Raw genomic sequence first — 67,529 nt, 5'->3', positions numbered from 1 at the left:
TCAAATTCAGGACTTGTAAAGACATCAAGTTAGCCTGGTTAGGTGATCATTTATAAGTCACAAACAAATCATCAGCAAGAGACAATCACGTCTTTAATCATTTTCTCAAAAGCAATTTGGTGAAGGACATGTGACATTACCTGAAATTATAACAGACAAAAGCCCAAAGCATTCTTTTCTCAAAGTGTGAAATAGAAACACTTGAGACACAGCAGATCAACAGCCTTTCGTTACAAATGAAATTATGTTTCTGAATGGTGCACCCAGGTGAAGAGATAAACCTGCTAAAACTGACTAAAAAAAGCAATATGTGTCTTTCATTGTATTTTGTGTACATGTTCCCACAGATTTCATTCAGAAGCCATGGCCTGGGTAATGGGTACCAGTATAAGATCTAATCTCCACTCATATCTGGTCCCTTCAACATATTTTGGAAAATATAATCAGAGGGTAACTTGTTACCTATTCCAGAGAAATTAAATAATATTGATGTGCTGATGTCATAAATGGCCTCAAAACCTGACAATAATTACTGGGGATAAAGTGACGTGAATATAACTACTAACCTGAAGGGTCAGCCATCATCGACTCAATGTCTTTCCCTGCGTGGAGAGACAACTTTCCGGTGTTTAAAGCATGGAGCACTTTTGTGACTTTAGCAAGCTCCAGTGTAGTCTTGTGAAGCTGGTAAATGTTACGATGTACACTTATGTCGTGCCCCATAAACTTAACTAGGAGATCTTGGTTGCTGGGGGTGAGGCCAAGTACTTGTGACAGAGTCGCAAGCTGCATGCGCAGTTTGGTGGATGTGATTCTGGAGGGCTGTTTGGCGCCACTCTTTTTGGCCATTTCCCTCAGTGCATCACACCCTCTGATTGGGAAGCTGCTCCTGGGTTAAGCAAAGAGGTGGTCATTTTCGACATGTATTTGTCTGCACATGTCAACCAGCAACTGTAAGAAACAAAATCATGTTCTGTAATGCCATAAACACACTAAAAGATGCATATATTGAACTCCGTGCTTTAAATTCATTTCTCATATCAATACTTTGTTTTCTGCAAAACCTTTTCTGATTTATATCTGTCCATATGCATGTACATAACCTTCATCATACTTGTGCTTGTGGCCATATTGAGTGTGGTAACAGAAATTACAAACAATACATGTTCAGGTCTTTTTTGGGAAAAAATAACATCATTGCTATACATTTGATACAAGTGTTCATACACAAAGGATATATGTCAACAAATACTGTGCTTATTCTTGATTCTGAACCATTTTCATTGTGTGAGATCCCAAACTTAAGAGCAATACACTTGTAATGAAAATTTCATAATGAAATAATGAAAGAAATCATAGCTCTCCTCCCAACCGGCATCAGCACTGTATAAGCGAAGTAATCACTAAATTATGCAACAATGTTTCACAACTTCAAAGAATAGTTTCACATTTGAGACACTTGGCAGGCATTTCATGATTAAGATTTTGTAAAGATTTTATACTGTTGAGAAAATGATGCCTCAAAAGCTGATGCCTGCTATAACTATGTTTAAAAATGTCTAGAATGCTGACCTTGACCTTTCTCTCTGTTGACATTGTCTTTCACCTTTTAGTTACTACCAAAATGGTTCCCTTGATCATTTTGAAAGAATAATCTCTGGGCAGTGTGTTTTCACAGGACTGAAAAATCTTACATTTCCAAATGGTTCATATCTACCTTCAGATTCTTTTCCATTTTATCAGTTAAAATCAAGGAAACTTTTCTGCCTTTTTCCCCTCTTGTCTCAATGCGCTTGTGAGTTTCACAAAGTTTCAGCTCAGAGCTGTTGAGGCCTTTTTTTATTTCTGTTTCGATCATGGTATTTCCATCTTTTAAACCGTTGTTGAAATCTGATATTTTCAGCCGTTGCGCTTCACCACTTCGTTTCCTGTTACAGAGTATTATCTGGCACAGACAGATCTTGCCAAACTCCAAGTATCTGGATTCATCATCCCAGTCCTTGCAAAGTTCAGAGGCCTTCTCTAAATATTTGTGCAAGAGAACAACATCTTCCATATTTCCAGGCTAAATCTAAAGATTTTCATATTGGAAGCCCCCCAGACCCCCACCATCAAAGGGGGCCTAAACTCTCTCGGCTTAAAACCCAACTCACACACCTTCAGGGCTTAGAAATTTGTTTTTAGCAAGGCTTCACTCCACTTTCAATTGATTCAGGGTTGGCATCTCTCGTGCATGCATTAGGGAATGTCACATACCCATCCTTATTGGGTAGGCCCACATACTGGATGCATCATCATACTGCAATGCCACCCCAGATTCATTCAGCATCAATACCCTTATCATCCTGCATGCATCAGCCATGAGAGATACCCATACGGATTTGGCAAGTGCCGCACTGGATGCATCCTCATACTGCAATGCCACCCCAGATTCATTCAGCATCAATACCCCCTTATCATCCTGCATGCATCCGCTGTGAGAGATACCCATCCGGTTTTGCAATTCCCATACTGGATGCATCCTCATTATACAATGTCAACCCAGGTTCATCCGGAATCAATCCTATTCATACTGGATGCATCCTAATCAGGCCATTGCTAGCATGATTGGTCCCCATACTACATGCATTAGGGAATGTCACATACCCATCCCCTATGGGCAGGCCACGTACTGGATGCATCCTAATAATGCAATGCCAACCCAGATTCACATCCGGTAGCAATCCCCTTATCATCTTGCATGCAACCGCCATGACACATACCCATTCGGATATGCAAGCATCAAGCGTTAAGCCCTTGTAAGGCGAATGGCTGCAAATGGCTTGCAAGCGATTGCTTGTTTGTAACGCACCAAAAAACCGTGTATGCTGGATACTTCGCAGGTAGCCGGAAATGCAGTACAGTACAGTACAGTACTTTGGGTGCAACATGATTTTAGGCTTGGTAACAGGTAACAGGTAACAGCCTTATTAGTGAATTGCACACCTGCACCTGTGATTCATTGTGTTGAAACACAAATAAATAACGACAGTATTAAAAACGTTACTTTTATTTCGTACAAAGTTACAGATAAGGACAAGCATCCTGCTGCTTACCCAGCAATACACTCAAGGCCAAAATAAAGTGGCCCATTTTATGTTCCATGTGTGAAATTGTGAGTGGGAAACAATACCACAACAGATGTATTTAACCACTCTTACTTACCTCAGAGCAGCGCGAAATAGAGATAGGAATGATAAACTTACTAAACCTTTGTTTCATATATATGTATATATGCTTCAATATTACTTCGGGCCACTTTATTTTGGCCTTGAGTACTAAATTTCTATAATTTCAGATTGATATAGCATAATGTGAACGCATCCATGTAAACCAAACCCCTAAACCTGTAGGGCAAAATGGCAAGAACGCTTAGAACCCTTCATGAACCACAACAAGTACACATTAGATGTTCCTTCATATGCAAAATACATTTAACCTTGATAACAAACAAGAAAAAATTGTGTCCAGGGACACGGATGCCCCCGCCTTATATAAGACATATAAAGATCAATAATTGGAACCATTAAACACTGGATTGAATGAAATTAATATATTAATATACATGAGGGAATAGAAGGCTGGGTGAAGCTACTGTGAAAGTGACACCAACTTTGGAAAATGACCTTCACCCTAGGTTGTTGGTGTCCAAAACAAACAATTTTTGTTGAAATATTCACACGTTTTCTTTGAATGCTGCCCATCTCTTATAACTTCTTATTTCAATGTGTGAATGTGTAGGAAACCTTCCATTGAGGTAACAACTGAGGGTACAGGGTATGAAATGTGAAAATGTACTCCTGGCAAACTTCTAGCCAATATAGCCAACAGTAACCAAACCGCAAAAAAATCACTGAAGCAGTCCATTCTCCAATATGTCAGCTAATACATAGATAATTTTAGTCAAATGTTTACTTTTGGAAGAGCACAACCATAATATCTCCCTGCATCATATCTTGCGATAAAGACGTACAAAACCAGACACTAAAAAATGGGTGAAGCAGAATGTATTTCAGTTCTGACACAAGCTTTGGTGAAATGTATTACATTTCAAACTAGAATGCAGTGAGTACATAAGCGAGTTTGGTTTTAGCAATATTCCAGCAATAACACGGCTGGGAACACCAGATACGGGCTTCACTCATTGTACCCATGTGGGAAATTGAACCCGAGTCTTCGGTGTCACAAGCAAACGCTTTAACCACTGGGTTAGCCAACTGCCCCAGAAATGAATGTAACGTGTTCTGGCTATTGGTACCCTACTCTACCACATACTAAAATTTGAAAACTCAAGTACACAGAAAATAGGGTGGAAACATTGTATACTTTTTGTGACTCTTTATGTATACATCATATAAAAGAAGGCAAACAATTGACATGAGAACATATCAATAAGGAAACTTAACTGCTTATTCTGGTGAGGAGATAGTCATTAATATGTAAACACTGACTACAGGTACAAAGCATTATTTTCTTCACACATCAATGCATCTGAAGATAATCACTACTTGTTGATGTGTTAGCAGACCCAGCAACTGGAGTTGGATGAGGGCTAACAGAACAGTTGGTGAAGGAACTGTACTATCGGGCAGTGGTGCATGAGGCACCTCACCTTGCCTGCCTTGCCTTGCCTTGCCTTGCCTTGCCTTGCCTTGCCTTGCCTTGCCTTCAATTCCTTGCCTTTGGAGGCAGTGGAGGTGCCTTGCCTTGCCTTGCCTTCTGCTTGATCATGTTTACCATCCTTTCTACTTCCTTCAGTCGTGCATCATATATGCAATGTCTGGGACACTCAATGTTTGCATAAATTCTGTCAATATCACGTGAATGGATACACATTCTTTGCTCCATCCTTTCAATCCTGTCTGCAAGACTTGTCAACTCCTGTCTTTCCTTATTTGCACTACAACACTGACCCATACTGAACATGTGCTCCACAAATCCACCATTTATATTACCCATAATTCCTTACCCACTGTGTCTGTGACGTAACACACTGACATCTAAGGTTTGATGTAAGCTTCACTAGAGTTGCTTCCCTTAGTTTGAGGTTGATTACCTCCCTTTGTATTTTATGCATTTAGAAGAAACATGCTTTCCGTAATTTGTGAGGCTCTATATAAGTAGGGTAATGCTACGCAGTAAAAACGTACATCTCTGTACTTTCGTGAGGCTCTATACAAGTGGGCTTGACATTCGTATTATATGTTTTATGGAATTTATCATTGTTTATGAAACAACTTAGAACTGTCATCGCATTTTTATATCGCAAAAATGTTTTAATTGAACCAGTAAATTAGCTCAGTGTCTGGTATTGTCGTTGTTTACACAATTAAGTATAATTTAGCTAAAGGTGTGATTACACTCATCTAATTTACAGGAATATCACACTTATAGTTCCTTTGTTATTTTACAGCTTTTACCACATCACACGTGATTGACCTCATCATGCATAGTCTTCATGATCGACTTTTGGTACAAATAAAGGCAGTCAAGGTTAAACTAGCTGTTGAAGACTCTTCTTTATAGTTGGAGAACAGTATAGTGTCCAAGACATTGTGCACATTTATGTTTGACCTATATGAATGATATGGGCCAATTTCAAAATTGGTAGTATTTTCTGTCCATTCCAAATTAAAAAAAATATTCAAAATTAAAAGCATTTGTTTTGTTCTAGAAAACATTCAGATGTTTACTAGTCACTAAATGTGGTATATCATTAGTCTTGTCATTTTGAAATTTATACTTCCCTATTTTAGGGGCAAAATTGGCAAATTTGCTCTGAAATATTGTAGGGATCATTCATTTTTTATTTTACATTTACTTACAAATTGTTCACTGTTACTGTCCAAACGGTTACCATTCTGCAAAGTAACGTTTTGGACAGTGCTTGTAATGGTGAGGACAAAATGATTTGTATTTCAAAAAGTTATTAATTAATATCTGAAATTTATAATTGCTTTAATAGTTAAGATAGCTTAGGCATGGAATTTTACTGTTCAAAGGAGTTTGGATGTAGTAGGAAAAAAACCCACAGTCTCTGTTAACAGTTTGGACAAATAATAGTAACGGTCTGGACATATCTTTAATAAATTTCAATGCTGAAGAATATGTTCTATGGTGTGATAATAAATTTCTATTTATTTATGTGTTAAATAATAAAAACCAAAACGAATATATCACATTAAGTTTCTACCTTCTATAAGATTATAGTTTTTATGAATTAAAGGTAACGGTTAGGAAATGTATGGCAACAGTTAGTACAAAATGTAGTAACGGTAATCAACTTAATTGTATTCCAACCTTTACAGATTTTTTGGTGTAGTCTGTTTTGACTTTATGTAAGACTACCATTTACTTAGAATATTGCTAGTGCCTAATATGTTGGCCAAACCTTGGTATTTGATAAATATGTTACCATTTCACTATTAACAAAAACTAAAGGTATCCAAGAGAATGAAAGAAGTATATTTTATGCAGACTAATATTGCACCACAAGCATAGTCGCCTTTTATGGCAAGCACATGGGTTGCTGAAGACCTATTCTATCCCGGATCTTCACGGGTCAATTTCTCATGTATAAATTTAAAGGTCAATTAGTACATTTGAGCCTGCATGTTTGTACTTTTGAACAATGACGAGTTTGAGATTTTATTTTGATAAAATTAAATCAATTTTGAGGACGTGAGAGTACAATATTGTTACCCACTGCAAGTGCAATCGAATGAATTGCTGTACATGGAGGGCTTGTACAAAGTCATACATTACAAGTGAAAACTGTCCTACCACCGAATCTTCTAGAAAATCAAAATGTCTGTCAAAACAGTGATTGCGAGTGATCTCATACTCATCGACTCTGTGAAATAGGAAGATGGCAACTGGTTCATCCATGGTTCTTTCAAATGTAACTTACGAACTGACAGTGATGCTGCAAAACGTGGATCTGCAAGGAAGAAGACAATGATTTACCATGAAGGACCCGATAGTATGTGAACACCTTCCTCTGCAAACAAGGAATGTGGTCGTCCAGTGTGGTACAAATCGTTTAAAAGGATGAACAGCAGCCTTCGGCCTTCCAACCACAGTTTGGCAGCCATGGAGGTAGTCGAAAACCAAATAACTGCTGTATGGCTCTCTGATAAATGAACTAATGGGTCCAGATTGCAAGAGGTGGGGTGCGATTCTTCATGTTCGCCGGTTGTACAATGATCGAGGGAAAGAAATCCCAACTGGTCAGTTTTACACCTGCTAGGGAATGCCACCCCAGGCCCTAAATTGATGGACCACACGTGGCTTCTCCAGCACAATGGACGACCCCATAACATCTTTTCCAAAGCAAGTTCACACTGAAACGCTTTCCAAAATGTGGAACTGTTGCACGTGAATGCATGGCCAAGATAGATGTGTTTCAGCTCTGTCACTAAAGCTAAGCCGATGTGTTTAAGATAAGGTACAGAGGCGCCCCTGTCAACATACACGGTACAAGAAGTGCATTTTGTGATAAAAGTTGCTTCACACCATACACATTCAAATAATCGGTAGCAATGACTTCCACAGGGGGAGTGTCTATGGCAACTACAACTTCAAGCCTACACATGCAGTTTCTTAAGAGTTCAAAGTTATTTTCCATTTCAGAAATATAGGTTTCAGCATTTTTTTTCATGGAAGCTAATGCATTACCATGGAAAACAGAACTGCCAAAGATCAGATCCTGAAACGGGATGGAATGTTGTCTTCGATACCTGTGAGGAGTGTCAACGTACATCTGAATAAAGCGTAAATGACCAGATGCTTTCAAGACAGTGTATAGGTCGGGCTTCACGTCCACTGGACATGCATCAAGATTACTCTGAAAATTGGCACATTCGGTAAAGGACATGACACTTGTTAGTGTGCCCCTTTCACCAACCAACTGCTGTAACCCACATCGGGACCACATGAGTGCAATACCGAAATTTGCCTGGATATTGACTGCAGCATGTATACTTAGACACCTCACTGCCGAAACGTCACAAGGTGGAACTTTGATGGGAAGTGCACTTTTCTCACCAAATCGAAAAGAAAAACATATTGTCTTAAGAGAATGGTGAATTTCAACATTGTCAATAGCTGTCTGAAGCAGTTGTAAAATAGGATGACAATCATCAGGCAGTATGGAAAGTAGCGTGTGTTTTTATGGTTATTTTTTCTTAGAGTGTTAGACGCAATACCTAATGTAGATGCCTTCTGAAGCTGCCTCTCAAATTGCCGACGCAGGCTAAACAGACACCGAGATGACTTTTGTCGCACATCCGTAGCACTCATTGGGGAGTTGCTTCCATTTTGTATTATGCCCAGCCAATATTCCCATCCGTATTCATAAAACAGTCGAATTCCTACTGAATGCTTGAAATTTTGAAGGTCATGAGCACGATAATGAGTAAGAGGTACTTGCTTCTTCAGCATGGATGCAATAGGCCTGATGCTTGCTTCGTCACGAGGCAAAAGATTTAGATAACGCATGGGATGATTTAATGCTGCAACTGTTTTCCATTCTATGACAATGCCATCAATATCCGATTTAAAGTTAAGGTACACATCAGACTCCATTTCAGATACTTTAACACTTCTGGCAGGAATGTAACCGTCATCACTACTGGCAAGAAAGGAGCCAACACTGTCATGTTCTTGATACTTATTTAACAAGAGTCATCAGAAGATGACATATCCCCCCGGCCCCCACATCTTTGAAAGAACAAATCATCTGACAGTTACTTAAAGTCCAGCTTGATTTTAGACTAAGTGCAAATCGTTTTCCATGGAAATCATGAAAAAAATAAATGACAAAAATCTGCAAATAGCAAAAGGCACCACTTTGGGATCTGCCTCACATATCTGCCAAGTTTTGCTGAAAGATATTAAGAAGTTTTCCAGTTGTGCTCCGGAAACGAAACCCATCCTTCCTTTTTGAGACTAAGTCCGAATCATTTCCATGGAAACCGAGGAAAATAATAAATCACAAATATCTGCAAATAGCAAAAGGCACCACTTTGGCATCTGCCTCACATATCTGCCAAGTTTTGCTGAAAGATATAGAGAAGTTCTTGAGTTATGCTCCGGAAACGAAGCCCACCCCTCACTTCTGGGACTCAGTCCAAAACGTTTCCATGGAAACCGAGAAAAATATAAATGCCAAAAATCTGTAAATAGCAAAAGGCACCACCTTAGGTTATGTTTGACATATCTACCAATTTTCGTTATAAAAATATTGAACGGTCTTTGAGTTATGCTCTGGAAACAAAATGACAGACGAGGCGACGACTATATCCCAGCACATTACATGACGATGGGATAAAAAGCCCCGTGACTGGACCCCGCCAGGAGGAGGTGATCTCCCGAAGGAGAGGAGGAAAACGGGATAATGGATTCCCTTAAGACTTTGACTTGTGCCTAACCCTGTAACACAGAAGACCTTGTTTGCCCACATGGGTACATTGTGTGAAGCCCGGAGAAAATTAAGATTTTCTTACTTCGAGAGTAGATTTGAGTTTTGAGCAACATGAACAAGAGTAATGACACTGTTAGTTACAACATTACAAACCGTGTGCGAAACAGTGACTGGCCTGCTAGGCCGTGGCTAGTAAAAGTGAAATTAACATTTCACAATGTACAAATACCTTCTACATAGGATTGGTAATATGAAGGATGGTATAGGTTAGGGTTAGTTTAGGTTAGGGTTAGGGTTACGCTAGGTACAAACTGCTTGAATCAGGTACACGGCATACCTGAGGTTTGATCTTGTGCTTCTGTGCAGGTGGGGACTTGCCTGGAATAGATAATGGTGATTAGAAACGCTGATAACTCTATTTCCATTAGCACACATAGGTATCTAATACATTACAGAGAATTACTATTCACAGCTAAGTTTGTGTGGCACAGATTCAATTAAGTATGTAATTGAGTGGGGTGAATTATTAACTTAACATGGGGTGGGGTGGAATGCTGTGCTACCTTTACGACCAGTTTTCGAAAAGAAACCAGTACCAAGTCCTTGGGTTCATGTTTACCTTTCCCGCGCTTCATCTGATGAGTGTACTAAAAAAAGTGGCATGGATATTGAATGCATAAATATTAAACTGTGCAGAACAATGAGAGACATTGCACACACAAAAGGGGGGTTACTATCAGGTACCAATGCAGTCCCACATGCATGCACCATGAATGGTCCCCATCCTACTGCGCATCCAGAATGTAACATACCCATACGGATTTGTAGGCCCCATCCTGGATGCATGCTAGCCGAAACCAATGCCACTCCAGATGCATGCCCTCATTAATGCCTCTAGCTCCTAGCCATACTGCGGCAATCCGACACGTGGCATACCCATCCGGATTTGCAGGGTGCATACTGGATGAATGCTGTGAAAGTCAGTGCCACCCAGATGCATCCATGATGAATGATGCCCCATTCTGGATGCATACGGAATGTCAGATTCCCATCCGGATTTGTAGACCCCAGGATAACATGGACGAGGGCAAGCCACATACTGGATACATGTTGTTACACAGGGTTTGGGAAAGGCAGGGGCCATGGGCCAATTTTGCACATTAGAATAAAACATGGGCCATTACAATTTGGAAGTTTACTACTGATACAAGGACAGTGGTACATTAGAAATTGAGAAAATGGCTTAAAAGATTGAAAATGGCCCATTGTTAAATCTATGTATGTTGTAACAGGAAGATGCTGTTTCCGGTCCTCAGGTCCGAAGGATTCAAGGGTTTAAAGTCATAATAATTACCAAACACAAGATTTTTTAAATCAAATAAATTTATTTTATACTTAACTAATATATCATAAAATCAACAATAAAATAAGTTAATCAAACAACAAAGATAATAAAGCCTACAAGGATCCTGTAAAAAAAATGAAAACCCTATAAAATATACCTAAACTATTGCCCCTTATCCCAACTTAATTCCCCTAAATATTGTTCCCTATAAAATACAACAAAATTAACTACCTAACATTATCACAACCAAAACTTAAGAAACTTAAAACTCTGTTTGCCCAGTCTACAGAAACAACAGTGAATTCCTCACCTTTCTTGTTCTCTGTAAGACCCCAGAGTCAGAGAGAAAAAATAATCTGCTCTCTTATACCCCCTAACCTTTAAATCTTACCCAATCAAAACCATGCTCTTAAAATTACCCAATAGAATGCCTACAAAGAAAGTTCAGTGGACTGATCCCTCTGCTCATGAGATGCACATGCACTGGCACATCCCATTGCATAATGGGAAGATGCATACTAGGCACTTGCCTGATGGTCCTCACCCCTCAAGAGCTAAATGGACCAGCCCACTGAGAGGCTAAGCCTAGTGTTATTTTTATCCCACCTTATGTTTAACCTGTCCCCTCCTAAAACAATCCTGCTTTACTAAAAAAATAACCCTACCATTACATTCCCCTTCTTAAGATCTTTGGAAAAAATCACCAAAATAAATACAAAAAAAATACACAACAACCAACAGAACAAAACAAAAGCAACGGAATTGGATAATTGGTTTTGCTTTCTTCTTTTTTTTTTTTTTTCAAAGTCTCTTTTTTTTATTCACCACATCCACTCCTCATATTCAGGATTGAAGTAGTCCTGAGAATATGGATTAACCAGTGGAGGGAGGCTGCATTCTTCTCACAATACTGATACATTTATCAGTCCCATCAAATAGAGGTCTGATCTCTGTGTCCCTGGGTGTCCCAGGCCCAGACATGTGGGAATCAAAGGCTGATCCCTTGCCTTCTCGAAGCTATGTCCTCCCTTGACAATCGAAGCTACCTCTTTTTGATGTGAGGTGACGGTTTACTTCTTCCTCTGCCGCTTTTTCATTTGAGTGGATGTGGTGTTTGAGCTTTAGGTGCCGATGGAGGTCTGTTCTGGCTCGAAATTTCCTACCACACTCCAGACATGAAATAGATGGACAAATGTTGAGTGATATTTTTCACATACGCCTCCAGCCCTTGCTGAAGAAAAGCGGTCCAGCTTGGCACTTATCACATGGTCGAGTCACAGTCCTTCAAGCTCATCAAGCTCTGCTCTATACACTTAAAGATCTAAGATGTCGCTCATCTGTAAGGAAGAGATGGACTTAACACAAGAAATCATGTCACGGGCATTTCTTATTCTGAACACAAAGTTCTATAACGCTATACCCCTTATGAAACCTTTTCAGTTTCTCTACATGATTGTTTATGTTGAGTCACCCTCTGAGGAACCATGGCCATGGTTACTCTCAGTGAACTCATTACGTGCAACCCTTCCTCCTCATGAAGATATAGGTCTATCCAGATTCAAGCATTTCCCAAAATTAGCTTGCTGACAAACTTTAAGGAGAATATCTTTTAGGCTCGACAGCACGTATCCCACATCGTTCGCTTTGACTTCCTCAACATCCATACCCGATATCCTCAAGACCAGCTTCCAAATCAAACATAATGTTCATGTTGAGAGTTAGCACACTACTGGATTCATCAGCTGAGCTATCACCTGCCGGTTCATCACGCCAAGCATCAGGAGTTGTCCTCCCTTCATATGCCTTCAAATGATCTACATGAACAACTATTGGCCTTGCAATAGGACTTCTCTGTATCTGATATGTTACATCAGTCACCTTCCTAATAATCTTATATGGTCCTATCCATCCCAATGATAAAGAGGCGATTGGCAGTTGGTAAGTGCAATCTCCAAACAAAGTCGCCAGTAAGAAAACTACGAGGTTTTAAACCTCGATCATAGTGTCCCTAATATGCTTTGTCTGGAGGACAGCGACTCCCAAATGCTGCTAGCAAGAAAAACAGTGGTTCATGCTTATGCTGTAGCCATTGAACATAAGCAGCGGGACAGCAGTCCAGGTTGCAACAGCGTGGCGTTTTCCCACCATAATGTCAGAGGGGCAAGATATTTCCGTCAAATAAAAGGAGGTGTGGAGAACATCCAGTACTTTCGTGGAACTGAAGATCTATACGCCATTAGAACTTGAGGTAGGATGATCATCCCAGTTATTTAGGTGATTGGTTATTAGCAAAGCAGACTTAACATTTGCTTCAGGGTTCTGTTAAACCGTTCAACCAATCCATCTGATTGCGTTGCGATATGGAGTTATGCGAGTTTTATCTATGCCCAGTTTGGAACACATTTCGAAAACAGCAGTGATTCAAATTCTCTCCCTTGATCTGTGTGTATTTGCATGGGGCATCAAATGTTCGACAAACAATCTCAGTGACCACTTTATCTGCAGCGGTTAATGCTGTGTGATTTTGAATAGCAAATGCTTCTTTCCATTTTGTATAATAATCTCCAACTACCAGAATATATTCGGTTTCCCATTCTCAGTTGTAGGCAGCGGTCCAACCACATCAAAGTGCAATCCTATCAAAGGTGCCCCAATGTTTGATTGTTTCAACTCAGATCTTGCTTTTCCTGGACCTGGTTTCCTTTGGGCACAAACAATACATTGTCTGCACCACAAAGTTATTTCTGCTGTATCATTCCTGGCCAAAGAATCTTCTTTTAACAGCTTTCAAAGTTTTTTCCCTGCCTAAATGCCCTGATGTTATGTTGTCATGAAGCATATTGCATGATCTCCTTCCTCATCAGCGCCTGGAGCAACCAGCAAGTATCTTACATCACCCATAATGCCATTAATAGACTTGAAATACAAGACTCTGTCAATTATCTCAAAAGATTCCCGCAATCCCCACATGGTCCGGACCTGATGAGAACAGTTTACCACTAGCACTTTAGATGGTTTTTCCTGAAATCTTTGTTTTAGTGCTTTCATAAAACCTTCAAAATCTCATCGTCGTTCTGCCACTGTTCTATGGAAATTTTGTCCCAAGCCTCCATCCAGTTACTGACAATGTTTTCATTAACTGTACCTGTACAATCATCATCACTATCATCACTGTCAGAGGAATGAATTGTAACTTGAGCAACAGGGTGTTTACAGTCTTTTTTACTTGTTACATGACATTCTGAGCAATCAATGTTTTACACTTTCTGTGAGGGTTTCCTTGACATTGCATCAGCATTTTGATGTTGAGAACCTCTCCTGTGTTTCAATTCATAGTCATAGATGTCACAAAACAGAAATCCAACGAGCAACCATTCCCTCAGGATTTTTAAAGTTCTTAAGCCATGTAAGAGAGGCATGATCGAGATCTGATGGTAAACTTCTTCCCTATCAAATAATGCCTGAAATGCTTCACAAAAGTAATAACAGCCAATAACTCTTTGTAGGTGGTACAATATCTTTCCTAGACCTATTGAGGGTTTTGCTTGCATATGCAACAACCTTTTCTTCACCATCCTGCATTTTGTGATAGAACAGCCCCAATCCCTCTTTGACTAGCATCAGTATCTAAGATAAACTGTCCCTCTCGAGATGGAAATGCTAGAATAGGTGCTGTTATTAGCATACTCTTCAGTTCCTCAAAGGCCTTATTGCACTTTTCAACCCACACAAACTTTTGATTCTTTCTGGTGAGAGCATGTAATGGTGCAGCTATGTGGGAGAGAAGTTCTTGAATAAATCGTCTGTAATAGCTAGCAAGACCTAAGAAACTCCTAACTTCATGAACACTGGTAGGAGTTGGCCAGTTCTTTACACTCTCAATTTTTGTTTGGATCGCAGCCAACACCTTTCGGTGAAACTACATGTCCCAGGAAGCGACTTCCCTTTTGAACAGAGAACTGCCGCTTCTTTGGTTTAAGTTTAAGGTTGGCCTGCTTTAGCCTATCCATAACTAGCTGAAGATTATCTAAAGTATCTTCAAAGATTTTTCCAAATACAATGATGTCATCTATGTAACATAGAGGCCTTTTCCCACAATAATCCTGAAGAACCAACTCCATCAGGCGTTCAAATGTTGCCGAGCATTACAAAGTCAAGGGAAGAACTTTAAACTGATAAAGCCCTTTGTGGGTAGCAAATGCAGTTTGATCTTATCAGCCTTTTTCATTTCACACTGCCAATAGCCAGAAGTAAGAGTCCAGAGTACAGAACCATTGTGAACCAGCTAATGCATCTATGGATTCATGAATCAGCGGTAGAGGGTATGCATCTTTAATGGTAACAGCGTTTACTTTCGTGATAATCAACACAAAAATCTTATGGAACCATCTTTTTGGTCACCAATAAAATTGGAGAGGCCCAAGGACTGTTGCTTTCGGTTCTATGATGTCTTCTGCCAACATGTCGAGAAAATTTCTTTCTCTGCAATATCCCTCTGATGTAAAGGTAACCTCACGAGGTGGTAATTTGATAGGCCTGGCACTCCCAGTATCTATTTCATGTTTGACTACCTTTGTTCTACCAGCTGACCATCAGGACCCATAAAGACAGACTGATTTTTTAAACAAAATGTTCTCCAGTTCCTGCCTCTGATCAAGCGGTAAATCTAGGTTATCTACCAAAGTTCCAAAATGAGAAGGTAACTCACTAGCCTGCATAATTAGACTTAGATTCTGTAAAATTTAGCTCCTCAATTTGCCTCGGCTAGCTATGGCAGTGTTTTTTTGCAATCTTTATAGGTCTATCTGTAATGTTTACCACAGACACTACTGTTTTACCCTCTGATGCATCAATCATGGATCTGGCAATTAGTAATCCTTTTCTAGCAAGCGATTTGTAAGGTTCTGCAATCATATCTCCATGTGGTTTCTTTCCGACACAAAGCCATTAATATAAATTTCAGATCTTGGGGTTTAACAGTGATTTTTTCAGTCACTTTGACCCTTGCAAACTGTCCTTGGTTGTTCTATAGAATAAATTACATCTTGTCCCATATATACAACTCCATGAGCAGCTTGAGCATAAACATCATACTCATTCTGAAAATCCATACCAAAATTCCTGTGAAATCACCAATGTCTACCACAAATATTCTCTGTTGAAACTCATGTTCCCAATCCGAAATCAACAACAAAGATCCAATAATAGGTAAGTCATGACCAGTCAACACGGAGCAATCTATATCAGTGTTCTCCAACAATGACTGACTAAAACCAACTGTCTGAAAACTCTTTTAGGCAACAAACAAACAGGTGAACCAGAATCTATCAACATGTTTACCTCATTTCCCTCTACATTGATTGGTACACAAAACATTTGGTTTTTTTAGTTTACAACTACTAACTTTTGGCCTGTCCCTTTCCCTATGTTGGACCTCGAACTTTTTGGCCTCAAAGCAGCCCTATCTAGTTTTCCTTCTCCACTTCTTCAGGATTTGAGCTAATCTTTCTTTGTGGGCATTTGGCACAAAGATGATCTCTGAATCGCAAATATAACACCTAGGGCTTTGATTTCCTGTCTTCCTAGTCCTTTGAGGAAGGTTTGATGGCTGGGCTGTCAGCTTTTCAAGACAAGCTTTCACAGCACTGGTCAGCTCAGAGATCTCATTCTTTTCATTAGTGACAGGTGTAGTTACTGCTCGAACAGTGGGTTTCTCCCACTTTGGTTTATTTTCTAAGACTGGTGTACTTTCAAATGCCTCAAATTCCTCAGCAAAAGATATAGCATTCTCCAAACAATTGGGGTGATGAAACTGCACATGCCTACTCATGTCTCTATTGGCTAACCCTTGAATAAACTGATCAATTGTATACAGTTCCCTGGCAGAGTGAGGAATAACAGGAAAAGCCTTACAAGCTAATCGTCTCAAACCATAACCAAAATCAGTTACACTTTAAGCCTTTCCTCCGTGTCCTGTTTGAAACTCACATCTGTAAACTGACTCTCGCCTCTACTGGGCTAAACCTCTGAGATAGAACATTCTTGAGAGCTTCATAATTTCTCAACTGAAACATGGTCAGGTCTCCTAACATTTTCCTAGCATCCCCTCAAACTCATTGCCAGCTGCTGTGCTTTCTCAGTCAAACTCCAGCCATTCCAACTTGCTACTTGTTCAAACTGAACAATATAATCTTGCCAGTCAACGCCTTCCCTCAAACTTGTCTGGCTCAAAATTCTCTATGAGAAAGCGGGTTTTCGTGACCTGGCATCTCTAGTACAATCAGAACCCTCTGATAAACCAGGTAAGTGGTGTTCACCCACTTTGGGAGGTTGTAAGGGGATTATTTGCATATCTCAAATGATGACCAGAAACCTGCCCTGCCTCCCGATCAGTCAAAGAGAAGTCAGTCCAAACTAGGTATAAGTAAATCAACCCCTGATGACACATTCCTATCATTATGAACTACTTCAGATTTAAAAGTCTATCAAATCCTCAATTTCTGCAAAATTTGTGGCCATTATGACTTCAAACTGACTCGAATCCTGGCACTTCGCCAAAAATCTGTAACAGGAGGATGCTGTTTCCCGGTCCTCAGGTCCTTAGGATTCAAGGGTTTAAAGTCATAATAATTACCAAACACAAGATTTTTTTTTAAATCAAATAAATTTATTTTATACTTAACTAATATATCATAAAATCAACAATAAAATAAGTTAATCAAACAACAAAGATAATAAAGCCTACAAGGATCCTGTAAAAAAAATGAAAACCCTATAAAATATACCTAAACTATTGCCCCTTATCCCAACTTAATTCCCCTAAATATTGTTCCCTACAAAATACAACAAAAATTAACTACCTAACATTATCTAACCAAAACTTAAGAAACTTAAAACTCTGTTTGCCCAGTCTACAGAAACAACAGTGAATTCCTCACCTTTCTTGTCTCTGTAAGACCCCAGAGTCCAGAGAAAAAAATAATCTGCTCTCTTATACCCCTAACCTTTAAATCTTACCCAATCAAAACCATGCTCTTAAAATTACCCAATAAATGCCTACAAAAGAAAAGTTCAGTGGACTGATCCCTCTGCTCATGAGATGCACATGCACTGGCACATCCCATTGCATAATGGGGAAGATGCATACTAGGCACTTGCCTAGCGGGTCCTCACCCCTCAAGAGCTAAATGGACCAGCCCACTGAAGGCTAAGCCTAGTGTTATTTTTAGCCCACCTTATGTTTAACCTGTCCCCTCCCTAAACAATCCTGCTTTCTACTAAAAAAATAACCCTACCATTACAATATAATACCTATTTAAATGTTAGTAAATAGATATACGTTTATTATATACATACTGCAAGGATTAAATGCAATATTACTTTAATTAAATGAATACTAACCTTAATGTCACTCTGTGTCTGTCCAAGCTGTCTTTACATGGCAAAGAGTCAGTGCAGAATGGTAACCTCCCATTACCCCTACATGCCACTACCCCTACAGCTTATAACAACATAGTTTATGGTCTGTTGCATAACTAATCTCCTGCCTGTTACCTATTCCATACAGTGGACTGGTCCACTTAAGATGCACAACATGACACAAGACAGATTTTAAAAGTGACTTTAATACATGTGTTATCACAAAGTACCACATCATTGAGATCAATTGTCAAGTTTTTCAGTCTATTTACATTCAGTGTTTTAATCATCTCATCTCATATCACATCAGGATAAGAGAAAAACCAAATTATTACATTATCAAAAGTGTGACCTTAATACATCACACATTGAGATCAATAATTGTCAAAGTTTTCAGTCTATTTACATTCAGTGTTTTCATATCATCATATAAGGATGAACAAAGATCACATTATCACAAGTGTTTCATATCAACATATCAGGATGAGAGAAAGACCACATTATTACATTATCACAAGTGTTCAAGTGTCAGTGTTACAGCTCTATCCAAGCTTGAGCAGGTAGCCGACCGGCCAAGAAACTGAAGAGGGATTTCTGTCCACGCTGAAGCTGTTCCTGAGTCTGCACAGGCGGTTGTCGATCTCTCTGTACACTCGTTTTCTGTTTGTTGGCGCAGCACCAAAGTCAATCTGAGCAATCCTCACTCTCTCGTGTTCGACTCTCCTGATGACTTCTACAAATCTGTAGATGTTGGGTGCCTGTGTGGAATTTCTCGATTCAGACGGTTGTGGAATCCTTCCAGGTTGTTGTTTGTCCTCGGCCCAGCTGTCAAGTTGTGGTTCCACAGGTGAAGAAAAATCTGGCAGTGTCGTCGACCCATGTTGTCATCGATGTAGTCGTTGAAGTCGCCAGCTCTTGGGACGCCAGGAGTGTCATCCATGGCTTCAATCCAAGTGTCTTGGACCGCTGCTTGAGGAAGTAGAGGTAGTCCAGCTGCTCTCCTGATCCACTTGGTGACTTGGGGTTTTCCTTGTAGGCAACAGCTAGTCCAAGATCCTGAACCTTCCTCCAGATGGCTTGACAGAAATGGAAGAAACAGCCCTTCACGTCAGCAGTGGGAAATTCTGTTTCTATGGCGTAGATTGCTGCTAGCTCAAAATCGGTCTGGATGCAGGCAGGATCAAGCGGTCTGTTGAGTCTCTGCTGAACTTCATCCTTGAGCAATCGGAAGAGTCTGGAGTAGGTTGTTGTCTGGCGGTCCGGAAGAAGGGCGAAGATGAGGGGATATGTTGAGCTGCCACGTCTTGCATGGATGATGTATACTTGATTCCACAGTGCAGGACAGGCTGTGAAAGTTCCATCCATGTAGAGGTTGTCAGCTGACTGCAAGGCTTCAAGACTCTCTTGTGTTCCGAAGGCCAAGATCTTGTCGTCATGGCCGTCCACGCAAACAGGAGGAATGGTCTACCATCTGCTGTCTGCGTCCAGGGATCTTGGAGGTCGACTTCTGATCTCGTCTGTGGTAAGACAGGAATCGCCTTCTGGCGGTGGCGGTACAGGGCACTGCTAACAGATGGAAAGGAGGGCATGGTATGCGTGTCGTCATCAGTCAGGTTGGTAAGCTTCGTTGTTGTAGATGGTGCGCGACGGTATTGACTCCTCCTGGCTCTCTTCCTCAGGTTGCTGACAAACCGACCTTCTGGCTATCCTCTGGTGGGTGATTGTGTTCAGTCAGATTTCTTACCACATCGCCAACAGTTGTGACTCTTCCTTTGCATGTTGACTGCACACACTTCCAGTGTACACAGGTCTGTCGCTCAACATTCTTAGTGTGAAGATATCCATCCAACAGAACTTGACGGCTACCTCTCCGTGACATAACAAACTCAACATTGCGAAGACCAGCCATGTTGATGCCATGTTTGTTTCATGTCAGCACTTATATACTGTATGGAACAATCTCAATTTCCTGTATCATCTCCACGTTTTATTTCTCTCAACTTCTCAACATTGTAATATATGTAACATTAAAGTGCACTATAACAACTTTTCTTAACAACATTTAGCAATCACAACACTTTTCCAATTGTATGTTTCTTCTACTCATTGTGCATGGAGTTAATGAGACCAATCAGCCGAGAAGCGTCATGGCTTGGGCAATTAGTGAGACAGGCCAAGCTCGAAAGGTTAAACCTTAAACTGCCTAGAAATAACATAGCTAAAAGGAGAGAATAATAATATGATTAAAATACGATATTTACACTAAAATACACCTGCCACACAAGGGCAGTAATACATTATAAATTGAGAAAATGGCTTAAAAGATTGAACATGGCCCATTGTTAAATCTATGTATGTAAATACCTGAATTTACATGTTGTAGTGCGTAGTGCCTGACTATGTATGGTAAATTGTGAGGAAACAAACCTACCTTTAGGATCAGTTATGGTAGCAGCCGAGGGCTTCGGGCCATCTTATCTTGCGCCATCTTATGAGTGTAGAAAAAAGGGTGACATTGAGATTGAATGCATAAATATTAAAATGTGCAGAACAATAAGAGAAATTGGACACAAAAAGGGGCGTTACTATCAAATGCCAATCTGCAGGAAAGACTGAACAGAAACTTGCTGGTGTATGCGAAAGCATGTAAATACATGAACATGCAATAAGAGCATACGTGATACATGTACATGGTAAATTGTGATGAAACAAACCTACCTTTATGACCAGTTTTCGGGAAAACCAGTACCAAGTCCTTGGGTTCATGTTTCCCTTTCCCTGCGCCATCTGATGAGTGTACTAAAAAAAAAGTGGCATGGATATTGAATGCATAAATATTAAGCTGTGCAGAACAATGAGAGACATTGCACACAAAAAGGGTGGGTTACTATCAAGTGCCAATGCAGTCCCACATGCATGCACCATGAATGGTCCCCATACTACACGCATCCAGAATGTAACATACCCATACGGATTTGTAGGCCCCATCCTGGATGCATGCTGATGAAACCAATGCCACTCCAGATGCATGCCCCTCATTAATGCCCTAGCCATACTGCGGCAATCCGACACGTGGCATACCCATCCGGATTTGCAGGGTGCATACTGGATGAATGCTGTGAAAGCCAGTGCCACCCAGATGCATCCATGATGAATGATGCCCCATTCTGGATGCATACGGAATGTCAGATTCCCATCCGGATTTGTAGACCCCAGGATAACATGGACGAGGGCAAGCCACATACTGGATACATGTTGTTTCACAGGGTTTGGGAAAGGCAGGGGCCATGGGCCAATTTTGCACATTAGAATAAAACATGGGCCATTACAATTTGGAAGTTTACTACTGATACAAGGACAGTGGTACATTAGAAATTGAGAAAATGGCTTAAAAGATTGAAAATGGCCCATTGTTAAAGCTATGTATGTAAATACCTGAATTTACATGTTGTAGTGCATAGTGCCTGACTATGGATGGTAAATTGTGATGGAACAAACCTACCTTTAGGATCAGTTTTCGTAGCAGCCGCTACCGACGGCTTGTCGACCTCTTCCGATGAGTCTATAAAAAAGAGTGACATTGAGATTGAATGCATAAATATTACACTGTGCAGAACAGTGAGAGACATTGCACACAAAAAGGGGGATTACTATCAGGTGCCAATGCCATCCCACATGCATGCAGCATGAATGGTCCCCATACTACACGCATATATTGAACAGTTCTTGAGTTATGCTCCGGAAACGAAGCCCACCCCTCACTTCTGGGACTCAGTCCAAAACGTTTCCATGGAAACCGAAAAATAAAATGACAATAATCTGTAAATAGCAAAAGGCACCACCTTAGGTTATGTTTGACATATCTACCAATTTTCGTTAAAAAAATATTGAACGGTCTTTGAGTTATGCTCCGGAAACATAATGATTACAGGACGGACGGACGGACAGACGGACGAGGCGACGACTATATCCCAGCACGTTACATGACGGTGGGATAAAAAGCCCCGTGGCTGGACCCCGCCAGGAGGAGGTGATCTCCCGAAGGAGAGGAGGAAAACGTGATAATGGATTCCCTTAAGACTTTGACTTGTGCCTAACCCTGTAACACAGAAGACCTTGTTTGCCCACATGGGTACATTGTGTGAAGCCCGGAGAAAATTAAGATTTTCTTACTTCGAGAGTAGATTTGAGTTTTGAGCAACATGAACAAGAGTAATGACACTGTTAGTTACAACATTACAAACCGTGTGCGAAACAGTGACTGGCCCGCTAGGCCGTGGCTAGTAAAAGTGAAATTAACATTTCACAATGTACAAATACCTTCTACATAGGATTGGTAATATGAAGGATGGTATAGGTTAGTGTTAGTTTAGGTTAGGGTTAGGGTTACGCTAGGTACAAACTGCTTCGGAGTCAGGTACGGCATACGTGATGTTTGATCTTGTGCTTCTGTGCAGGTGGGGACTTGCCTGGAATAGATATGGTGATTAGAAACGCTGATAACTCTATTTCCATTAGCACACATAGGTATCTAATACATTACAGAGAATTACTATTCACAGCCAAGTTTGTGTGGCACAGATTCAATTAAGTATGTAATTAGTGGGGGTGAATTATTAACTTAACATGGGGGTGGGGTGGGGTGGGGTGGTGGAATGCTGTGCTACCTTTACGACCAGTTTTTGGGAAAACCAGTACCAAGTCCTTGGGTCCATGTTTCCCTTTCCCTGCGCCATCTGATGAGTGTACTAAAAAAAAAGTGGCATGGATATTGAATGCATAAATATTAAACTGTGCAGAACAATGAGAGACATTGCACACAAAAAGGGGGGTTACTATCAGGTACCAATGCAGTCCCACATGCATGCACCATGAATGGTCCCCATACTACACGCATCCAGAATGTAACATACCCATACGGATTTGTAGGCCCCATCCTGGATGCATGCTGACGAAACCAATGCCACTCCAGATGCATGCCCCTCATTAATGCCCTAGCCCTAGCCATACTGCGGCAATCCGACACGTGGCATACCCATCCGGTTGCAGGGTGCATACTGGATGAATGCTGTGAAAGCCAGTGCCACCCAGATGCATCCATGATGAATGATGCCCCATTCTGGATGCATCACGGAATGTCAGACTCCCATCCGTTTTGTAGACCCCAGGATAACATGGACGAGGGCAAGCCACATACTGGATACATGTTGTTACACAGGGTTTGGGAAAGGCAGGGGCCATGGGCCAATTCTGCACATTAGAATAAAACATGGGCCATTACAATTTGGAAGTTTACTACTGATACAAGGACAGTGGTACATTAGAAATTGAGAAAATGGCTTAAAAGATTGAAAATGGCCCATTGTTAAAGCTATGTATGTAAATACCTGAATTTACATGTTGTAGTGTGTAGTGCCTGACTATGGATGGTAAATTGTGATGGAACAAACCTACCTTTAGGATCAGTTTTCGTAGCAGCCGCTACCGACGGCTTGTCGACCTCTTCCGATGAGTCTATAAAAAAGAGAGACATTGAGATTGAATGCATAAATATTACACTGTGCAGAACAGTGAGAGACATTGCACACAAAAAGGGGGATTACTATCAGGTGCCAATGCCATCCCACATGCATGCAGCATGAATGGTCCCCATACTACACGCATATATTGAACGGTTCTTGAGTTATGCTCCGGAAACGAAGCCCACCCCTCACTTCTGGGACTCAGTCCAAAACGTTTCCATGGAAACCGAGAAAAATAAAAATGACAATAATCTGTAAATAGCAAAAGGCACCACCTTAGGTTATGTTTGACATATCTACAAATTTTCGTTAAAAAAATATTGAACGGTCTTTGAATTATGCTCTGGAAACAAAATGATTACGGACGGACGGACAGACGGACGAGGCGACGCCTTTATCCCAGCACATTACATGACGATGGGATAAAAAGCCCCGTGACTGGACCCCGCCAGGAGGAGGTGATCTCCCGAAGGAGAGGAGGAAAACGTGATAATGGATTCCCTTAAGACTTTGACTTGTGCCTAACCCTGTAACACAGAAGACCTTGTTTGCCCACATGGGTACATTGTGTGAAGCCCGGAGAAAATTAAGATTTTCTTACTTCGAGAGTAGATTTGAGTTTTGAGCAACATGAACAAGAGTAATGACACTGTTAGTTACAACATTACAAACCGTGTGCGAAACAGTGACTGGCCCGCTAGGCCGTGGCTAGTAAAAGTGAAATTAACATTTCACAATGTACAAATACCTTCTACATAGGATTGGTAATATGAAGGATGGTATAGGTTAGGGTTAGTTTAGGTTAGGGTTAGGGTTACGCTAGGTACAAACTGCTTCGAATCAGGTAACGGCATACATGTGATGTTTGATCTTGTGCTTCTGTGCAGGTGGGGACTTGCCTGGAATAGATATGGTGATTAGAAACGCTGATAACTCTATTTCCATTAGCACACATAGGTATCTAATACATTACAGAGAATTACTATTCACAGCTAAGTTTGTGTGGCACAGATTCAATTAAGTATGTAATTAGTGGGGGTGAATTATTAACTTAACATGGGGGTGGGGGTGGTGGAATGCTGTGCCTCACGAGAATCTGCAATGAACATAAATTAACTTAAAACTAATGGTTGCATGAGAAAACTGGTTTATACCCTATGAGCAACAACGTAAAAGAACATACCACTATTGCTTTCTGTTTTGGTTACTTCATTTCATAGGATAGTAAATATGTGATTTCATAGGTTTGACGTAATAATGTGCTTGTAAGATTCATACAAATCAGGTGAGGATTGCTTCTGGATGAATGTGGGTTAGCATTTGAGTATGAGGATGCATCCAGGATGGGGCCTACAAATCCGGATGGGTATACTACATGGCGGATGCATCCAGGATGGGGGCCTACAAATCCGGATGGCTATCCTTTTAGTATGAGGATGCATCCAGGATGGGGCCTACAAATCCGGATGGGTATACTACATGGCGGATGCATCCGGGATGGGGCTTACAAATACGGATGGCTATCCTACGTGACGGATGCATCCAGGATGATGAGGATTGTTTCTGGATGAATGTGGGTTTGCATTTAAGTATGCGGATGCATCCAGGATGGGGCCTATTCAAGCTACAATTTTATACAGTACTTTGATTCAGGAAACAATTCAATGCGTGAATAACGTACACCATAGATGTTGATACATGCTCATACACGAATAACATACTAGATACAAGTGATATAAGGATATAAAATTGTATACATGGGCACAGCCTACTACTGGACACATAGGGATACACGGATAACATACATTATACATTCAGCTCGAATAACGCCATACTGAACGCATAAGCATGCACGAACATTATACTGCATACGTAGGAAGAGACGAGACGGATAACATTGCGTATGCATTGAGCAACACGATCGGCATCCTGGAAACACAGATAATGAGAGAGGAAACTGTATCCATCTAGACACAGAGGGAATAACGTGACACACTGCAATATATAGCCGCACCCCTTACCGGTAATAGACCCGTGAAGATCCGGGGTAGAATAGGTCTTCAGCAACCCATGTGCTTGCCATAACAAGGCGACTATCTTGTCGTAAGAGGCGACTAACGGGATCGGGTGGTCAGTTTCACTGACTTGATTGACAAATGTCATCGGTTCCCAATTGCGCAGATCGATGCTCATGCTGTTGATCACTGGATTGTCTGGTCCAGACTCGATTATTTACAGACCGCCGCCATATAGCTGGAATATTGCTGAGTGCGGCATAAAACTAAACTCACTCACACTCACCTTACCGGTAATATGCATGCAAAAAGTGTCAGGGCTTGCAAATTTTTACAGTTTCTTGGATGCCATTGTATGTTACTTGTGTGAATAATACTATAGCATAAAGAACATGTTCCGGTACTTGATTAGGGTTTAACAGAAAACATACATTTCGATAAAGTATTACAGCCAATTTTACAATGAGCGAAGCCACCCATACGTATCCATCATGAATATTCACAATCCTGCATGCATCCGGAATGAAACATACCCATACGGATTTGTAGGTCTCATCCTGGATGCATGCTGACAAAGCCAATGCCACTCCATATGCATGCCCTCATGAATACCCGCGCCATTCTGCATGCATGCGAAATATCGCATACCCATACGGATTTGCGGTGCCCATACTGGATGAATACTCAGAAAACCAGTGCCACCCACATACATCCATCATTAATCCCTCACCATCCTGCATGCATACGGAATGTCAAATAGCCATCCGGATTTGCAGACCCCAGGATAACATGTACGAGTGCAAGCAACATACAGGATACATGTGGTTACACAGGGTTTGGGAAAGGCAGGGGCCATGGGCCAATTTTGCACATTAGAATAAAACATGGGCCATTAAAATTTTCAAGTTTACTACTGATACAAGTATAGCAGGGTCAACGTGGCCATAGACTAACCAACACTCTGCTGGGGTGTGAGGTTGTTTATTTCGTAGGATGAAATATTGCTGAATGTTAAACGACACCCTGTAACAATAAATATAATAATATTATATACATCTCACACAATTCATACAAGATACATACACTTCCATACATGGGTTAATACATATGGACAATTATCAAGAATACTCAAAGCATGAATACCATTATTTACAACACGTATGGAATATGGGCATTATGAAATTACAGCATTACGAATAACGTAATGATAATACATGCATACAATGTAATACACAGAAGATAGATAATAATACACCATTACACATTAGTCGTAATGATAAAGTACACATGATTCGTCACCACGCATTACGTGATGGTACTATATACAAATACATGGATGTAATATGGTTGCAAGCAACGATGAGGGCTCCTCTGTCGTAATACAATCTAGCCATTTGTATCTGTCACGTACTTGTTAAAATATTAATGGCTACAGTTGGTATGGATCGTGTCACTGTGAGTAATGATAAATACTTTAGCCATTAGCTGTAAATTCTTATGGTCGAGGGTTAGATACAAAGCATTGTGTGGTATGGTTTGGATAATGATACTTGTGGCTTCGGAAACAGATGCTGACTTAATATAACTTCAACGGAATTAGCATACTGGTTTCAGGTTGCAAATTATTTATTTGTTTTAACTGAATAAATGACATCACCGACAATTATGACAATGTTTTGCTTCTATTTGAAAGTTTTTGAAGTGAGAGTACTTAGAGTCCTGTAAGTTTAGATTAGTTTATAGAAATCTTCCATACTTGAATCTGAAGTTGAGAATATCATTTGGTGTCTAGGGGTAAAAAAGAAATGTCAAGACAGAACAACCTGTTCAAACCGTCAAAATAACACACCCAAAAACCCGACAATTTGGTAAGCTTAGCGAACAAAGGTGCAAGATTCACACTGTGATTCACATAACATTAATCAAAACAAATCTGTTTCTATAAAAAACCCAGAACAAACGTTTCCAGTGATCTAACTTCAAGAACATGTAGGAAAATACCCTGGAATTTGCAGGAATTTAACAACATTTTGCAATTTTATCAGCAAAAATATACGTCAGGTACTAGAAATATTAAATCTGGTGAGACATTTTGGTTCAAAGTATCCGTCCACAAAGTATTTTATATGCCTAATATACGCCGAATAAAATGTCAGGACTATTTACTGTTTCTACGGTTACAGGTCAGCAAAACAAGACTGAGTGCGGGTGCCAAACTTAAAGTCTGTAATACGATGGAAACAGTATATGAACACAATGCATAGTCAACAAGGCTTGCGCCGATTTCCTTAAAAAACATGTAAATGCCTCTTGTTCGTCACCTGTGAATCGTCCATTAACTATATACTGCAAATGTACAACACAAAGAAATAATGAGATGTAGATGTTATGAACATGTGACGCAATACCTACATATTAGTTTTCAAGTGCTGCCCGTGCTGTCACTGTGAATAAACGTGTACAGCTTACCTGCGCCTGTGGGGAGTCGATAAGAAACAGCGAAGTTAGTGGTTTGAAGGAGCGGCTATAATTGTCCCCGCTTTTCTTCAGACTGTCGCGATGCTTTGCGGGTAATCTGCTGTATAGTAAATGTGGGAAAAACTTATGACACATTGGTAATATATCCCTGGGCCGTCGGTGATGTAAAGTACTGCCATATAGCTTGAATATTGCTGACTGCGTCGTAAAACTAAACTCACTCACTCTCACGCTGACGCAAGTGAACTTGTGATTTCACAGCAATTAAGGTACTTCAGTAGTTTGTATTAGTATCCATTACACTGTTACACTCGGGCTGTTGCAAATGAATAGTGAATCGTGAGCAGGTATATATACTGGACATACACCTAACAGCTCGATAAATGTAACATATGAAGTTGTAAAATCCATAAAAACTGCACAAGACCGAATAGTTAGCAAAAGCGCATTACTCTTCAGGCATTGCAAAGCCGGGGAGTGAGGGGTGTTGAAATATTATACTAGCGTTTCCTTCATCTAGACCAGAGTTACCCCCCTTAGACCACAGCTACAACTTTTACCATGACTTCTACCTCTACTGTACTGTATTTTAATTTTTGTGTAATTTTCCAATAAATACCAAAGATAGTGCTTAGACAAATTATTTCTTATTATCGTTCCAGCTTGTGTTTTATCTCCAACTAAGATTTGACCAAATTACATCTGATTGAAATTCACATCGGCACGTAGACCAACACATGACTTCTAGACTGTAAATTTTATTTTTGTGTAGCTTCCACTCCAATCAGATATGCTTAGACAAATTATTTCTTAGCTTGTGTTTTAACCTCGCTGACGTTCCAACTAAGATTTGACACCTGTTTGTCATTGTCAATTACATCTGTCATTGAAATTCACATCGTCTCCCACATCTGCATCGTAGACCACGCTTTGCAGTGATAGTGCGTGTCAGTATCCATTACACTGTATCTCTGATGCTGCCGCAACTTAACTTGTGAATCTAGAGCATGCAAATATACTGGGAATACACATAACACGTGGAAACAAGTCACTTGATTTTCAGGGCTGCCTCTAACCACGAAACAGTGATACTTTTAACATGTACCTTAGAATAAAAAATGATCAGCAAACCATATACATATACACTGACAATTTTCATAGCCCACAGTAGAGAACCAATCAAGATTAGCAACTGTGGTGAGGAAAATAGAATATTATTTGTCCCTCCGTTGTCTTTGAAGCTATGTTGCTGCAACTGGTACAAACAACTTGCACTAGCGGCATAAATGCATATCCAAATTGTGGTCGAAATCGGATGGTTGGTTTCAGAGTTACGGGTGTTTAAAGCTGGAAAACATGAGCTCTGAGGACAGGAAAACTTGACCCCTGGTCGCCGAGGGTCATGTACCTTTTAAGAAATTCTGGAGAAGAAATAGTTCCCTCTTTGACAGGCTGTAGCTCCGTTGTCCTTGGGTCTACAGTCAAAACAATTAGTGTTCTGGAATCGTCAGGACCTCAGCTATCAGACGCAGCTTTTCAATTGACATAGGACCAAGAACAGAAATTGTTCAGCAACCAAAGGCCACTTCAGAACAAGCGTTTAAAGTGTTGTATGTGCTAAGTTTGGTTTGCCACAAAATGGCAAAGAAGCCCGTGGTAGTTTTTGAAGACAAGTTTTTCCCAGAAGTAGCATCCAATATGGCGGCCATCATATCCACATAGCCACATTTGACGATGCCGCTGTGTAGGGAGTTGCATAGACACAAAGTATGCAAAGTTTGAAAGCCGTAGCCCTTGTAGTTTCAATGCAGCAGATTTTGGGAGAAAAGCAGTCATGATTTTGCTGTAAAAGCGACCAAAAACTTCAATCCAAAATAGCGGCCAAACGGTGCATTTTAGCGACTCGAATCTGGCCCAGGCTTGAAATTGTAGACATTTTGATTGCACATCTGCTCAAGAAATTTGGTAGTCATTGGATCTAGTTTTGCAGATATTTGCTGCTGAAATTGAATTTTTGTAATTAACTTTGAATTATCTGCCCTTTGCTATTGGGCCTAGAACCTTGAGATTTTTGCAGAAACAACTTCAGCACTGTGGGCACCATGGTGATTTTTTTCAAGCGATTCTGTCCACTGGTGCTCTTTGTAGGAGTGGAACAAAATCCGGCGGAATAATAAATAATAATAATAATTAAAAAATCAGTAATTACAATAGGTCTCCTGCTTTGCAGCGAGGAGCCCTAATAAATTATGCATATACACATACCCTGTGGGTGGTACAAGGGTGTACACCAATCGGGCACAGCACCAGACTTATGGACGGGGACTTATCTGCTGCAAATAATATTAGATGATAAATAATATACACTTATAGTTAAAACATAGCAACTTATATTAAAACACATTCTCTCATCTCACACATTCAGTGAAAGGGATAGTAAAGATAAGAATATATTAGTGATACTTATTTATGTTTATACCTTAGGCTTGAAAAGCTAGCATAAATACATTTAGCACACTTACATGCTATACAATATAATACCTATTTAAATGTTAGTAAATAGATATACGTTTATTATATACATACTGCAAGGATTAAATGCAATAATACTTTAATTAAATGAATACTAACCTTAATGTCACTCTATGTCTGTCCAAGCTGTCTTTACATGGCAAAGAGTCAGTGCAGAATGCGTGAAATTGTGCATGGAGTAAATGAGACCAATCAGCCGAGAAGCGTCATGGCTTGGGCAATTAGTGAGACAGGCCAAGCTCTAAAGCTTAAACCTTAAACTGCCTAGAAATAACATAGCTAAAAGGAGAGAATAATAATATGATTAAAATACGATATTTACACTAAAATACACCTGCCACACAAGGGCAGTAATACATTATAAATTGAGAAAATGGCTTAAAAGATTGAAAATGGCCCATTGTTAAAGCTATGTATGTAAATACCTGAATTTACATGTTGTAGTGCGTAGTGCCTGACTATGGATGGTAAATTGTGATGGAACAAACCTACCTTTAGGATCAGTTATGGTAGCAGCCGAGGGCTTCGGGCCATCTTTTCTTGCGCCATCTTATGAGTGTAGAAAAAAGGGTGACATTGAGATTGAATGCATAAATATTACACTGTGCAGAACAATAAGAGAAATTGGACACAAAAAGGGGCGTTACTATCAAATGCCAATCTGCAGGAAAGACTGAACAGAAACTTGCTGGTGTATGCGAAAGCATGTAAATACATGAACATGCAATAAGAGCATACGTGATACATGTACATGGTAAATTGTGATGAAACAAACCTACCTTTATGACCAGTTTTCGGGAAAACCAGTACCAAGTCCTTGGGTTCATGTTTCCCTCCCCTGCGCCATCTGATGAGTGTACTAAAAAAAAGTGGCATGGATATTGAATGCATAAATATTAAACTGTGCAGAACAATGAGAGACATTGCACACAAAAAGGGGGGGTTACTATCAAGTGCCAATGCAGTCCCACATGCATGCACCATGAATGGTCCCCATACTACACGCATCCAGAATGTAACATACCCATACGGATTTGTAGGCCCCATCCTGGATGCATCCTGACAAAGCCAATGCCTCTCCAGATGCATGCCCCTCATTAATACCCTAGCCCTAGCCATACTGCGGCAATCCGACACGTGGCATACCCATCCGGATTTGCAGGGTGCATACTGGATGAATGCTGTGAAAGCCAGTGCCACCCAGATGCATCCATGATGAATGATGCCCCATTCTGGATGCATACGGAATGTCAGATTCCCATCCGATTTGTAGACCCCAGGATAACATGGACGAGGGCAAGCCACATACTGGATACATGTTGTTTCACAGGGTTTGGGAAAGGCAGGGCCATGGGCCAATTTTGCACATTAGAATAAAACATGGGCCATTACAATTTGAAAGTTTACTACTGATACAAGGGCTTTGGTACATTAAAGATTGAGAAAATGGCTTAAAAGATTGAAAATGGCCCATTGTTAAATCTATGTATGTAAATACCTGAATTTACATGTTGTAGTGCGTAGTGCCTGACTATGGATGGTAAATTGTGATGGAACAAACCTACCTTTAGGATCAGTTTTTCGTAGCAGCCGCTACCGACGGCTTGTCGACCTCTTCCGATGAGTCTATAAAAAGAGTGACATTGAGATTGAATGCATAATTATTACACTGTGCAGAACAGTGAGAGACATTGCACACAAAAGGGGAGTTACTATCAGGTGCCAATGCAGTCCCACATGCATGCACCATGAATGGTCCCCATACTACACGCGAAGCAGAATGTAAACATACCCATTCGATTTTGTAGGCCCCATTCTGGATGCCTGCTGACAAAGCCAATGCCACTCCATATGCATCCCCTCATGAATACCCTCGCCATTCTCCATGCATGCAAAATATCGCATACCCATACGGATTTGCAGTGCCATACTGGATGAATACTCAGAAAACCAGTGCCACCCACATACATCCATCATTAATCCCTCACCGTCCTGCATGCATCCGAATGTCCTATCAGGATTTGTAGACCCCAGGATAACATGGACGAGGGCAAGCCACATACTGGATACATGTTGTTTCACAGGGATTGGGAAAGGCAGGGGCCATGGGCCAATTTTGCACATTAGAATACAACATGGGCCATTACAATTTGGAAGTTTACTACTGATACAAGGACAGTGGTACATTAGAAATTGAGAAAATGGCTTAAAAGATTGAAAATGGCCCATTGTTAAATCTATGTATGTAAATACCTGAATTTACATGTTGTAGTGCGTAGTGCCTGACTATGGATGGTAAATTGTGACTGAACAAACCTACCTTCAGAACCAGTTTGTACACATTTAATGGGTTGGGTTAGGGTTAGGGTAACTGCGACCTTTACAGTGCAATGATTGTATACAAAAGTTGTAGAAAAGAGGGTACAACTGTAAATGCTTACCAGAGAGTGGATCGTATGTCATGTCACCGGGTGGGCTGGGAGGCGGTTGGCTCCACCAATCGGGGCTCCAGGTACATTGCTCTGTCCTACAAACGATTAAACATGACGAAAATTTGAAACACACCATATTTGTATGAAACACAAATATTGCAATTTTTTCCAATATATTAAATACGCACTCTGGTATACATCATATTATTATGTGTTATTTATGCCAGTGTAGCTTGAACACTCACATTGCAGGTTCCAACGTAATCGCTTAACACGGAAACTGAAAAGAAAAAGAAAAACTGTAGTGTAATAATATACCATAAAGTTCATATTGGTACTGGGATGCTTGGTTACATTCTTTAAGCATAATATATTACTCATGAATTTAGTGCAATACAACAGATAGAGACTGAGTACACCTTTTATAATACCATATATGTATATATTTATGGGTGATGTATACCTGCCGTACATTATGGAAAACTGTACAGATGAACAAGATAAAATTGTGATTGAAACAGCAAGACTCCAGATAATTTTTCAGCAGTGCGTACTGCTTATTTGTTCAATACAGGAGTACTGGAGTGTATACAAATGTGTACTGAATGTGAGTTACGATATGGATGTATACAGGATATGGCTTAGTCAGAGGTATGTATACAGGATATGGCTTTAGACATACGGATGTATACTGGATATGTGTTAGACATGCGGATGTATACTGGATATGTGTTAGACATGCGGATGTGTACCGGATATGTGTTAGACATATGGATGTATACAGGATATGTGTTAGACATAATGGATGTGTACCGGATATGTGTTAGACATATGGATGTATACTGGATATGTGTTAGACATGGGATGTATACTGGATATGTGTTAGACATGCGGATGTGTACCGATATGTGTTAGACATGGGATGTATACTGGATATGTGTTAGACATGCGGATGTATACTGGATATGTGTTAGACATGCGGATGTGTACCGGATATGTGTTAGACATATGGATGTATACAGGATATGTGTTAGACATACCGGATGTGTACTGAATGTGAGTTACGATACGGATGTATACTGGATATGTGTTAGACATGCGGATGTATACTGGATATGTGTTAGACATGCGATGTGTACCGATATGGCTTAGACATAATGGATGTGTACTGGATATGTGTTAGACATGCGGATGTGTACCGATATGGCTTAGACATACACGGAAGTATACTGGATATGGCTTAGACATAATGGATGTATACTGGATATGCCTTAGACATAATGGATGTATACTGGATATGGCTTAGACATACCGGATGTATACTGGATATGCCTTAGACATACGGATGTCTACTGGATATGTGTTAGACATGCGATGTGTACCGGATATGGCTTAGACATAATGGATGTATACTGGATATGGCTTAGACATACGGAAGTCTACTGGATATGCCTTAGACATAATGGATGTCTACTGGATATGTGTTAGACATGGATGTGTACCGGATATGGCTTAGACATAACGGATGTGTACTGGATATGTGTTAGACATACGGATGTCTACTGGATATGGCTTACACATACAGATGTCTACTGGATATGGCTTAAACATACGGATGTATACTGGATATGGCTTACACATACTGCATGTGGCTTGGACAGATGGTCTGTACACAATAAGTAGAATTACAAATGTACTTGTGCTGTGCTTTGTTGTAGGCTACAGTTGAAACTGTTTTGGAGCAAATTAGAATGGAAATTGTTTAGTTGATAGCACAGGCCTATCCTAGTATTACAACTTAGCTTAACTCATACAGCCAACGAAAGCATGGAAAAAAAGAGACGTTATGTGCAGTAATACTATGGTATTGCTTCCACTGCAAATACAGGTTTCTAGGTAGAAAACGCATGACATGCATGGGAATGTAACTGTTTTTTATGAAATAAATTAATTCTGTCTGAAGGTAAGCTGAACGATATGAACAGATTGTACTTATGTCCTTCCCCTTCAATCCTCAATTTCAAGTCCAATAAAAATCAAAATATCCCACGCACATAAATCCACTTCACATTTTCAATTCTTAAGAAATTTCCTGTTTCTTGATACCATCCACTATTTCGAATTTTAGACAAAGCTCAAATGCTGAAAATGACTTTTCAAAATGGGTTTCATCGAAAATGTTGCCACTTTGGACACAGCACTAAATCGCGATTCAAAGCGTTATTTGCTGTATGTTTTTAAATGTGAAAATCGGATAATTACTGGGAGTATTGAATTTCAAAAATAACATATTCATGATCACTGATATCAGTTTTACATGAAATCGCTAATGATAACTCTGAAACGTTGCCGATGAATCTAGAATCGGTTGGGATGTTTACTGAAAATGCACTTACACGAATGCCGTGGGCTTTCCGCCATATTGGATTGTGTTTACAAAATCACGTTTAGCGAAGGCCGGCATTGAGACGCTTCTATTACATCAATGTGTATATTTCATATTCAGCTTCAAAAATGAATAAATGAATTCCCCATACATTTTAGAATCAAACTGCAACTGGTCTTTGTCACCAATGCCAACTGTCTAGATAAAATAAGATCTAAACATATTGGGTGTGAAAAGAACGCTGTGCTCGAAAAGACTGCACTGCTTCAAAATGTAAACAAAGACAAAAACCTGTTTTACACTGTGTAGCATTTTCTGAAATTTTCCAACATTCATCCGTCTATTCATTGCTTGCAATGGCTCAATACCTTTGGAATATGCATGGAAAGAGTATCGTGGTAGCAAGAAATAGGAAATTATAAATAGATACAATGCAATGATTTGATAATTCATAAGAAATTGTCAAAGTTTCCGTTAGCGTGACGCCATGACTGATGCAAAATCACGCATGAACGATTAAACTGTAAGCATCAGCATTTTTGGCTTCTTCTCTTACTTACATTAAAATGATAAAAACATATAACAATACACAGATAGTCAGAATCGTTCTGATTACCCACATCTCATATTTATGTACAAACGATCCCTGAATCAATGGAAGGGTCCTCGAAAAATCCTGTGTATCCTTGTCAGCAAAGCCGCCATTTTGTAAGAAATAGGTCATCGGTAGTGATGTCATACGTCAACATTGTTGTACATATTAGGCAATTTCTTTAAGGTGAAGGTCGGTTGAACAAGAGTAAACACAATCGCCCAATCCTTCCAATTACACTGTCAGTATTATGGTGTATATTTTATGGATAGTTCAGACACTTTTCATGAAACTGACTTCAGTATCTACATTTAGCCTTGTTCAATATCATATCATACATGCATATAGGGTTTTACGGTGTTTTATTCTTTGAAAGTTTTGATTGTTTGAATAATATTTACTAGGGCTGTAAATCGAATACACTCTGTGGCGAATCACGATGCATTATCCATCACTTAATATTGGGTAACGAATACGAATAATTATTCACGAATACACTAATGTTGTGAAGTGAAAAGCAATAATTTTAGTTTCAAGCACAGTCATTTTTTCCTTTGCAGTTGGATGCAAATATCAGATATAGCTGAGACATCATCAGCTACATATTATTATTCAGATGATACTGTAGTACCTTGCCCACATTACATGAAAACATACTAGAATAAAGTGACATGTTCTTTAATCCATAAAATGTTTGACCCACTGCTCATTAGAAATTAAAAGTGAAATAGCATTAAACCTTTACACTTTTCTAAGACATTTCCAAAAGAGTTTTGAATCCTTGCTGCACAAGTGTTACATTAAAAGCACATTAAATGGTAACATTTCTTTTCAGGAAGATTAATTTGTCTACTTGGTCTGGAGCCAGTGTAGCTCTCTGAACTGTTACAATATCCCCAGCAGTACTGAAAACCCTTTCACTGGGAACTGATGTAGCTGGAATACATAATAAGTACTTTGCTACTTTGCTCAAGAATGGATATTTAAGGTCATGCACATGCCACCACTTGAGTGGATTGGTGTTCACATCTGCACATTCTTCTCCAGTGTAATCTTTGAGTTCATTATGTATCATCTCCTTCTTGGTCAGTGTGGCAGGTACATGAGAAACAACAAAGACATCACCAAATAATGAAGACAATGCCGTCTTCTTAGGTGGGTTGACTACTTCCTCCTTCACAGCTGTGGGCACCTGTACTGGTACATCTGGTAGTGGTGGATCACTCCGAGCATCTGGACCAGGGTCCCCTTCCTCAAAGCGATCGTAGCGCTACGACAGTCGTAAGTCTATGTTAAAGTATGGGAGTTACGATCATCTTAGCGCTACAATCACTTTGTGGAACAGGGCCCTGAACATGGTTCAGATTTAACGATACAATACTGAAACAGGAAACAGGTCATATACAGTACACATCTAATCAGCAACCCACTGGTTTGTTTTGGTAACTGTAACAGGAGACACAAAAGCAATATATTATTTTCGTTTTAAATGGACCAATGTTATGTTTTTTCTATTATTTAAGATTTCAGGTGTTACCTCAAGGGAGCTGTCATTCATTGCTTCAGCCAAGTCACAAAGAGATTCTTGGACCTCCAGCTTCTCTTGTTGGCTGAGGAAGGGCAGAGCTTTGAACCTGGGATCAACAAACGATGCTTGTAGCAGTACTCTTTTTATCTCCACATCTGTGTACCTTTTTGCAAGCCTGTTCAGAATAGCAGCTTTCATCTGAGAGACAGGTTTAACATCCTCAACATTTGGGGCCATAGCTTGTGATAGGTTCTGAAGAAGTGGCCTCACCATTGATAGAGTTGGCATGCTTGATTCACAGGGAATGGTAGTGATTGTTTTCAGCGGGCCCAGGACTTTGATGAAATGTTCAGCAAGAGTGATGTCATCTGAGCTCAGTGTGTCCAGGTCCTTTTCCCTTTTAATATTTGGTGACATAAGCGCTGCCATCACAGCAGGCTGCTGCTCCAAGTATCGTTCAATCATGTCATAGGCGCTGTTCAATCTTTTTTTCACTTCGTTGATGAGATGATGGTTAGGAAGTTGGAGTAGCTTTTGTTTGAGCTCCAACTGGTAATTTGCTGTGCTGCTCTTATGAAAGAAAGTAACAATTCTCCTGACTCTTCCAAGAAGACGTTGAACTTCATTTATATGAAGAGCTTGTTGGGCTGCAAGATTGATGACATGTGCAAAGCATCGGATATGGGGGTCATCACTGCAATGTCGACTGCAAGGCATACATTTGCTGCGCTGTCTGATGTAATAGGCTGCTGTCCATGTGGACGTTTCAACTCCCAGTCATCTATGGCTTGTTTGAAGACATCAGCAATGTTAACACCTGTGTGTGAGTCAAAAATTGGTCGTGTTTGAAGAACTTTGTTTTTAAGCTCCCTCTCGTCATCTATAAAATGAGCTGTGATGGTAATGTAGCTCTGGGTTGCCCTTGACGTCCAGCCATTAGTGGTCAGTGCGACTGAGTGAGATGCCTTGAGACCTGCCTTCACTTCTTCTTTTACTTTCTCATAGAGATCAGGAATAACTTTTCTGCTTAGTGTGGTTCGTGATGGCAAGGTGTATTTGGGTTCAAGACAGTTCATCAGTTTCTTGAATCCTTGACTTTCAACAATGGAATAAGGCCTCAAGTCTGTTGCTATATACAATGCAAGATTGCGGGTGATGAGTTGGGCCCTTGAACTGCCAGGTGCTAGTTTTGTTTGAAAGGCGCTTTGTATGCTAAGCTGGCCCATGGAACTTTTATTTACAGATCCATTTACATGTACCAAATTCATGGTGCTTGACAAAGACGTTTTGTCTCCCTGGTTACTAGTTTCTATGGCATGTTTCCTTCTAAGATGTATTGCCATATTGGATGTATTCTTGCAGGTATAGCTGAAAAAAACATACTGAATTGAATTAAACATATTCCCTACAAGCAGTTGTTGAATTGCTGAAGAATGTGTCATATTTTGCTCGGAGAAACAATTTAAATATATATTGAATATATTTATAACACAATTATGCATTCAAGTATACAGCTTTCTACTAATGAAAAATACATAAAATTAATATTCGATACCTCCACATCTAGTTACTGCAAGTATGTATTTTTCACATAATATTCTACAGTCATTCGCCAAGTTAGATCAGTATCATCTTAGTTACGTGTCAAAATTATAAATTCTCATTATATAGCAGTTTACAAACTTTATACATACTTGATTGTGTGTTCACAAATGCGGCAAATAGTCTCATTTTCCAAGGTCCGTCCTTCAATTTTCCAAAATCCAAAGTATTTCCAAACTGCGCCCTTGAATTTGGCAGGTGGATAAACAATTACTGTTTGATGGTTATCCTCCATCAGTGCTGTAATAAAATAACTTTTAAAACTGCTGTTCCATCTGTGATGTAACAAGATTTTGTGTATGAATTATTTTAACTAACTCTAACATGTCAATTAGAATCTATTATGACCAGAGTATATTATTTTTATTAATCTATTATTTCCACTAATATATATATACATATTTCTATATAGTTATTTGGGCAAAGACAGCAACCGCGGGAAAAATTGCCGCCGAACGATTGGCTGAGGCATCACGGGAAAATTCCTAATATGGCAGTGATTTAGCATATACATATTCAGAGCCCGATAAATTTAGTATCAGGGAAACCAGGAAGTATCCAGATGCTTTACGTTTGTTCAGATTTCATAACATATTTATTTCTATTTTATGTGTATTGCTATTGCACTTCATGTTTAACTGAAGCAAACACACAGTGCACTACTGCAGAAACATCCCCGTGGTATTTATTGTAAATGCAACTCGATCGTCGTGGCAGTGCCGCTTATAGCCTTATTTTTGGTTGACAGTGCCGTAAGAGACCTTGGCAAAGTGACATAACTTTGCGCTACTTAAAGGCTTGTACATGTCCAACTCTTCCATATCTCACGGTGAAATGGAACATAAAGGTTCAAGCAAAACACGCCCCCTTTAAAAATCGTGAATATTCATAAGTATTCGATTCTGGTGACAGCGAATAACGAATTGTATTCGTGAACGGCTACGGTTTGATTCACCGAATATGCGAGTGAATCGTAACAGCCCTAATATTTACATAAGAAATTGACACATTTAGTGCAGTACACCATATTCTAAACCTTTACACAAGTGTTAGAAGATCAAACGTAGCCATAACTGCAACGGTCGACGGTCGACGGGGTGGCTGGAGAGGTATTTACTACGACAATGTGGGTATGTGGATCACTCTCTTCCAGCCACGGCAACACAACAGTTTTAACTAGTAAATGATTTCACAAGTCATAAAAGTTACCAACAGCAAAATTTATTATAAACAATAGCAAACTTCTAACAGTAAAGACAATATGCAATCACGCCGCCCAAAGCGTTACTCTACAAGTTATAAGGTACAGTACAATAAATATAGTTACAACAGTAGAAAGATTTTACATGCGCTTCTTCGAGTATAGTGCCTCCGGCAAGCCGGGTGTAAACATACATGTTATTCATGGTTTTCTTCCCTACGATGGAGATGCAACCATCCAACTCTCAGTGATTCTTCTGTCTGTCTCAACCGTTAATCGAAGAAATCTCTCATCTCCGTTATTTCTATTGTGACGTAAAATCCTAGATACGAAACCTTCTAAAACACCTCGCTATGACGTCACAACATGGCGGCGCCCATGCCGAGACGTAGCTTACCTGAGGCAGCACAAGTCAACACCAAAGTCGCTACATACATTACGCCACATCAGGTAGACTGATGGAACGAGGTGAAGAGATGGCTTGGATCTGTTTTACATACTAATTCCAACGGTATGAGCTCTCGTAATCTAAAGATCACGGTAAACTATATGTTGCAGTGCACTGGCGCGGAACAACACTACATGGACAGTGTAACTGATACCGCGGGAATTAATATACCCAAAATACGTCATAAGTAGTAAAGATATCTATATAGGGTAATTATTATCGATTACCCTGTACATTACACTATGATGAACAATATTCAATGCATTTGAACTAATATTGCAGTTTCACATGAACAGGTTAATGAACGGCGATTTAATTCAACCTTATAAGTAAAACTGATAATATTTAATGAACATGATTTATATATGTTATGAAATGTATATGCACCCATATTTAAAAGAATTATCTTGTTCTTTTGCACATTTTTGTGTCGCTTTATAGAAAAACAATGGTGTAAATTGATTGGCCAGGTCTTGCTGTTTGTCGGAAACGCTTTTATGATCCACTATCATTGTTTTCGATAATATAATCAATTCATATTCGATTTAAAAATATTGTGATGACAAACTCTAACTATATTTATACGGAAAAAAAATAAAAATATATAAACCATGTCATGTCTTAATTTGGACAAATCTTACATCCATATTCTAACATATAGTACGTACTAGTTCCATATATAAAGCTATCTGTTTGCATCTTCCATTGCATACTTATGAAGAGAAATAGCAACATAATCATAAGCAAAGAAAATATAGCGTCCGTATCCACAACAAATACTCTCCATGTGATCTGAGTTACATTGACCAAGTTTTAAGAATAACGGAGTTATGCCCCCTTATCATTATACTTGTATGACCTCTCTGTCGTTTGACGTCGTGGAAGAAAATCCATTTTTGACATTTATTGCGAGTCATTTTTAATGTTGAGTGCATAATGTTATGCATAAACACATAAATCCAATTCATATACACTTATGTCGTTCAGATATCAGGCTGTATTTTCTTCGCTGACACTTTCCGAAAAGATGCCCAATAAAAAAACGAATAACAACAATTTGGACAACATTTAGCAATATGATAGCTCTGAGTTGTCTTGTTAATACGACTCTTGTTAATCTCTGTTCCTCTTAATAAAATTTGAATTAAAACTGTCAACTGAATCTGTTAACAACAAACAATTCCCTACATCACTTATCATGTACAATAACTAAACATTAATTACTTCTCAAACTCATTTCTTATTAATGTGAAATATTCAACCACTTACTATAAAAGTCACAAATCGGTCACAGGATAAACAACACTAATATCCTCCAAAATATTTGAGAAAATCATGGGTCCTCCCTGTTTGCAGCACTGAATATATTCTGTAAGGATTGTGGCAAAGTTTCCCTTTCTTGTATGAGTGGAGGGCAGACGTCTCTTTATCTGCCACCACCTATTTTCTATAAGATTGGTGCACGCCCCTGTGGTTGGGTCCACAAAATAATCTGAGTGATTAACGTTGAGATGTTTGAACCCAAGTGATGGTAGATAAATCTACATGGGGAGGCTCCTCGTTTTGTCAAGACATCTGCTAGTTGATTGTTTGTGTCTGGCCATTTCACTTCTTCTGAGCCAGTTTCCACAATTTCTTTCAAAGCAGCAATGTCCATTCTCAGTCTCTTTTCTGTGACTGATTTTGTGGTAGTTGACTTCATTTGGACTTCATCTTTCATAAGCTTGGAAAGTCTCTCTGTTGTTGAGTGTCCAAACTGAACCTGCAGTTTCATGATAATTTTCTTTAGATCAGCACTGTCTTGTCCTTCCAATACAGGCCTACCGAAGAAAACTTTCCCACTGTGCAGAAAAACGCAGAAAAGCCCACATTAATCGTGGATATAGCAACATAAACATAATACCTCGCTACTGAAACAGTAAAAACGGCAACTTTAAATCGCTAACACTGCATCATAAAACGAGGAGCCCGCAACTTCAATTTTGCGCTTACGCAAATGAAAGAGGAAGTCTCGACCGCATGCTGACATTCTCCAGCTTGGACAAAATTACATTCCTTTTTAAGTATTTCTGTACTGTTATTTAACATTTATCATCATGATACTTGTGTGCACACTTGTTTAGTTTACTTTCCATTCGTATGAAACGATTGACAGTGTCCATTTCGACATATTTAATACTTTTTCTACGCGAGGTGATTCACAGTTGCTCGGAAATTGGAAAGAAGCGCAGATTGTAATGCGGATGCGCAGTAATTTTCTACTGATCACTCATTTGACTGCGTTACGTCATCTAGTTCCTGTCAGTTGTTATGTTAAAGTACGTATTGTTGTCAACAAAACTTAGCTTACGTTTGAAAAATAACAACAAACTCGCGTGGAACCTCAGAAACCTTTTGAACAACAAATACACTTTAATGTTCTCGTGACATTGTGCATCTGGATTCCTAGTGCCGTTCTCTCGCTAACACTGACAGGCGGTCGATGTTGGTATCTTCGTAAACCTATGAATTTCTAACTTCACTTTGTAATCTACTCCATCTATCATAACCAGACATGAATTTTCTGGGATCCGAGCACTGACAGTACCGTAACCACGGACGTCAATCCGGACACGACCGCTGACCATTGATGCCATGTTTGTTTACACTGTGAAAGTAGTCCCTAAATTTTGCATATGACCTCTCTAATTTGCATCGATATCCGTATATGACCCCAACGGATATCGAAAATATCCGTTGGCTTTATCCTGCCGAGAACACTATCCATTGTATGATAAATGTGTTTATGTTGCTATTTCCATGATTAATGTGGGCTTTTCTGCATTTTTCTGCACAGTGGGAAAGTTTTCTTTGGTAGGCCTGCAATATCATGATATCGGTTATCACACGGACAGATGGCAGTGTAGTTAGTGAACAGGGATATGGCGACACCCTGTCTGAAGATGTCAGTCTTAGAGGCTTTTAGTGTCAGAGTAGAATTCCTTTGGATATGATCCATTGTCACATCAGACACAGTTAAGCTGGTACTTGCTTGGAATTCACATGAACATGTAAATTCAGCACACCTGAGGAATCCAAAGAAGGCAGTCACTCTCTTGCACCAGCACTGACAAGCATGTAGCTGTGTCGTGGCTAATGCTGTCACATAGTACACAAGACCTACAGCGTAGTCCAGATGTACAGGTCGTGCAGATCCTGGTATCGGGGATTCCCCAGTCGAGATGTATCCCCCTCTCAGCTAGTGCCACGACACGAGCAGCAAAGCGTTTGTGGTAATCGTAATGGACGAAACCACCATACAGGTTGTGTAGTTCTCCAACAGTATGTTCATGTCGGTCCAGTTGGGTTCTTCTGTTTGGCCACGCTTCGCAGAAAATGTCTTTGTATATTTTGAAGGATCTAGTAAATTCAGCAAAGTTTAAGTTTCTGCTGAGGATCTGCCTTGACATTCCTACACCCTCCTGATTTGTCTGACACTCTGTAGTCACCAGCTTCTTGTGTAGGCAGCAGCAGTGATGCTAGGTTAACATATTTCCCCTGATGTATTTTTCTTGTTGTATGTTTGTCAACGAAATTTACATAGGGAATGGTATCAGACGACAGGAACTGCACTGAAGGTGGTGATATGTTATCATCGTTTGACCTACCCCTTGAATTTAATTGCTGTGAGAAGAAAGAAATGAGATCCTTCATTTTCCTCATTACACCAATCATGTCAGCTGAAGAAGTGGGTGGTGTTGCCCTGGTAACGGATGTCTCCTCTGTGCTCCCGGAAATTCCAGTGTGCGAGGGTGTGTGCTGCGAAGACGGAATGGCCGATGTCAGACTTGAGCCGCTGTTACGGGGGAGGGTCACTGGAACCGCCTCTTCATCCGTGCTGATCGCACAGTTCTCTTTATACAGTTGCAACACAGTCTTCTTCCCCCATGTCGAAGGCACAATGCCCCAATAGCTTGTAATCTCTGCCGTAACACAGCTGTAGTCAGGTATGGAGATTTCCTGGTCCTACGTGTTTTCCTATCCTCATCCCCAACATGGCGGTGCGTGTCAATCCCTTTGTTGGTTGAGGAAGGCGCACTTGAGCTTGCAGCATCAGTTCTACCTCGCCTTGCAGAGCTTCTGGAGGCCATGTCAGCGATTGTTGGCAGCTTCCCATCGATAGTGAGGTATAGTAGTGATAATATCAATCACTTAAGGTGCCGGAGAAAGCAGTAGCAAATTTGTACGTGCTGTTATGTGCTGTATCTAGGACATTAACACTTTGGATTAGCCAAATCAATTTCTACAGGGGTATATAAACATGTCTATAGATGCAAAACATCTTGAACATGAATCCAGCTGTCTTATTATCTAGGACATTAACACTTTTTAGTTAGCAAGATCAATTTGTACAGGGTTATACAAACATCTCTATAGATGAAAAACATCTTGAACATCAATCCAGCTGTTTTAGTATCTAGGACATTAACACTTTTGGATCAGCCAAATCAATTTGTACAGGGTATACAAACATCTCTATAGATGCAAAACATCTTGAACATGAATCCAGCTGTCTTAGTATCTGGGACATTAACACTTTCAGTGATTCATTTTGCTCTTCATGACCATGAGTCAAAATGACTCGTCATAACTTGATACAATGAGTCAAATTTGATCAAAGGGAGTCAATATAGTTTGCTTTCAACCCTCGTTGTTGGAAAAAACCAGTTTGAAGCTTTACATGATGATGTATTATGAATTTATATTTCCAGATGACTCAGATTATCAAACAAACAATTCCAAACTTTGTAGTAAGTTGTAACAGATTTTATATTTGGGATTACACTTTCTTAGTAAAGTACAAATTCTAGTACTTTTTGGGTTGAGTCCCATTTGGGATTCGAACCCACACCCTCAGAGTAAGGCTCCAAATCGCCAGAACACAAAGTCAAGCCACGCTAACCCGCTTCTGCCATATGAAGTGTGATGCACTTGCACAAAATACTGTTCAATTATATAATGCTGAGCTAAGCATTCCTGGGTTTTATGTTGAAAACTCTCCTGTGTTTTATATTTTTTGAGCCAAAAGGAGCTCACCTGTAGAAGCTCACTTTTGGACAGACGGCGGTTTTGATGGTCATCAACTTCGTGTTGTTTGAGTACTGTGAGCCTGTTCCTGCTCTTTGAAAGAATTTAATTTCCTACCGAAAATCCTCTCTCACAGCCTGCAGTATGCACTGCTGATGTGAGAGCAAGCTGGGCCAACTTCAGCATGTTGGGGAATTCTGGATGGTAAAGTCTGATGCATCGCCACAGCTGCCACATTTTATCCCTGGGGTACTTATCTGCTTTCACAACTTGTTTCAACTGAAACCACTCCTTTGTTGTACATTCCTCATCTAATAATGCTTGTGAAGGTTTTAGTTTGGTCTCTCCATAATCAATCCACTGAACTGATTGTGGTTTCCCATAGAATTTCAGGAGTTCTTCCACTTCAGTATTTCCATAATCTAACTCTGGCGTGGAAAGGAATGAGATTGGTCTCATTCCCAGGACATTCAATGCCTGGATTAAGTCTGTATCTGGAAATCTGCAAAATAAGTTAACAATTAAAGTATTCTTTACAAACAATTTTCATTTGTCTTTTTTCATGATCAGTAACTGATTTAACCAGGTTAAAAATCATTACACTAAAGATACAGGCAATGCATTACTCTGTGATAAAATATTAAATAAGTTTTATATCAAGCATGCAAAATTAACAATGTTAGTAATGAGTAATGCATCAATACCTTGAGGTAATATTTTTCACCGATCCATCAACAAATCTGGAAGTAATTTCTTGAAGGTTGAAGTTGCTTGGGTACATGGTGAAGCTCTTCCTTCAGTTGTAACAGGTAAGCAGAATTCATACTTTTCACTTGTTCCAAGTCTTTGAGGCGAAGGTCAAGTTTCACCTATAAAAGGAATTAACTAAAAACTAAAATTTGAACAAATACTAAACATGCTACAATTAAGAAATGAAAGTTAAACGTTAAATTTCCATTTGCCATTCCTGAGAAAATAATGAAATAGTTAACCTGATAATTTTACTGAGTGTTTCCTTTTGTTTTGTTTTTTAAATATTTCAGAATGAAAGTTCCCGACTAAAGTCTGTGGCTCACCTTCACAAGTGCTATGTCAACATTTTCTGTTTGGAAAAATTGTGACAAAACAGTAACAGGTGCCATGGCATCCATCATCATATAGGTGATCGAAACAAAGCTATCTGTAGACATCTGAAAGGACAAAAGTTGCAACTAATTAACTATCTGAAGTTTCATATACCGGTACACTGTCATCAGACTCCCCATTGTTCTTGGTGCCCTTAGTTTGGTACCTCCTGATATCTTGGCGCAGATCAGGAGAGTGCCCTGGTTCTCCACCGGGAGCATAGCCCTTCTGACACTCTGAGTAATGCAGAAGGCTGCAGTGTTGGGGAGTCTATATATTCTCTAGAAAGTTCTTCATGGGTTCGACTAGGCAGCACTTCCTGGGAGAAGTCCCATTTGCTGTTAGGGCTGCATGTACAGGGGGCAAACGCCCTTAGCAGATGATTAGCCTTACCAGCCTGATTGTGCCAGGATGACCCGAACTCTCTCTGCTGCATAATTTTGATTTTGCCCTGTGTTTTTACCTTTATTCTTCCTCTCTGCTGTTTGCCTTCTCTCTTCTGCTCTTGAGCTTCTTCTTCTCTGTGCATCTTCAATATGGAAGCCTCCACTTCAACATCATCTTCATTTTCATCATCCTCATCCTCTCATCTTCTAAGGTGTCTACCAAGGGAAGGAAACAATTAATTAGACTATAAAGGATTCCATAGTTTCTGTTGAAAGATTGATTGCAACATTATACAAACTGTACTGTGATACCACGGTGGATCTATGATCTCAGGTGAAAGATTAAGACAAGGTCAGCTATTAAAATGTTTTCATCGGGGATGTCACAAATATAATAATATAATAATAATAGGCCATTTATATAGCCTTCGGCGTCCACAGCGATATGCTCAAAGCTTCCTGAGCTCAAGAAGTTAAAACTATATACAGCTGGCAGGTACGGATGATTGGAAGTCACTTGTAGCGGAGAAATGGATGAGTCTTTAGTCGTGTTTTGAATGTACTTAGGAAGGAGATGATTTTAACTTTCGACTGGGAGAGACTACTACCCATTGTAAGTTTAGACTCACTTAAAACACTCACTATGGTATGCATGTACATGTGGTTACATCAAGATGAATTTCTTTACTAACTTGGGGAACCAACTGCAAACCTTATGCAGATGAATTGCATGAGGATCATGCATCAAATTGATGAAAAGCATGTGCAAATATCGTGCATGTGAACAGCTGCGTTTTGGTGTAAAGTTTTGTTAAGAATTAGCCAATTTTCAGGGAGTTTCATCATTTATTGAACTCATGACAATAAACTTTCAAATGTTACACATTTGTTTTACAATACATCAGTTCATGTGTAAACAGTACCCTTAAACTGTGTAGAATATTTTGCAAAATCTAGTTTAGGTCAGCTGACTGAATTAAGTGGCTACATTTACACTTGTGAGTCTAAACTTTTGATGGGGAGTATTGGCTGAAGTTATCATGGTGATCATTGATGAGTCACAACAAATCATCAGCAAGAGACATTCACGCGTGCTTTAATCATTTTGTAATCATCATGCACACTTTAGTAAAGGGACCACCTCCAGCGGTGTAGTGGTTAGAGCTCACCACAGAGACAGCAGAAGGTCGAGGTGGGTTCGATCCCGACCGCGTCCATACCAAAAGACGTTAAATATATGGTGATTGTTGGTCCCTGTCTGGTGCTTTCGGCATTAAATGGTCAGTATAATGTGTCTGAGTGGGGTATTCATGCTTCACTGCGGCATGGTATCTCAATGGGCTAGCACTATAAAACCAGCTTCGCCTGGGCTAGTACAAGCAGCCGCACATACACATACACATACACATACACGCATGCATGTCGTCATATGAGTCGAAATATTCTCAAGTACAATGACGTAAACCCAATTTCAACTCAACTTTAGTAAAGGATATCAAGCTTTGATAATCACATCAAATTCGGTCTTGTAATGACATTACTCAAGCATGGTTAGGTGATCATTTATAAGTCACAAACAAATTATCAGCAAGAGACAATCACGTCTTTAATCATTTTCTCAAAAGCAATTAGGTGAAGGTCAATGTTTTATCACCTGCCTGGGACATGTGACATTACCTGAAATTATAACAGAAAAAGCCCAAAGCATCCTATCCTCAAAGAGTGAAATAGAAACACTTGAGACACAGCAGATCAACAGCCTTTCTTATGTTTTTGAATGGTGCACCCAGGTGAAGAGATAAACCTGCTAAAGCTGACCAAAAAAAGCAATATCTATCTTTCATTGTATTTTGTGTACATGTTCCCACAGATTTCATTCAGAAGCCATGGCCTGGGTAACGGGTACCAGTTTAAGATCTAATCTCCACTCATATCTGGTCCCTTCAACATATTTTGGAAAACATAATCAGAGGGTAACTTGTTACCTATTCCAGAGATGTGCTGATGTCATAAATGGCCTCAAAACCTGACAATAATTACTGGGGATAAAGTGACGAGAATATAACTACTAACCTGAAGGGTCAGCCATCATCAACTCAAAGTCTTTCCCTGCGTGGAGAGACAACTTTCCGGTGTTTAAAGCATGGAGTACTTTGGTTACTTTAGCGAGCTCCAGTGTCTTCTCGTGAAGTTGGTAGATGTTGCAATGCACCCTTATATCATGGCCCATAAACTTTGCCAGGAGATCTTGGTTGCTCGGGGTGAGACCAAGTACTTGCGATAGTGTTGCTAGCTGCATGCGCAGTTTGGTGGATGTTATTCTAGAAGGCTGTTTGGCGCCACTCTTTTTGGCCATATCCCTCAGGGCATCACACCCTCTGATTGGAAAGATGCTCCTGGGTTTAGCGAAAAGGTGGTCATTTTCGATATTTAGTTTTCTGCGCATGTCAACCAGCAACTGAAAGAAACAAAATCATGTTCAGTAATGCCATAAACACTAAAAGATGTATATATTGAACTCCGTGCTTTAAATTCATTTCTCATACCAGTACTTTGTTTTCTGCAAAACCGTTTCTGATAATGCATGCACATAACCTTCATCATACTTGTGTTGTGGCCATATTGAGTGTGGTAACAGAAGTTACAAATAATACATGTTCAGGTCTTATGGGTGTATAAATAACATCATTGCTATACATTTGATACAAGTGTTCATACACAAAGAATATATGTTAACAAATACTGTGCTTAATCTTGATTCTGGTACCAATTTCATTGTGAGATCCCCAACTTCAGATCTATACACTTATTATGAAAATTTCATAATGAAAAAAAATCATCATAGCTCTCCTCCCAACAGGCATCCGCACTCAGTTATCAGCTAAGTATTTTTCCCCCTTGTCTCGATGCGCTTGTGAGTTTCACAAAGTTTCAGCTCAAAGCTGTTGAGGCTTTTTTTCTTTCTGATTCCATCATGGTATTTCCTTCTTTTAAACCGTTGTTGAAATCTGATATTTTCAGCCCTTGCGCTTCACCACTTCGTTTCCTGTTACAGAGTATTATCTGGCACAGACAGATCTTGCCAAACTCCAAGTATCTGGATTCATCATCCCAGTCCTTGCAAAGTTCAGAGGCCTTCTCTAAATATTTGTGCAGGAGAACAACATCTTCCACTAGTGGCAACATTTGTGGCCTGTTGTACCTGGCCGTACTCAGTGTTCCATGTGCATGGACAGAAACTCTCTCTGTCCATTCATCCTTGTATAGCTCAAGGAAGTCAGTGTCTTTTCTCTTCAAAGCCTCATCCTCATTTCGTGTGGCTGAATTCCTTAAAATACCGCAGCATTTCTGCAGGGTGTAGCTGAGCTTCAGGGCCAGCGAAGGCGTGGCAAATGTGTACACCTTGCTGTCATAGCCAGCAACATTTCTAACTGCTGTCATAACCGCATCAAACATTTGTGGGGAAAAACACTGAGTTAGTGATTTAACGTCACTGTTGGCATCACACATAGAGATAAAAAAAAACAACCAAGTTCTTTCATTTTTTGCGATATGTACTGCCACTTGTGCTGCTGTCCTCCAACTCTCTCGTACTGTCTTTGTCCATAGAGCAGAATGAGGGAGTCCTGCTTCACTATACGAGTGATAGAGTCCTCCCTCATTCTGTCCAGGATATTTGTTTGAAAATCACTTCGATTCTTCATAGGCAACAACTGTCTTGAATTTTCAATGGTTGAGCCGAAAATGTGCTCATTTTGGAACTGGCTACAGGTCTTCTGATGTTTTCGCAGGGATGTTTTAACAACAAATGCCCTGCAAAACTCACAGGGCAGATAGTGGTTAACTGATTTGTTCTCGCCTTCTCTGGATCTATACTTTGGAAGTAGAACACCCTGTTCTTTGCGGAAAACATCATAATTATGACCAAAATCCCCTTCTCTAAGGAGAACTGACCAAGCATCTTTTCTCTCTCTTGACTTTTTTGTGAGACACAACACCCTTGCTACCCTTGGTTCATTGGAATGAACCTGCTCCATATGGGGGGGCATCTTCGAGTAATACTTACTACAAAACAGGCAACAATGCATTTTGGCCTCACGTTTGCCGCTGATTTTGATGCATGTCTGAACAAGAATCTGTTTTGGTTTTTCTGTTGTGATTGGTAATGATTGTGATACCACATCTGATGCACCCTCATCACCAGATGAATCTGGCACATATTCCAGTCCTTCAGATGCTTCAGAATCCTCATCTGGGATATAATCCTCGTCTTTTTCATCCAGCTCAGAAACTATATAAAATAGATCACATCTGATAAGTAAAATGACATATAGTGCATGGCCTGCTACACCAATAACACAAAGACTAACTCAAACCCATATTGTCTTTGAAATATGGCAGATCTATGCCAAAACCTTGTTAGAATAGTTACGCTGGATGCTAACGTTTACTTATCTTTGCGGTTCCATTCACAATGAAATTTGATACAATTTCTTTTCAGTCTTAATAACACAATACCATTTTCAAAAATACCTCATTCCAGAAAATGTTGCAGCATATATGGAAAATCGTTTATGATATCAAACCACCATTTTATCCTTTTCTATATTTTCCATTAATTTTCTCCAGTAATTATTCAAGTGAGGTCATCATTGATATGCCACAAACAAATCATTAGCAAAAAACAATGACATCTTATAATTTTTGTAACCATCCTGCACAATTAAGGTAGTGTTTGTGTAACCATATGCAGTGTGTGTTAGGATTCTGGTTAAAACAATGTCAGGCAGTGATAATCACATTAACGTTATTTATGTGAGAAATTATTGCTGTGAAGACATTATGCAAGCATGGTTGAAGTAAGAGACAATCATGTCTTTAATCACTTTTGTAATGAATATGCACACTTAATTAAGGTTAGTGTTTATGCATCCATATGCAGTGTGTTAGGATTCCAGTTAAGAGAATATCACGCTTTGATAATCACATCAACTTCATTTATGTTAGAACTGATTCTTCAAAACACTGCAAATTAGCCTGGTTAGGTGATCATTGATATGTCATTAGCAAATCATCAGCAAGAGACAATCACGTCTTTAATCATTTTTGTAATCATCATGCACACTTAACTAGATGCACTGTGTGTAAGGATTCTGGTTTAAAAGATATCAGGCTGTGATAATCACAGCATTCTAATACATGTTATCAGATAAAAATGACTTTGTCATCACCACCTTCAGACTTGTGACAGTACCTGAAAATAATATACAAAAATCCCACAAAGCATCGTATTCTTAAACTCATTTTTCACATCAAAATCAGAGAAATATCAACACATGGAAGCATCTAAATATTCTCACATCATCTCTTGACATCAAGGAAATTAATTCAAGTACATTTACAGGATAAAAATCTGCAGCTTTCCTCTCAAAATCAACAAATGTTGATGGATTTTAGTGTGAAAACCAAAATCATCTTCATGAATGCTGTACATTAAGATACAAGATAATACTAACATACTTTTCAAATTGTAAACTTTTCCAACAACATTATCTTTTCGGAACATGTACAGAGACCTAACCTAATCAACATCTGTACTCCTTAAACCATGAAATTCAGGCATCACCAACTTTATGTGTTCCACCACTTAGACAAATCAAACTTACAATATGTTTGAAACATATAATACCAAATCAGCAAATGACAACATCAAGAGTACAATAATAATTTCATGATATACTCGGAGGGGATCAAGTAGTTAAAAGTATATGCACTTACCGCATTTAGTTGGTTCACCTATTCTTACATGAAATGTCCTCCCATCCTCATTATTTATTGTTCCTCCTGCTTTTGAGAGATACCATTTCATCTGTGAATAAAATGTAATAAACATAACAAACTTAAGTATAATTTAAATGGTATCTTTTTTCATAGTGTGAGGCTTCTACATATGTATGAGCCTGTGGTGTCCGAGTGGGAACAAACACTATCTTCTTTCAGAAAGCACTTTAATTTATAAGAAATGTCACAATACATGGGACAAGCGACAGACGCTCTATCCTGCAGCCGGGCATGTCCACAATCGGACTCTGCATTCGGCACCTACACTACCCACCTTCCAAAACACGATAATAGTGAAGCGCCCCTAAAATGACTATGATTAAACCATAGTTACAACAGCCTTTACACCTTTACAACAGAGACCAATGCTGTCTGCCCTCATAGTGCTGAATATTGCGCTTGAATCCTCTTGATGAGTTCTCTGGGCTGGTAACAATAAACGCGCTCTTTGAAGTACCAGTTTATGTTTTGTTTGTTTTGGGGCAAGGCCACATCGTTTAACGTGTTGCCAAAGCTCTTTCTTTACATAGTAACCCAGGCAGTGTTCACAGGGAACATAATCACTCCAGGATGTATTTCCACTTGGTCTGTAGGTGACTATTATTTCTCCTGAACCCCTTTTAATCACCTCTGTGTTATGAAGGTGACTTCCTAGATTCCTCAGCTTGGTCATGATTCTGTTTCTTTCGACTTTGTTGTTAGTAGCAAGATACTTTGCTACCTCGGCTTCTTCTTTGTGCGGTGTCTCGGTAACTTTGACTGTTTTGAAAGACAGTACGGACAGTGAAATGGTTTGTCGTATGACCGGCCATTTGCATTGTTCGTAGTTGTAACTAATATATTTGGTGGAATTGCCGCTGTCTCCTGCACGGCAAGGCTTTTGCTTTTTGAGACATTGGATAGATGTACTAATCCTGAATCGCTTTCAGAATCCTCTATCTTGTTACTGCTCCCCGAATCACTCCATGTTTGTTCTGAATTTGAGCTTGACTTCAAGAGCGGATGAAACACAAACCACCCCCTTTTATTAATGCATTCTCATTATCTATCTACCCCTCCACATATAGAAAGTTAACAAAAGCCTAATACATGGAATAATATTTCATAAAAAAGTATAAATATCCACAATTATATGTGAAAAAACTTATTTCTGTGCATAGAAGAAAATACTAAAGGAAATACGTTTGGTATACCTAGATTGCATGCATGTACATAGTAGCATGCTTGTTTCCATTAGTTTCCTAAATCACATAATCATCATTCACAGATGCACTTTCACCATACCTTCTTGGACATTGACGGTATCTTGGTTTGTTTAGTGTTTCTGAAGACATTTTTATTGACATAAGCCAAATATCACACCTTGACAAGCACTATTTCATGGAATATACATGTCTTATGCTTTTAGAGGTGATATAGACATTACGTCCCTTGAACAATATTTCGGTCATTCTAGATGTGTCATCCAATAGAGAGTGGGCTGACCATGATTGATTGACATAGAAAAGACAGATACAGCAAGAGAAAGACACAGTGGGATTATGAAAGACCCTATCTAGTCTGGATTTTAGTCTACCATTTGACCAATGAGAATGGTAGGCACATACCTTACCATTTGAACAGCTGCCGTGGTTTAAAGTTCAACGTGGTTGCTTCTGTGAGGTTCTGAGCATTTTACCACAAAGAATATTAAATAATATTTTGTCAAATGTTTTTGTGAAAGAAATGATTTTTTAAAATTGTGAATTTCTGAAAACTCACACTTACCCGAAATGCCTTCATCTTCCTTCTTTCTAATGTCTTTCTGAATGTACACAATATAAGTTCTGCCTTCTGCCTGATGCACCCACAGTTGGCAAAGTGCGACACTGCAAGTCAATATGCCATCTGTATTACTTTATTATTGTAAGCTTGAAACAAAGCGGTTAATTAGCTCGAAAGCTTTGAAATTGAACAACAAATGCTCCAGAACAGTTTGTTACTCACACAAGTAATATTTAGTGAACAATTATCTTTTGATAAACACATAACAGTCTAAAACACGTTGCTTTGTGCTAATAATTATACGTTACCTTCTTCACAGTTGAGATAATTTCAGGATACTTTCTTAGTGCTGCTCCATGCAGTCAGGCTTCCCCAACTTTGATATAGCTTTCAAACACTGTGGCAAGTTCTGTAATGAAGACTTCTCCTTAAGCTAATTAGTTTAAACATTTCACGCATAATGATGAAGTAGATCAATCACCATTCTAAAACATGGTTGAAGAAAAATATGTGAAATATAAACTTGCGTGAATAACAAGATATTTCAAAACTAAATTATGACAGCTCAATGCAAAACTATTCTGCAATGCAAAAGCGTAATAGTATGATGCTTGAGGCCACTGCGTCTTGAATAAAGAAAACCTGGCGTCTCTATTAAGTTTTTGTTTTTATTGAACTATGTTTAGTTATTATCATTTAGTTATTAGCTCATTATCATTAAAATGTTGCTGAAAAACTAAGATCACAATCAAACCTGTTTTCCCAATTGAAGAGAATTCCTAATTTCTTTGTAAATGCAGCTTAGCTTGATAACTGTTTGTTGCACTGAAATAAATATTTATCCATAATTATAAAAAGTGTGTTAGCGGAGGTTCTCAGATTTCTTTGTCATAAATATGTTTGTATATAGACACTATATGTATAGATCAAAGCTGACTTTCACTGAGCAGTGTAAATGCATGGAGATACAATCACGTCGAGGTAAATATGTGTAGATATTTGGAATATAACCTATGAATACATATATTTTACAGTACCTTCCAAAATGAGGGAGCACAATCATATTATGTGCTGAGATTATCAAGCAACTGCATGTATTTTCTCTTGCTGCTAAACTTACTTGTTTGGCGTTGATATATTGCCCAGCAACTAACATTCAAAATTACGACTGAACATGTTCAATTATAATGGTATTTCTTCTTTAAACTACTTAACACATTTCTTTATCAGCGGGTAATTTTCCGCCAGCAAGTTATCAGAGTGGGCACTTCATAGTGTATCAAATTACAATACTGCACTAAAAACAAGGGGCTAAACTGAACCTGAATGTATTACTTGATAGTGTAACCAACAATCATTATTAACTCTTTTCAACACCAGTCAATCAGAGGCATTTACTGCCATGACACGAGTTCCCAGAGACTCTAAGGTCACAGATGAAGCCTATGTTTATGAAGGAAATTATAAGCTTGTAAAACGTTATTACTACTACATACACCATTTAAAAGATCTAATCCACTGTTGATAAATATGAAGTTTATTTTTATAATATAATTCAAATTTACAACTTAAATACATTTATTTTTGAATGAAAATGCAAGTTTACATTTATAATGTCCAGATAAACCCATGAAAGAAGCAAAAACTATGGCGATTTTTTCCATTTGTGACATGTCATAACATGCCCGTGCCTTTTTCTTTCATATTTTCATTTTCACGTAATCAGAAAATTATTATAAAAGATTTCTTAAATAATATGTATGGTTGGCTTATTTCCCGATATCAGTGGCTTTCGGCTCGGTAACAGGACACAACAACGGAAAATACCTCGGTTTTGAAGCCATTATGAATAACATGCGAGGCGAATCGTTTGATGTCGGGTATCGTTGGAAAGCTCTGAACATCAACAATATCACTGTACCCTTGCCAAAAGTATTTTCACAGTTGTAAGAAGCGATTTTATTGGATAAAGATTGGTTTCCAATGACCCTTTTTTGCCACAGTCTGCTATAAGGTGTCGTGATTGGTCAAAATCGAACCGTTGACCTAAGGCAGCCAATCATATTACGGCAATGGATATCATCCTCGTAAACGAAAACTTTTAGATTTAGACAAAAGTTTTGGGTAAAATAATGCTATTCTGAACATATTACGCAAGAAATCGCTACCTATACATAAATTATGGAACTTATTGGACGTATCGTGCTAGGTTATGACCTGTGACAAAAATGCTTCATGTATATATTTTCGCATTAAACATCGTGTCCGAGCGTGAAGATTGAGGTGGCGAGAGTCGAGATGTCACTTGTCAGTGACTTGACTTACATTATATGATCGCACAAAAAGATGGAAATAGTAATTTTATATGTACGTTTGACAACTTTTATGAATGTTGTTGTTGATTTTATTCATTAGTTTATTCAATTTATTTAATGAATTCCTCGAAACATCGTTACTTTGCTCTTTGACAATGTTATTGTGGACCCACTGTCGAAGCATGTGTAGGGACAGGCAAGCATTTTTTGAAAATTTTATAGAATTTTTGTCTTTTCATAGTTTGATGGGTTGAAACCTCCAGTTGTGAAAAAAACCCACCATCATAATTTGGGACATCAACCAGTCCCCAAACTACATGTGTTACAACCTTGTTTTGACACACCATTTGTGCATGCATTTTCGCATGTTTCAAAAAGTAACCTCACTCAATAGTTTCAACAGACAACTGCTGTTCCATGAACAAATTTAATCACAATTATAACAAAACATTAAGGAACACATATTCAAAATTACAATGCTGAAAACTGTCCCTGAATTTTTAAAGATGCCAGGAAACAGACCACGGTCAGCTCATGAAGGCGATTCTGAAACAGAATGAATCCATACAATGGCAGGATCAAATAATTTCACCAGTTTTTATGCTTTCTTTATCTCCGATTTAAATAATGTGAATTTCCATTTAATTATTTGATATGACCACTGTTTTTAAAGCTTCCAAACAAAGTGTTATACCTAAAGTTGAACTCTCTCATGCAATGTCCTCCCAGCAATACATCTTGTCAACAAGGTTCACTGAAAACACTTCTTAGGCAATGTCCTCCCAGCAATACATCTTGTCAGCAAGGTTCACTGAAAACACTTCTTAGGCAATATCCTCCCAGCAATACATCTTGTCAGCAAGGTTCACTGAAAACACTTCTTAGGCAATGTCCTCCCAGCAATACATCTGGTCAGCAAGGTTCACTGAAAACACTTCTTAGGCAATGTCCTCCCAGCAACACATCTTGTCAGCAAGGTTCACTGAAAAGAAACTTCTTAGGCAATGTCCTCCCAGCAATACATCTTGTCAGCAAGGTTCACTGAAAACACTTCTTAGGCAATATCCTCCCAGCAATACATCTGGTCAGCAAGGTTCACTGAAAACACTTCTTAGGCAATGTCCTCCCAGCAACACATCTGGTCAGCAAGGTTCACTGAAAACACTTCTTAGGCAGTATCATCCCAGCAACACATCTGGTCAGCAAGGTTCACTGAAAACACTTCTTAGGCAATGTCCTCCCAGCAACACATCTGGTCAGCAAGGTTCACTGAAAACACTTCTTAGGCAGTATCATCCCAGCAACACATCTGGTCAGCAAGGTTCACTGAAAACACTTCTTAGGCAATGTCCTCCCAGCAACACATCTGGTCAGCAAGGTTCACTGAAAACACTTCTTAGGCAGTATCATCCCAGCAACACATCTGGTCAGCAAGGTTCACTGAAAAACACTTCTTAGGCAATGTCCTCCCAGCAACACATCTGGTCAGCAAGGTTCACTGAAAACACTTCTTAGGCAGTATCATCCCAGCAACACATCTGGTCAGCAAGGTTCACTGAAAACACTTCTTAGGCAATGTCCTCCCAGCAACACATCTGGTCAGCAAGGTTCACTGAAAACACTTCTTAGGCAGTATCATCCCAGCAATACATCTGGTCAGCAAGGTTCACTGGAAATACAGAAAATAACATATTGAGTTCATCATCCACAAGGAGCATGAGAAATACTTTCCGCTTCAAATGCTTTAAACAATATTCATCTAAGGAAAGAGTTATGACCAACATTAATTACATATAGCAGTAAATGGTGTGCATGCTATTTTCTATGCCATGGAATCATGTATGCTAGTCTGAATATGATAACTAATGAAAGAAAATATACTAACTTATAACTAAGGACTAAATATAGTAAAAGGATACCTTATGATTCACATATAATTATGATATGTTATTTGCACAATAATAATTGAAATGTTTCATTCTGTAATCACTTCTACTCATTCCACTGATACCTACTGATGTTAATTATAACAATGAAATGGAACAATAAAGAAATAACTGAAGTAAAGGTTAGTAAGGAAATGGAACAATAAACAATCTGTGAAGAAAATGTCAGTAATTAGTAAGGAAATGGAACAATAAAGCGATCTGTGAAGAAAAATGTCAGTAATTAGTAAGGAAATGGAACAATAAGCGATCTGTGAAGAAAATGTCAGTAATTAGTAAGGAAATGGAACAATAAACGATCTGTGAAGAAAATGTCAGTAATTAGTAAGGAAATGAAACAATAAACAATCTGTGAAGAAAATGTCAGTAATTAGTAAGGAAATGAAACAATAAACAATCTGTGAAGAAAATGTCAGTAATTAGTAAGGAAATGAAACAATAAAGCGATCTGTGAAGAAAATGTCAGTAATTAGTAAGGAAATGGAACAATAAACAATCTGTGAAGAAAATGTCAGTAATTAGTAAGGAAATGGAACAATAAGCGATCTGTGAAGAAAATGTCAGTAATTAGTAAGGAAATGGAACAATGAACAATCTGTGAAGAAAATGTCAGTAATTAGTAAGGAAATGAAACAATAAACAATCTGTGAAGAAAATGTCAGTAATTAGTAAGGAAATGAAACAATAAACAATCTGTGAAGAAAATGTCAGTAATTAGTAAAGGAAATGAAACAATAAACAATCTGTGAAGAAAATGTCAGTAATTAGTAAGGAAATGGAACAATAAGCGATCTGTGAAGAAAAATGTCAGTAATTAGTAAAGAAATGGAACAATAAGCGATCTGTGAAGAAAAATGTCAGTAATTAGTATGAAAATGAAACAATAAACAATCTGTGAAGAAAATGTCAGTAATTAGTAAGGAAATGAAACAATAAACAATCTGTGAAGAAAATGTCAGTAATTAGTAAGGAAATGGAACAATAAATCGATCTGTGAAGAAAATGTCAGTAATTAGTAAGGAAATGGAACAATAAACGATCTGTGAAGAAAATGTCAGTAATTAGTAAGGAAATGGAACAATAAGCGATCTGTGAAGAAAATGTCAGTAATTAGTAAGGAAATGAAACAATAAACGATCTGTGAAGAAAATGTCAGTAATTAGTAAGGAAATGAAAACAATAAGCGATCTGTGAAGTAAAAGTCAGTAATTAGTAAGGAAATGAAACAATAAACGATCTGTGAAGAAAATGTCAGTAATTAGTAAGGAAATGAAACAATAAACGATCTGTGAAGAAAATGTCAGTAATTAGTAAGGAAATGAAACAATAAACAATCTGTGAAGAAAATGTCAGTAATTAGTAAAGGAAATGGAACAATAAACGATCTGTGAAGAAAAATGTCAGTAATTAGTAAGGAAATGAAACAATAAACAATCTGTGAAGAAAATGTCAGTAATTAGTAAGGAAATGAAACAATAAACGATCTGTGAAGAAAATGTCAGTAATTAGTAAGGAAATGGAACAATAAACGATCTGTGAAGAAAAATGTCAGTAATTAGTAAGGAAATGAAACAATAAACAATCTGTGAAGAAATGTCAGTAATTAGTAAGGAAATGAAACAATAAACGATCTGTGAAGAAAATGTCAGTAATTAGTAAGGAAATGGAACAATAAACGATCTGTGAAGAAAATGTCAGTAATTAGTAAGGAAATGAAACAATAAACGATCTGTGAAGAAAATGTCAGTAATTAGTAAGGAAATGGAACAATAAACGATCTGTGAAGAAAATGTCAGTAATTAGTAAGGAAATGAAACAATAAACAATCTGTGAAGAAAATGTCAGTAATTAGTAAGGGAAATGAAACAATAAACGATCTGTGAAGAAAATGTCAGTAATTAGTAAGGAAATGGAACAATAAACGCATCTGTGAAGAAAATGTCAGTAATTAGTAAGGAAATGAAACAATAAACGATCTGTGAAGAAAATGTCAGTAATTAGTAAGGAAATGGGAAACAATAAACAATCTGTGAAGAAAATGTCAGTAATTAGTAGGGAAATGGAACAATAAACGATCTGTGAAGAAAATGTCAGTAATTAGTAAGGAAATGAAACAATAAACAATCTGTGAAGAAAATGTCAGTAATTAGTAAGGAAATGGAACAATAAACGATCTGTGAAGAAAATGTCAGTAATTAGTAAGGAATGGAACAAGAAAAATAACTAACTGAAGTAAATGTTAGTGATTTCAAAATTATATTAAACTGGAAAACAAATAGTTAGGTAATATTATGATAACCAGGAACAAAAGAAATATGCAGTTCACTGGTGTAGTGTAGAAGTCAAACAAATCATATCATGCAAATCACATGGAACATTTAAATTAGTTTTTTCATCATGCATGATTGGTGTCAACTGATTTGTTTCAGGTAAATAAACCAGCTCACGCATGAATCCCTGATCTGTTAGCCGGATCACAATGTTGCAGAAATACAGGGAAAGTCTGTCTCATAATGTTTCACAATCCATATTTACACGATCATCAAATCTCCGGCTTCATAATCCAGCAGCAAGTCATACACATAGAGAGCATCGTCATGATCGTACTTCACGTTGTACCACGAAGGGTATCCTGGCACCGTAGAGATGACATTGCCTTGGTACATGTTTCCATCTGAAAACTTGTAATCAACTCTTGCCAACAACTAATGGTTGATTTGGTAGCACTGTACCTTCAGTCAGTGGTCCCCTGTATGCCTCCTTGACAAGTTCTTGTAGATTGAATTGGAGCTTTTCAAGGGTGAACTGTCTCACTTTTCCTGGGTTATTTTAGCCGCTGAAGGAAAAAACATTGGGGATGCTTGATTTCTGAAGAAGAACTTTCTTTCTGAAGTTGAGTTGGGTTTGAAGGGCTTTTCTCTTTTCAGATGCTGTCCTTATTTCTGCCAATTTTGTCTCAACTTCAGTCTAGATTGCCAAAGCCCATAATAGGCAATCAAGTTTGTTAGGTTTTCTTTTCTCTTCAGTTTTTCTTCTCTTGCTGTTCTAATGGCATCTGCTTTTTCTCTCTGTTTCTGTTCCCGTCCTCTTTTGATATCTTCCAGTCTCCGCTTGAAAGTTAAGCAGATGGTTTTGCTGTGTGTTCTGGAATCATCAAGGAGTTTGTTCTTTTCTTCTTCAGGTAAGGATTTCAGCCATTGTCCTGTTTTATTGAAAGAATACATTAGGAATGACTCATTGCAAAGGGTTGAGGCATTTGGGCGATAATGAAGAAGAAAATCCACCTGCCCAAAGAAGAATTCCGGTAATTTGTTGTGCTTCTTTGATGAAAAGGTCTCTGACTTCAGTTCATCAGTGAAAGAAGCATACTTGCCTCCTGGAAGTTGATCAGTAAGCTGGCGTTTAAGCAGAGTCAGCATGCTCTCACACACAACCCGTACGACATCAGATGTAAGACCATCCACATCACATGGGCGCAGGGAGTTCCCTGTGGATGTTGTCATCTTCTGCAACTGTTGTGTCAAATGGCGCGTTACCTTTCCAGTCACAAAGTCCATGGCTACTGCATTGTCACCTTTTAAACTCTCAAAAGGAATGTGCAGAGATCCAAGTATTGCTTGTTCATTTCCAGGATGTGTAGACCACCTTCAATGAATCGCCAAAGTGGAGCTATTATCTGTTTGGATATGAGACCAAATGCACGACATCCTGCGAGACAGACTTCATTTTTGATATCACTTCTAATCTGTTGCAATAGCCTGTTGGTAACTCCATGGACATTTTCTAGGAAATTGATAATTCTTTGCTGATGGTAATAAACAACCCCCAAGCAAAAATACAACATTAAACCGATTGTGTTTAAAGGGGAAAAACAGCACTTTCTCATTTTCACTTTCAACAAATGTCTTCCATGAACCATGGACTCCACTTTTCATCTGCACCTCTTCCAAATGCTTTGCTGGAACATCTGATCTGATTTGGAATACTCGGGTTGGTTTTCTTCATCATGGCTTGTACAGGCATCCCTCGCCATAACGCAGGTCTTGGGGTCCATGGATGACATGAAACTTGCAATCAAACATCACAAGACATGATAATTCAATTGTTGTTCCTGTCACGCTACCTGTTATTCAACTAAGCCGGAAATAGCAATCAGCTGGGCACACATCGATGTTTTGGTCCAATGTACCCGTTGATTCATTTAAAAGCGATCCAAAATATAACATCCAAGAATTTCTATTCCATTATCAGAATAATTGGGGGCGGTGGGGTAGCCTAGTGGTTAAAGCGCTATGGCTCGTCCACGAAGACCAGGTTCGATTCCCCACATGGGCACAATGTGTTAAGCCCATTTCTGGTGTCCCCGCCGTGATATTGCTGGAATATTGCTAAAAAGTGAAGTAAACTAAACTCAGTCAGTCAGTCAGAATAATTGATATGTCAAGCAGTTATTCTAACAGAGATCTTATATATTGCAATCATTATAAGTATAATGCATGTTTTCTCTGAACATATTTAACATAATAATATGCATTGCTAAGCACTTTGGGTTACCTGGCTGGATACATTTTCGTAGGAGACAGTTTGACAAGTCACCGCTGACTTCCGTGGTAATGCGGTCACTTTGATTGTAAAACAAAATGTTGGCAATTAATTGTCAAATATGACTTCAACGAGTCAATAACGCGAGTCTTGGGGTCAGTGGATGACAAGGCTGTAATCTGTTAAGTGATTGCTGAGAAAAATGTGAAATTGGTGCTATCGCGGTGAAGCGCCAAAAACGGACCCTCACCTAATGTGGTAAGCGGGTGTTGTATGGAATGAGGTAATGCCATTTCACTCACGGTTTCTCCGTTGTTATTGTAAACAGTTTTAATGAATGAAAATGGGATTGAATTTAATCAAATAAAATGTTTTTCTGACATCATACATTCTCGGATGGCGGTGTATACCCGCCGCAATTACGCCAGCTGTGTTGCATCATAGCAAACGTTGTAAGTACATGGCTGATAATTGACATGTCTTTATGATAAAGTTATTACGATGTTTCGCTGTTCATCAATTATTATTGAAAAGACCCTGCATGTTTTCAGCATCTGAAAAACATGGATATATCACGATAAACACTGTTAATTGCAATCTGCACTGAATTTCACTTCAGTTTACTACGTGGATTAACCAGAGCTCAACAGCCGGATTTGTTGATGTGCTATTTTCAATGACGTGAATATGTGTGATCACTGGGCAACTTTTTATGGGAGCCACGGATTACCCCCGGTGTATCGCAAAGAGCGTTATTAAGAGGATGACTGTACCTGGTACAGGATGGTCAGGGTGTTCTGTGGAATGAAGTTGTTCAAATTTCTTGATGGCTAATGCGCCACATCTGCACATCCAACTAACAAGTACAGTCCACAAAAGAAATTGTTCATTCTTGAACATGCACCTCTTTCTTCATCCGACATTTCTTCCCATCCTTGTACAATGTGTGGCAACAGTTCAAGTCTGTATCACTCCAGTAATTCCTGAATTTTTTTTTTGTGTAGCTGCACAATCACTTATACTGTTTTTAATATTTGTCAGAATCTTCTGGCCAGCCTCTGTTGATGACCCATGGCAGGCAGCATCGATGTCACCAATGATGTCTTATAAATTTCCATGTTTGGTATTGACAATGTTCACTTACTTTTTAACACTTAAAATTCTGCTGCCAATTCATCCTGCATAAGGTAACCATGGACCTGCAAAGGGATAAAACAGAAAAAGGGCAATGATTTATTTCAAAACACTACCATTTTTTCGTGAAACTGAATCTATTGTAAAAAGATAATCAATATTGTCATATTAATTATATATCATTTAATGACATATGTCATGGAAGTAGCAAATTGCATTATATAGAACAGATTATCATTAAATCTATGTACAATTAGTGAATTAAAATATAATCAGATTTAAAAAATTATTCTATACTATTACTACACTGTGTATAGTCTACACTGACAGTTAAAGAAACATGACTTGAAATATCATTTGAATCAGGAAACAATTTCACACACTGTAAACATTGAAACAATGAAAACCAGTGAAATTAAATTTGTAGGTTAGTACAACAATATTCAATAACTTACTTAATACAAATTAAAACTCGAATCAATACTGGAATAACAAATATAGAAAATGGAGTATCCATAATCTTGACAATTGATGTAAAAAATATATAATAAAAGCAGCCCAAACTGACCAGTGTGTTGCCATGCCCTAGAGTCTATACCCTTACAATCACTGTTACTGTTAATCAGTGTTAAGTTAAATTTTAAAAATGAAATCATGAAATTTTAAAAATGGTTTGTTAATTTGAATTTGTTTCAATACTATTACTAGTCAGACTTTCTGATGTTTTACATGTGTTTTGTAAAGGGAGATAACTCTAAAACTACCTACCTTGAGCTACCAGCTTGCTAAAACAAAGGGAAGGAGTGTGGGTTCAAAACCCCTGAACCGCTAACTAGGAAAATATAGTTTTCTTTTCATTTTTAAAGTTTTGGGTTTTAGAGAGTTCCTTCACAGTGGTATTATTTACTCAATGAAAGTACATGTATTCTACACCATGAAGTGATACTGGCAATTATAGTTAACAAGAGGAAACTTTATCTAAACTGGGAACTACTACAATTAGCTGTACTGGTAAGACATGAACATCAATATTCTAGTATTGAAACTGCCTTAAAATTAATGCAATTCAGCATTATCACCTACACTATTTAGTATACTTTTAAAGTTCTTGCAGTTGCTGTTGCATCCCAAAGGAAATGATCTGTCATCTTGTTTGTTCAAATTATTTAACCATGTTATTGGTTTGCAATAAACTTTAAATGAATTTTAAACTTCAAATTTTAAAAATATCAAAATATTCATATTCAAAACATTAGCAAAACATAGTTATATGTTATAGTCTGTTTGCAGTGAAAGCGCATTTGATGAATTTCACTTTAAACAAAAATGTAAATCAAATAAAGTGAAAGTAAGATTGTGAATTCTGATAATTTTACCTTGCCATTTGAACATTTAAATCTGAGAATTTCATTCAACTGAGCATAAAAGTTGTTTAACAAACGATCATAGTTTCAAATCGCTGTTATTGGTTTGTATTTCCGTTCACTATTTCTTCACCAAACTTGGCACATAGATAGATCTGGTGGTGTACTGGTGCCTTTGGTAGTTTTGGATTTCTGAATAAAATAATTTTTGGTGTTTCCATGGCAACAATATTTACTTCAACTGAATTTGAAGGTAGTGCTCCTTTCTGAGCAGAACTTTGAAAAACCTTTCAGTACTCTCCTTCAACTTTTCTATATACACATAAGAAAAATTTGACCTAATCATAAGTCATAGACATATTCATGAAGAATATTTTGCCATTAAGTGGGGATATTGATGACTTTGTCTTCTTGTTGTATTTTTCATAGAACGCAGCTGGTATTTTAATGATGACCAATGATCCGTGAGCATTTCCTACATGTACTGCAATACATATCTAACATCTTCGATGTCAACCTTGAAATTCCAGGTTCCCTTCGGAAGAAATTTGCATTCTCTTTTCTCCTTCTTGTTACATTAGCTGAGTCTTCAGTTGATAACACTTTTGCGCTTCTAGGGGTTTATTGATGATGACTGTTACATAAAGCCATTTGACATTGTATTGAATCTCGTACGTCATCACGCCGGTGTGTCCCGAGATAGTTACTTCCGGGTAGAAGTGTTACATGAAACCGTTACCTGTGATTAGGGTTGAAACAGGTAGTAATTGAAATTAAAACAAAGTTACGTGAACGTTGTTGATGTTTGTATAGGTGCAATCATTTTGCTGAAAATACAATAGTTTGAGAATTAAATCGTCCCATAGTTTTCATCGATTGGCTACCCTGTCATAGTTCAAGAAGGGCGCTGACCCTCTCATGGTACAGCAGGATTTGCACAAAATCCTTTTGTGACAAATTCTCGAGAACTTACACCAGGAAATGTGTTCCATCTTCTTAACTATCTTCAACACCATATAACATTAGACTCTATCATGGTTGACATAAAGTTTGTTCTCAAACTCAAAATGCCAGCGACAAGA

General features: G+C 38.8%; 2 protein-coding genes and 1 long non-coding RNA gene across 3 annotated transcripts; 1 reads left to right on the top strand and 2 right to left on the bottom strand.

Moving 5' to 3' along the window:
* Nucleotides 1-36,995: 36,995 nt before the first annotated feature.
* On the bottom strand, nt 36,996-38,182 carry LOC124276377 (E3 SUMO-protein ligase ZBED1-like). Its single transcript, XM_046712023.1, has 3 exons — nt 37,722-38,182; nt 37,540-37,564; nt 36,996-37,417 (listed from the first exon to the last, which is right to left on the bottom strand). Exons 1-3 carry the CDS (start codon nt 38,175-38,177, stop codon nt 36,996-36,998), a joined length of 903 nt encoding a protein of 300 aa, XP_046567979.1. The 5' UTR covers nt 38,178-38,182.
* Nucleotides 38,183-38,338: 156 nt separating this feature from the next.
* On the bottom strand, nt 38,339-39,725 carry LOC124276376 (E3 SUMO-protein ligase ZBED1-like). Its single transcript, XM_046712022.1, has 2 exons — nt 39,407-39,725; nt 38,339-39,080 (listed from the first exon to the last, which is right to left on the bottom strand). The coding sequence occupies exons 1-2, from the start codon at nt 39,547-39,549 to the stop codon at nt 38,339-38,341; spliced, it is 885 nt and encodes a 294-aa protein (XP_046567978.1). The 5' UTR covers nt 39,550-39,725.
* A 1,095-nt stretch (nt 39,726-40,820) lies between these two features.
* Nucleotides 40,821-64,456, top strand: LOC124276375. Its single transcript, XR_006898530.1, has 3 exons — nt 40,821-41,026; nt 54,855-54,857; nt 64,443-64,456. It is a non-coding gene; the product is annotated as an uncharacterized LOC124276375 (long non-coding RNA).
* Nucleotides 64,457-67,529: the final 3,073 nt, after the last annotated feature.

Source organism: Haliotis rubra, unplaced genomic scaffold (assembly GCF_003918875.1).
Source record: "Haliotis rubra isolate DU_JTF1 unplaced genomic scaffold, ASM391887v1 Scf2083, whole genome shotgun sequence".
NCBI classification, from domain to species: Eukaryota; Metazoa; Mollusca; class Gastropoda; order Lepetellida; family Haliotidae; genus Haliotis; species Haliotis rubra.
The sequence above is the reverse complement of the archived record's forward strand: the minus strand, read 5'-3'. Positions and strand labels throughout refer to the sequence as shown.

Excerpts from the sequence above, each read along its gene's own strand:
- LOC124276377 (XM_046712023.1), bottom strand. The coding sequence starts at position 38,177 with ATGATTGAACGATACTTGGAGCAGCAGCCTGCTGTGATGGCAGCGCTT. Across the intron at positions 37,565-37,721 it reads TGAATGACAGCTCCCTTGAG|TATTGTATCGTTAAATCTGA; the intron begins GTAACACCTGAA and ends TTCCTGTTTCAG. Across the intron at positions 37,418-37,539 it reads TATCGTTAAATCTGAACCAT|ATGCTCGGAGTGATCCACCA; the intron begins GTTCAGGGCCCT and ends ACCCTGGTCCAG.
- LOC124276376 (XM_046712022.1), bottom strand. The coding sequence starts at position 39,549 with ATGGAGGATAACCATCAAACAGTAATTGTTTATCCACCTGCCAAATTC. Across the intron at positions 39,081-39,406 it reads ATTTGTGAACACACAATCAA|CTATACCTGCAAGAATACAT; the intron begins GTATGTATAAAG and ends TGTTTTTTTCAG.